The 63,292-nt window shown below is 31.2% G+C and overlaps 6 protein-coding genes across 9 annotated transcripts in view; 2 read left to right on the forward strand and 4 right to left on the reverse strand.

The window, feature by feature from the left end:
* The window catches only part of LOC114410400 (F-box protein 7-like), a 7,668-nt gene extending 5,727 nt beyond the window's left edge, over positions 1-1,941 (reverse strand). Inside the window, exons 1-5 of one of the 3 annotated variants that reach the window (XM_028374336.1) lie at positions 1,803-1,941; positions 1,414-1,500; positions 1,171-1,283; positions 489-605; positions 309-405 (exon numbers count right to left, since the gene is read on the reverse strand). In XM_028374336.1, the coding sequence (XP_028230137.1) occupies positions 309-405; positions 489-605; positions 1,171-1,283; positions 1,414-1,500; positions 1,803-1,818 (430 nt within the window). In that variant the 5' untranslated portion in view covers positions 1,819-1,941. The remainder of the gene's footprint in view (positions 1-308; positions 406-488; positions 606-1,170; positions 1,284-1,413; positions 1,501-1,802) is intronic. The other 2 variants (XM_028374337.1, XM_028374338.1) reach the window with 2 other exon arrangements.
* A 12,504-nt stretch (positions 1,942-14,445) lies between these two features.
* LOC114410401 (IAA-amino acid hydrolase ILR1-like 6) lies at positions 14,446-22,401 on the forward strand. Its single transcript, XM_028374339.1, has 5 exons — positions 14,446-15,100; positions 16,043-16,168; positions 20,839-21,153; positions 21,264-21,392; positions 21,840-22,401. Exons 1-5 carry the CDS (start codon positions 14,636-14,638, stop codon positions 22,203-22,205), a joined length of 1,401 nt encoding a protein of 466 aa, XP_028230140.1. The 5' UTR covers positions 14,446-14,635; the 3' UTR covers positions 22,206-22,401.
* An 828-nt stretch (positions 22,402-23,229) lies between these two features.
* LOC114410402 (delta-aminolevulinic acid dehydratase, chloroplastic) lies at positions 23,230-29,300 on the reverse strand. The gene is made up of 12 exons (XM_028374340.1): positions 28,881-29,300; positions 28,669-28,780; positions 28,146-28,219; positions 27,303-27,371; positions 27,137-27,220; positions 26,971-27,040; positions 26,244-26,299; positions 25,746-25,867; positions 25,028-25,099; positions 24,846-24,927; positions 24,641-24,718; positions 23,230-23,729 (listed from the first exon to the last, which is right to left on the reverse strand). The coding sequence occupies exons 1-12, from the start codon at positions 29,136-29,138 to the stop codon at positions 23,562-23,564; spliced, it is 1,245 nt and encodes a 414-aa protein (XP_028230141.1). The 5' UTR covers positions 29,139-29,300; the 3' UTR covers positions 23,230-23,561.
* A 5,774-nt stretch (positions 29,301-35,074) lies between these two features.
* Positions 35,075-38,743, forward strand: LOC114410403 (two-component response regulator ORR9-like). The gene is made up of 5 exons (XM_028374341.1): positions 35,075-35,532; positions 35,700-35,827; positions 37,310-37,387; positions 37,803-37,870; positions 38,196-38,743. Exons 1-5 carry the CDS (start codon positions 35,385-35,387, stop codon positions 38,479-38,481), a joined length of 708 nt encoding a protein of 235 aa, XP_028230142.1. The 5' UTR covers positions 35,075-35,384; the 3' UTR covers positions 38,482-38,743.
* A 3,196-nt stretch (positions 38,744-41,939) lies between these two features.
* LOC114410404 (protein disulfide-isomerase-like) lies at positions 41,940-46,184 on the reverse strand. The gene is made up of 10 exons (XM_028374342.1): positions 45,902-46,184; positions 45,548-45,578; positions 45,166-45,453; positions 44,901-45,089; positions 44,684-44,809; positions 43,624-43,761; positions 43,408-43,527; positions 43,116-43,233; positions 42,737-42,849; positions 41,940-42,530 (listed from the first exon to the last, which is right to left on the reverse strand). Exons 1-10 carry the CDS (start codon positions 46,078-46,080, stop codon positions 42,291-42,293), a joined length of 1,542 nt encoding a protein of 513 aa, XP_028230143.1. The 5' UTR covers positions 46,081-46,184; the 3' UTR covers positions 41,940-42,290.
* A 3,763-nt stretch (positions 46,185-49,947) lies between these two features.
* Positions 49,948-60,378, reverse strand: LOC114410406 (nitrate regulatory gene2 protein-like). Of its 2 annotated transcripts, XM_028374343.1 has the most exons (8): positions 58,919-60,378; positions 57,188-57,393; positions 56,544-56,767; positions 54,933-55,711; positions 52,093-52,230; positions 51,828-51,947; positions 50,894-51,001; positions 49,948-50,690 (listed from the first exon to the last, which is right to left on the reverse strand). In XM_028374343.1, the coding sequence occupies exons 1-5, from the start codon at positions 60,204-60,206 to the stop codon at positions 52,202-52,204; spliced, it is 2,526 nt and encodes an 841-aa protein (XP_028230144.1). In that variant the 5' UTR covers positions 60,207-60,378; the 3' UTR covers positions 49,948-50,690; positions 50,894-51,001; positions 51,828-51,947; positions 52,093-52,201. The 2 variants fall into 2 exon arrangements, with proteins under 2 accessions (XP_028230144.1, XP_028230145.1); XM_028374344.1 differs by lacking the exons at positions 49,948-50,690; positions 50,894-51,001; positions 51,828-51,947; positions 52,093-52,230 and having other exon boundaries at positions 54,461-55,711.
* Between the last annotated feature and the right edge of the window lie 2,914 nt (positions 60,379-63,292).

Here is a 63,292-nt window from a genome sequence, read left to right on the forward strand (position 1 = left end):
CAACTGTCTTAGGCATGGAGGGAGCGTGTTAAGATGTCTCACATTGATTAGGAAAAAGAAATATGGCCAAAATATTCCTTGTAAGGCTAGAGCAATCCTTCCCTTTAAGATAGCTTTTAGGGTTGAGTTAGACTTAATCCATTTCTAATAAAGAGAAAGAGAATCCAACATCTAAATATGATACATTTCGATGCAGCATTTGTTCAAATCAGAATAAAAAAATTCAACCATCGTGCAGCAACCCAGCATAGCCAATCAATATCAGGAGCAAGAAATAAAGTTATGCAATAAGATATGGTTGCTCTTACCATCAGTCCGTAGCCTTGGTCGTGACAGCCACATTTTCCGCCAAGACCCATCATATTTTGATTGAAGTATCTTATAGTTTTCAACAATTCCAGATAGCTTCATAGAAGAGACTCCATAATCAGAAATGTAATTTTATATGCAGTAGAAATTCTATATTCAAAACCTTTTATTGAGTTTACCTGCCAAGCCTTCAAGCATGCATTGCGCCAAAATACAGGGTTACGAATTGTGTACTTCCATTTTCGACATACACAAGATGCCCTCCCCAAGTCATATGGAGTCATTCGAGCAAAAACCTATAAAATATATTCAGTAAATCTCTCAGAGTTTGTTCTTGTATACAATAATAAACCTTTTAGCACATGAGTTTTCATGCATCTAATTTGTTCAAAAATCAGGAAAAGGACTTAAAGAGAGGTTCATAGAGGTTTCAAACAAGTCAAAGATTTAGGTCATTGGTACTCTGGTTCTTATTTTAAGAAAAGGTCCCGAGCTCAAAACTGTAGGACCAATGACAAGGCAAAATCAATTATCATGTTATTTCACAAAAGTGCTACTTGTGTGTGTGTGAGAGAGAGAGAGACAGAGAGAGAGAGATGATTTCAATAATGTAAAAAAATCCTGATAAGTTTCAGCATAGCAAGAAAACATTTGTTGACATGTTCTAAACTAACTTCATAAACATGAACAAACTGTCCCACATCAAATACTTAGACCACACATGACTGATCTGAAGTAATACCATACAGCACAGAGTAACTAGTCCCATTGTCACTCCCACACAAGACACAATATACTTCCACCATAAAAAATAGCCATTAAGTCAATGAAAATTTTTTATAACTTGATGAAATGAAACACCTCAAAAAGCAGCTCATCAGGTAAGGAACGATGTATAAGTGCAGGATCCACATAAGGCCTCCTACTAGCACTCCCAACTGGCGCAACAGGTCTCACGTTAACTCCATAAAGATCTGAAGCAAAAAGCAAAGCAGCAATGACAAGTGAATTTGACCACCCAGCCATACAGAACAAATGATTCAACATTACAATACAAAAATTGGAATAAGGCCAAAGTAACCATTGTAGCAGCATGACACATACCAAGCCATGGCCTCCTCGTAACAAAGTAGTTAACAGTCTCCAGCCTCAAAACTGACTCGAGTTCAGAAGAAACCGCTAACGCAAAATCTGTGAAAGGACAAACACACGCATAAATACTCGTCCATAGAAAACCAATTTCCAAAACACGAAATGAACTCAATTGCATGTTTAGCTGAATCGCCCATCTTTAATTTCTTTTTCATTTTGTCAAAACTTATAAAACCCAAAACAAAATCAAGAAAGTTCATGCAATTAGTGGATACTCAAAACCAAAAATGATAAATTAGAATAATTAATCTCGTGTGGGAAGAGTAATTCAAATTCAAAATCTATATAAAAAGTCGAAGAAGAAGAAGAAAGCGAAAGTGCGGAGTGAAATTGACGTGTACCTGAACCAGAAGCCATGGGGGAATGCAGCAACAGAGTGAGGTTCCTTCACGAATTTCTCAGACAAATGGAGAAGAACGACGAAAAAAGGAAATGAGCTCGGTAACAATTTAAGAACAGAACGCCTCAAAACGCTGCCGTATCGACGTAGGCCAGGTTCGTACAGTACGCGCCACAATACTTTGGCGGGTCCTTTTATTGAGATCCCACTCCATTGTTATCCAAAGAAATTGTTACCATTTATGACCAAATAAAAATAGTTCACTAAATTGCGTCTAGATAAATCCAAGAGTGTTTTTCAATAATATAATTCTTTTTTTTATAAATTATCATTTAAATATTTCTAAAAATGTAGAATTTTAAAAAACTTACTTGTATCAAAATTTAAATTATCTTTTTATTTAAAATAGTTCACTAATGCCAGAATTTTAATCTTTTTAGTCAAAAATACCAACTGCATGAATTTTTGCCAATGTTAATTAATCTGCATTTTTAGTGCAAAATTTTTATGCCACCAACTAATAAAAATTATGCTAAATTTAAGTTTTAAAATAATTACTATAAAAATTAATAAATTATAATATATGATTAGATGATATCTTATTTGTATATGGATGCAAAAATTAAATTCCTGTTAAAACATACAAACTTTGGCTGTCTTTTTTTTTTATCGGTCAAAAAACAAATTAGGCTCTGTTTGTGCTTTACTTCTCTTTTTTTGGAGTTTATATTATGATATGTGTGTAACAAATTGCTTCATGTACCCAGCAATTAATGTGAAGGGGTAAAAATATTATTCACTTAAAATTTTAAAAAGTCATCCTCCCTCTTTCTCATTTTGTATGTACGCATTTGCCCATTGTATATTTGTATTGCATTTGTGTGTTTGTTGCAAGGATTCGGAGAGATTGGAGCAATCCGTATGAGTTATACATCTCTCCAAAGTTATACACACTACACCTTTTGTGTTTCACCTTTTCTGGAGGAGCACAGATAAAATTTAGATTAAGGCAGGAAATTTTTCGAAGTTCACTCTTTAGAATAACTTTGCCACAAACATCAAGTTTTTCAAACTGTTTGGATATGGTTTTCATCTCTTTAGTTATGTTGACTTCAGGCTTAGATAACCCTCGATCTGAAAAATTTAGGCTCCACCAAAACATATGAATTGTGTCAAGTGGTATGATACCAACAACATATCTAGTCAGCTAAGATACACATGAAAGACCATGAGTAGTTCTCATGATACATCCACAATGAGAAGGGCTTTTGTCAGCATAATATGCACGCTCAAACTCAGCAGCAATCTGGTTTACATACCTTGATATCATGCCAAGTAGTTTATTGTATAAGGTAACTTTAAAAACGTGTGCAATCACATGTGTACTTGTCTCAAAAGATACATTAATTTCAGTGTGTTGCAGCTTGATTATGTTGTTCATGGCTTCTCAAACACTATATAGGTCTCCAAGAGTATTCTGCAATAGTCTCTTTAAGGCTTAATGAGGAGACTCAATCCTGCATATGAAATACACAACCAAGTAAATAAAATCGATTATTTTTATCCATTCAATTGTAAACCCTAACAACAACAATAATTTACAATTTTTCATACTTGTTAGTTGTTGTGTTCCCTAAGTGCATCATCTTATTCATCCATGTTTTAACAATTTTTTCTTTGTGGGGAATCAACCATATTTGATTGACAAAGTCAACAAATATTGACCATGGTAAGCAAACAATTTCAAACTTCTTATGGTACTTATCAAACTCTTACTTAGAAGGACAATCCACCAAAATCTCTAAAGCTTTCATGACATAATCTCATACATTTTTTTTTACCAACTGGGGTTTTACACTTTGCTTTCACATTCTCATCAATGTGAAATCGACACAACAAATTGATAACCTCAGGGAATACAGTTTTCACTGCATTCATCTATGCTAGATCTTTGTTGGTAATAATAACTTTAGGGAGTGCATCACATATGAGGAAAAGATCTCGAAACCATTGTAGAGCCCAAACAATATTATTTAAACATTCTCCCTCCAGATAGACAAAAGCAGCAGAGAATGTCATCCATGTTGGTGTCATGTTAACAGATTGGCAAGTGTACCAATTTTATCACAAGTAGTAAAGATTAAAATTGAAGTCCAAGTGTCAAATTCACAGGGGCTTTGATTGTACTTAAGTGATGCAAACTCAATTATTAAGTAATAAGAAGACAGAGACAAAGAATTGTAAGTGTGAAATTTGAGAATAAAAAGGGTAAAAGAAAAAGACAATAAGAAAATTAAACAATAGCTTAAATGCAAAAGAAGAGTTCATAATGTGATAATGTTAGGGCCTAGCATGCTTAACTACCATTGATGCAATATTAATATTTTTCTTTATTAGCTGCTTTCCCAATTTTCACCCACATATACTAATATGCTCAACCCGGATCCCTCACGATGAAGAGCCTAATTTATGTATTCTCTCTCCCAAATCCCTTTGTAAAGATGAAATCATAAACAACATTAAGTATTAAGATGTATGCATATTCACAAGCTAGGCTCCAATTAAGGGGGTTTTAGTCTCTCATTGTCATGAGAGACTTTTACACTTTAAGGGATTGATGTGGATGGAAGAAGGTGATAGATGACTAATAACAAGAAAATGACGAATCCCTAAAGAGAAAGGGTTTCCCCTAAGGGATAGACCCAATGTGTGAGTTGTGTTTTTCTTTTGTTCCTCCTCCTTATATAGGCACCAGATAGCTTACTTTTAACGCTAACTTCACGCTTAGCACGGGCTTTTGCACTAAGCGTCTTTGGGCTTTTTCGCGCTAAGCGTGTGTTGCGCGTTGGGCCTGTCTTGCACGCTAAGCGAGCTTTCTAATTCTTTCAATTTTTCTTCAAGGTTTTTTGTTTCAGTTTTTGCATCAATTTTTCCTCTAAAACACTTAAAATTTTTTTTTTTTTTGCATTTTGCTAATCAAAAATAGCAAAAATGTTAATTTCTTCATTATTTCATTAAAAACATTAATAAAGTAAAGAAATTACACCCACTTATTAATCCAAATTGACTATCAAATTAGCTTATATTTCGTAGTTATCATGTCACACCAACAATATCAAGTAACGACAACATGTAACTGTTTGTTTTGTAAGTATTATCTATCAAAAAATACCAAATCACAAGCATTTGTTAATTTCACTACATTAGGATGACTCCAAAACATGTCACGTACAACATCTTCATCCTTCAATCTATGCTAATGAGTATACTGATCACATTCAAGAAACTTCATTAGTTGTTGCATTTCAGTATTATTGCCTCTTATGGAGGAACGGTAAACATTTCTTGCGTTGTATATTTGCTTGGTTGTTGTATAACTATTGACATTGTGCTCATTCAACATTAGAAGAATATTTCTTGGTTTCACCATTGATTGATTTTGTCATATCAACATCAATGATCTTTTCATCCTTAGTCATTCGACCAGCATATGGATATTCAACTAATGACTTGAAGACACACAAATCAAAATGTCGCGTGAAGAAGGAAAGCGTAGAAGAAGTTATAAGAGAGGTTAGAATAAATATTTTTTACTTTAAAAAATATATACGGATTAAATAATTCGAATAATTTATATCAAAATTAATTGTCACAAAATTTATTATTTAAATTTACATGCGCATTAAATATACATTAGAAATTTTAATGTTATATATAGCAACATTATTTATTTTATAACGTAATTGACTCATTAACTGAGTTGGTTAGAGCATTATACTAATACAAGTTCAAGTTTTACTTGGGATATTAATTTTAAATTAATTCGTCACAAATATTTTTCAAAAAAATTATAAAAAAAAAACTCGATAAGATCTTATGGAAGTGAAGGACAAAATTGAAAAAGATGGGAAAATGCTTGCTGGTGCACCTAGCAACACCCAACATCTACCAAAGAATGGAGCCCAAAAATAAGCATAGACAAAAGCAAAGCTAAACCCAGATGTGTTAAAACGCTATAAATGCCAATGCGAGGTTGACGATACAATCTTAAAAAATGGCAAAACATAACTTTATGGGAAGTACTATTAATTATTTATAAATAATTACACAATCAAGACATTTTATCTTATATCTCAGAATAAAAATAGTTATGGCTGTCAAATTGAAGCTTTTTTCTTTCAAATTTGGATATATAACTAGGGTTTATATACCTGTTTTCTTTCTAGTGTTGTTATATAACTATATTATTCTATTGATTTATTTGAAATTTTAAGGTTTTTTTTATAGAAAAGTTTAGGTTAATTGGCTTATCTATATACTTCTCCCTTGAATCACACTTTTCCTTGTTATAGTGGTTCATTTTCTTTTAGTATCAATGATAGAAGAAGTTGAATGGTAGATGTATAAATGGCCTCCCTTCCCCATAGAAGGAAATGATATGTCATATATAATAATAAAAAATTAACTAAATCAATCTAATTTTCTCATAATAGAGACGATTAAGAAGACTGTATAAGTAAATATATAACCTAAAAAAAAGTAGACAAGTCCAACCAATCTTGCTTGCACAATGGAAAGAACCATGATTTATCTCTCCAACAAATCAAATTAGCCAAAAGGTGTAGGTTCATGAACCTATTCTAAAGTTTCAATCAATTCACGTCAATGTCCACACCAAAAAAATAACAACATAATGTAGAGTAGTTTTCTTAAAATAAAAAGGTCACACTAAAATTTTAAATGAGATTACTATTTAAAAAGTTAAGAATTTAATTTATATGCATTATCAATAAGTCAATATAAAAAAATTACATTATCAATCAATCAAAATCAATAAAAAAGTTGTCGTTGATATAACTACTAAAATAATTATTATAAGAGATTAAAATTTAATAAATTTATTGTGCATAGTAATTAAATAACAATAAAAAAATCTTTTGCGGGACTGTTGTGGATGGTTAGCAAACACTAGACAATATATGAAATATTATGACATGCAAAAAAAGTAAAATACTATAATGTTTTATCATGCGAACCTCCTCTCTCAATCCAAAACAGTGATTCTACAATCTTTCTTTTTATGTTAATACATGTTTGGCTTCGCCTTAAATTCTCTACAATTGCGTTGAAATACAATTTAGCGTGATTTTAAATAGATTTTTGCATATTTTACATATTAAAAAGTAGATTTTTTTCGTATTTGATTTTATGTTGGAGAAATAATTCTGTATTTAAAATTAAGTTTAAGTTGAAACATCTTCTAAATAACTTTTTTAATTTCCAGCTTGTTTTATAATAAAAACATTAAAATAAAAGTCATATCACTTCAAAATAGGTGTTTTCCTTATAATGTTGGTGTACTTTCCTTTTGAAGCCACTAAGACAAAGTAATCAATGATTAAAGATTGGGATTTCCCAATGGTAATGGGATAAGCTATTATATTCTTGGTGGAAGGTTTCATTATGTAGAAGTTTGAGAGAAGCAATATTAATGGGTACTTAGATGATGTCACAGTGTGAGGCTTCTATTTGTGAAAGTTTGGACAAAAATCATTTAATTCATATCGTCACCCATTTGTGTTTATGAGACACGCATGAATGAGAATATGGTTGGAACCTAGGGCAGTGGTGGCCCTCAGGGCAATCTAGGTGTGCCACCGCCTAGGGTTCCCTATTTTAGGGGTACTAATTTTTTTATATAATTTATATAAATATTAAAATAAATTTTCTATATGATTTTAAAATTATATAAGAAATTAATATAAAAATAATATTCAATGTTGCGAGTCCCACATATCATGATTAACTATTATAATAAATATTTATATAGTTGGGTAGACCATCCCTTGTAAACCTCTTTTTAAGAAAATCTTTTGAATGCCTACACTTTAATAAATAAATTTCTTTTAAGAAAATAATAACATTAATTAGTCAAGTGATGTTTTCACTTATTAACAAAATTTATTCACAATTCTAAGAAAAGGAATAAAAAATTTAGGTACAATGTTGAGCTTAAAAGAGAAGAGTATAACATATTATTTCCTTCCATTGCTATTATTAGCGTTAACATAATTACATAAACAAAGTTGTTGAACCAAAAATTACAACCGTTATGGTTAAAACTTCAACAATAAATCAAAACCAAACTTTATGATATTAAGTTATTTGAAAATATTTAATTGTTTTCTTCATGCATGTATAACTTGTAAAATAATATTAACTACTGTGTTTATTATTGCATATACCAAAAGAAGCTAATTTATCAATTTTAAAATTGTTAAAATCTTATTTGAAATATTGACACAAGGTAGATTAAATAAACTTGTTTTGATTTCTATTGAATATGATTATTTAAATCTTTTTTTATTATGAACAAACTAAGAAGGATTTTTGCCCAAAAAATGCAGAAGAATAAAATTCAAATGACTATGAGAATATAATTTTTTAGGGTATCAAAAATCTCAGAGTCAACCCTAAATTATAGAGAAGCCAAAATGGATGACAAGTTTATAACACAAAACATTTTATCCTAGCTAACCCTTTTAGATAAGAAGGACTAAGAAGATAACCCTTTTTATTGCATATATCCTTTATTTCATCTAATGCTTTCTTTCTTATTTTCTTATCTTTCTCTTAAATTACAAAGTTTGTTCTATAAAATTTACAAGTGTGAAGCATTGTCCTTAAAAATTTAATCCAATAAATCATTTTTGTTCTGTAAATGATACACAAAATTTAGCTTGTAGATGCATGTTTATGAAAATGCACTACAATAGAAAAGTGATAACGTATTGGTACGTACCCAATTTTTTTATATATAAAAAAATGCCTTAGCTTCTAGCTAGCATTTCCTATATAGCTGTATCATAGCTCACTAAAGTTTGATATTTTCCATCTTAATATAACTTTTCATGCTTTCACTTTGTCTTGCTTTGGGGTCTTGTTAGTAAAACTTCTTTGCATGGAAAGATGTTAAGTGAAAAGGGCCAGGGGAGGAGGGGTCATCTTTTTCAGGGAAAGTTGAGAAAGAAATCCAAGAAAGTTGAAAATTTTCCAGACGTAAATGCATGAAACTAGTTATATATAGTGAGAATCAGAAAATAAAAGTTTTCGCTAATTACATGAGTGATACGAGAAAGACAAAAAAAATGGTATGAAAGGAACATATAATGAACGCTTAGGTTACATGTCATTCATCCAAAACTAGCCAATAACATCCAATCACTCACTAGTCCTCTAATAAACTGGTCGGTGACTTAACCTTTTGCTAAAAAACATGACATGAAAGCAACGTATCGAAGAGTTGAAGACTCGATGGCCATGCGCGACACATCATTTACACTAAAAATTATAATTAAGCAAAGCATCTACATTCCTAATTAGATTATGCTTTGAGTAATGTTATAACATTACTCGCAACATGATCGAATTTAAATTTTGAACATTAGTGATTATTAATTTATTATAATTAAAATAAAATATGATTTAAATTAACTTTTTTGTAGATAATAACAATAATTTAAATTTGAAAAATTATAAAATCTTTTAAAAATAACTACTTCGACTCTGGCATGTTGTATATAAAGATCAAACATTGAAGGTGATATCTCAGATGGCGCCTCCCAACCCGTGCAGATTGATTAATAGTTTTTTTTTTCTACACTTATCTGATTTTTTGTAATACCCGTTTCGAAAAAAAATCGCAGACTTTGGTTAAGCAACCATTTTAAAAAAAGAAAGGTCACGTCCACATTCTATACAAATAACTTCAGAGTCAGAAGAGATACATGCACTATTAAATCTTTGTTCAATATCTCAAACTATTTTGGATAATAAGACACTGAATATCCATGTTAATCAGAAAATGAAAAGAAGAAACAACTCATGTCTATGCGAAAAATATACATGACTTTGGATTTGAAGAATTGTTAGGATAGTCTTGTACAAAAATCAACACTAGTGAACAGTAAAATAATATCCAACTCATGATGATGGTCACATTCAGTAGTTAGTAGTCATTTTCCTGCATGTCGTGTTCTTATCTTAGATGCCGTCGCAAGTGGATCATCATCATCATTAATAGCTTTGTGGCATCACGTGCGGTATTTCATCTTTACAATTTGATTTTCAAAATATTTTATCATGTAAAAGTATTCTAATTTTAGTTAAATTTAAAGCGATTGTTTCTTAAATTTTCTATTTTAAAAAAACATGGTTAATTTCATCGTAAAGTTCTTAATTCAAAACAAAAGTTATAGTTTATTTAATTTTTTTTATCAAATGTACGTATAAAGATACATTTATTTCTAATTAATCAAATTTACCCTTATAATAAACTAACAATTTAAAAAACATAAGTTGTTTAACTAGAGACACAAATAATAATAATAACTAATTATCAACAAATAACTAGTCTAAATGATATTAGACTCTCCATTTTATTAAGTAAGTTAATGAATACTCCACATTATGGTGACCTAATAAAAGAGACAAATAATTTTATGAAAAGTGTTATAAACACTCTATTTTGCACATTCTTTTAAACATACTGGTTGGTTAAAATTTATTAAAAATTACAACATGAGTATTAAATATGATGTGAGGTCCACCAAATTTTTTTATTTTTAAATTTTGTAATTTTCAATAATTTTTAATCAATAAAAGAAAATGTATTTGACAAATATGATTAGGAATAGTTTAAGAAATATAAATCTTTTGTTATACGAATAACATTTTACTAATAATAAAAAAAGAGTTGCTCCTTCATTTTATGTCATACGAATAACTTATGTAATAATTTATAAATTATTGAAAAGATAATGAGTTATTTAATGGAGTATATCTTGCTTTCTATTATTTTGGATTTCACTTATATTTTTTAGAAATAAGAATCTTTTAAGAATTATTCGATTGGAAAAAGCATACTAAATACATATATCACGTAAAATAATAATGACATGATATTATAAACAAATAAAACAAATTCCAAAATATTATATGTAGTGTATTTGTTTTTTTAGAAGAATACGTAGTATATTGTTAAAGTATCAAATATGCTCTTAAAAATGTCATGTATGACAAAAAGTTAATGGTAGTATTAAATTATGATTTTTCAGTCAAAAAAACTAAATTATGATTTTAAACGTGCACCAATAAAAGAAAAAAAAAACTGTAGACGATGTCTTCCTTAGCAATTAGCATCAGCCAACTTCAACTGACGTGAACGATGGCGTCGGCAATTATCTCGTGAACTCTTCTAGTAGTGTTGGGTGTGGACTTTTTTTTTATAGGTAAATTAAATTTTATTAAAATTAAGCTAATTGTTACACAGTAAGTGTACAAATAATAGAACAGGAACTACATTTCCATTCATATGCATTTTTTTCGAATGTTTATTCTGTTTCTGAAACTATAGGTTACGAATCACTTCATATGCACGCAGAATAATTCCCATCTACAGTACGAACTATCGTAACTACTCCAAAACTGCTACAACCGACTATGTAAATTAACAACCATAACTCACTCGATATATAACAGCAACTACAACAGATTTGCTAACTAACGCATTCACAATGCATAGTTATTTATAAGGTTGCTTAAATGTATTTTTTTATTAAAAGTTACAAGTTAATATGATGAATGAAATGAGAATGGGAGAAAGAAAGAGATAATGCATTTAAGAATCTCTCGCATTAATAAAAATTAACAACTAATATCTTATTTTATTCATTACACGGATGATATTTATAAATTTTATTGAAGATTAATTTTTGTCAAAAATTTTATTCAGCTACTTCCAGTGGATCCTTTCCTAGTAATGTTTTTCCTTTCATCTATAAAACTTAAATTCAATATATTATTTAAGAAGAGTTCAGTCAAATTATCAACTCCATCATATCATATACTTAAGTTCATATCATAGTTTTTATTATGTTTATTAGTATAATAATTTTGAAATATAATGTTAACAATAATAAAATAAATAATATAAATAGTGTAACAGCTAAAATAGCAACCTAATGTAACAAATATTCAAAACATAATATAAATAGATAAATTTAGCATTTATCAATATGAATATCTTGAAATATAAATTTAATTATTTTTAAAAATATTTTTTTATCAATTTAAATTAGTTATTAAAAATTATATATTAAAACATATTGTGAATTTTAATTATAATATAATTTATACAAAAAATACTACACGAACTAAAATGGTGATAGTGTAATTCTCCCTTGCAGTTTCCACTGAGTCTTTTCCTGCAAGGCTCTCGTTAAAGTTTTAAAAACATGCGCTATTAACTATAGGCCTAGCCTGCCGGTACATGCGCTGCCATGTCTGCAATTTGCAATCAGCCAAAATCTTCTCATATCCTTAGTCGGTTATTAGATATAATTAGATTGGAGTGTTTCTAACGAGAGAATAAATTATGATTTATTTTACATTTAAAATATATTATAGTAATAAATAGAGAAAAATAAATTTATGTATTTGAATATATGTTTTTGAAATAATAATTTTTTTCAATAGTATGAAAACCTTACCTAATTGTAATATTTATTTGATTAAATTGAATTCTTTAATTTAATTGTCAAATAAATTTTTTTCTCTTGCAAAGATTTAAACATTTATTTGTATAATCCCATAGTTTTAATGTTAAATTGATAGTAATTAATTTACCAATCAAGATAGTTGTCTAATACTTTTTAACATTCCGATAATCTAAATATTATTGTTAAACTTTAATAAATTAACACATTTAATCAATGAATGAGTTAAAGAAAACATTTTTTTTAGTTCAATTGTTCTGTCCAAAATCTTAATTTTATCATATAACTCAAATTCATTGGTTAGAGTTGATGAATTTTGTTTGATTAATCATTAGTTCTACAAATATTTAATCATATCTAATATTCATTCAACTAGTTTCATAAGAAATTAGATATCTGAAATTAAAATATAATAAATAATTTGTTAATTAATATGACAATCTCATGTTAAAGGAAATTATTATATTTATTATTAAGAAATTTCTATCGACATACAAAGATAATATTAACTATTAGAAATTATCAATTAAGTAAGTTCAATGATGATATCTACATATACCTCATTCATATATGTAATTTAATAAATAAGATATATTAATTTTTATTCAATAAAGACCTTTACATATATATTAATATATTTGAATTGTTGATGTTTTATTTATAATAATTTTACGATCAAGAATAATTTAAATTAAAACTATAAAAGAGTCAAATAAGTGATTTTTTTTAATTATTCTATCGAACTCAACTCCACCCAACTAAGGGTTGGTTATGTTGTTAAAAAAAAGATGAATCTTACCCAATTAAATTTAGTTGAATTGGATTAAAATGTTGACTAAATTAAACCTAATCTAACTCACTTACATTTACATTCCCAGCGTGTATATAAAATTTACTACAAATTTAAAATGAGTAGTTTAATGTATATTTACATATTAATGGGGCAATGGCATATAATAAGGTATCCATACTCGTGTTACTCATAATTAAAAATAAATTAAATATTATTATCATATATAAAGTATGTTACTCTGATTTTTTATTTTTATTTTTATAGGAGAATATTAGTTTGTTAATTTTATTAGAAATATGGATTTGAGATTTGAACTTGGGATTTTTTCCTCCTCCCCTCAGTTTTAAGCCCCCATTTCTAACTCCTATGTGAACCTTATATTTCATTAATTCATTTTTAGTATAAATATATGTTTATTTTTTTTTTAATTTCATTTATTGTTCACTTCTTTAAATTTTTAATATATTAACAAATATGTAATGATACATCAATGACTAGTCCAAATAGTATTCAACTTAATTTTTTTAAGTAAGATTTTAAATTTAAGGATGGAAAAAAAATCAAATAATACCTAATGATACTTATACAATTCATAAATACTTCTTTAATAAATATTTCTAACACCATGTGAATACAAATTAGCGAAAAATAATTAATACTCATACTTTTCGATAACCCCGTAAGTAAAACTACAAGACTAACCCTTAAAACGTAAATATTATTGAAGTAGGTTTTACCTCAGCTAGTAAAATGGTACATACAACAAGAAAATCAAATTTGCCAACATATTTAAGAATGTTTTACCTTATATTTGATACGCTTTTATTTTACCAGATTTGCTTGTAATGTGTTTATAATTGTAAGTTTAATTACTAATTTGTTTCATTTACGTGCATATTTTTTACATTTTAGTTTATACATCTTCAAATTACTTGTTTTAATCTTTACACATTTTTTAATAAATTTTAATCCTAATGCTTACGGACACTAAAATGAATTAAACAGTATATATGTAAGAACTTTAACAAGTTAAAATTTTTAAGATATATGTATAAGAACTAAAACTAATAGTAGTAACTTTTAGGTATAAAAGCTAAAATAAATGGTTTATGTAAGTATAAGAAATAAATAAGTAATTAAACTTATTGGAAAAAAAGTAATTAAAATTAATTTTGTAAACAGAAATATTTAACAGGTTGCTTCGTGCGGCAAATATATTCAATTAGAGTTTTATTGCAATAGGAATAAGTACATCAATGTCTACCCACGTGCTCCAATTCTCCAACTGCTATCATCGAGGAAAACCAGAAAAGATGAAAGAAAATTCTGTCACCTCCATCCTTTTAAAGTATTTTTATTACCACGTGTTGAAATTCACGTCTTTCTTCTCTCTCATCCCTTTCTCTTCTCCCCTTCTATTTTACGCCCCTCCTCTGTGCTTAGCTCTCTTCACTCTGTTTCCATTGAGAGGAAAAAAAAAACAGCATGAAGAAAATCCGCAACTCCATCCTACTCTTATCAATCTTTCTGGCAGCCTCGTCGGCGGTTTCATCCGCGGAGCCGATTCCTTCCGCCGCCTACGACCGCGTGCTTTTCCCGGACCGCCGATGCCAGAAGACGGTGTCGGAGAACAAGACGCGACGAGGATCCTCTGCGGCAGCGGCGGCGGGGTGTGAGGTGTGGAGCGAGTCGTGTTCGGAGGCGGTGCTGAGCGTGGCCCGGCGCGCGGAGACGGCGGAGTGGTTGAAGAATATTCGGCGGAAGATCCACGCGAATCCGGAGCTGGCGTTTGAGGAAATCGAGACGAGTCGTTTGATAAGGGAGGAGTTGGATCTTATGGAAGTTAGTTATCGGTACCCTCTCGCCAAGACCGGTATTCGAGCCTGGATCGGCACGGGGGGTCCGCCTTTTGTTGCGATCAGAGCTGACATGGACGCACTTCCCATCCAAGTACTACTAGCTTCTTCCCCTCTCTAGTCCTTATTAGACTAGTACTACTACTATTTATTTATTTATTCCTCCAATTTTTCTCTGTTTTTCATCATGCCTTCTTGAAAACCTAAAATCAAATAATAATAAAATAATATCGGAATAAGAAAAGGCTCAATTATTGGACTTGTTACTTCTTTGATGTTACATAATTACTTTGTTGCCTAAGAATGTTTATCCCTAATGCTATTTTTCTTAATTTTTAATTTAAAATAAAAAAAACTTATTTGCTAAAGAATTATGGGAATTTGATAGTGATGGAAAGATTTATGTTTAAATGTTTTTATTTGATTGCGAATAAATTATAATTGTATTTTTTTAGTTGACAGAGTATACATCACAAGATCTTTGATTTGTCTTTATCTGTTTCACATTAATGATAAAACTTTAGATATATCTTATTTATCTTATTTATTTGAATGTGTCAATGTGGTATAAGTAATAAAAAATGTTACTTTTTAAGTTTTACAGTAACTTTTGTATCTTACACAAATACAAACAAAAATAAACTGAATTACTTATATATTTTTGTAAGGGAAGGGGGAAACTTTTTTTTCTTTTGTTGGAGAGAAGGTATTTCTATTCTTGATGTTTTTTTTAGAGAGTATTAATCCGTGTTTTATGTAATTTTTTGTAGTATTTTGCTTTTTATTAAGTTTGTTCATAGCTTTTTTAAACCAAAAATAGAAAGCTTCATAGGTTTTTCCCATCTACTTTTGCCCTACTTTATTACTGCTAAATATTGATTCACTTTCTATGCATTCAGAAGTGGGAAAAAAAAGCGCTTAACTTTGCACTACAATAAAGCTCTTAGCTATAATAAATACTCTTTGATAGTAAATTGCAATTTATTTTTCATATAAAACAAAATTCCATCTCATCACTAGTTGGGATTCGTTGTAGGAAGCTGTGGAATGGGAGTACAAATCTAAAGTTGCCGGCAAAATGCATGCTTGTGGGCACGACGCACATGTGGCTATGCTTATCGGCGCTGCCAAGATTTTGAAAACTCGAGAGCATTTATTAAAGGTTTGTTCTTCTTCCCTTATCTTATTCAACAAAGTATTCCACTATTTCGTAGAATTAATTTGGGACAGTTCCTCTATCATACTTTACATTTTAATTTCTTAATCAGCCACAATTAACACTTAAGAATTTTTATTTATAATTACATAAATTTAATTATTTGTTCAATTTTCTGAGTAAGAAAACTTATATACTTTAGCTTAATTACAAGGCCATGAAATCTATGAAATTTGACTGTAATCTCTTCAATTATTGAATTACGGGAAGGAATAGAAGCTACTTCACACATTATGTTTACCGTTTTTTTACATTGATAAATAGGAACAGAGAGAGACAGAGGATTCACTTCCTTTTCCAAGCACGGCGCCTCTTTATAGTGGCATAACTTTTATTTTTATGAATATGGCATAACTTATTTGAGACGACACTTTGGCCAAAAAGTCAAGTCCGTTACACTTCCTTTGCCTCTTTAGTAGTAAATCTCAACAATTCTATTGCCCTTTTCTGCGGAACACACAAAATCTATTACTTTCCGCGGCTTAAGATATATTGCCGCTATCAGTTAATGTCTCCCCCAAGGACAGACAATTGAAAGGTTTAATCTTATGAACTCAATTGGTGGACCATTTAAACTTGAATCTGAAAAAAATGGCCTTCTTTTTGTTTTTAATTTGGTTCCTTTTAAAAAAAACCCTCAATGTTTTACAAATTTTCTTTCATTTTGTTTTCCTTTCTCCCCTCTCTCAATTTATGAAATGTCAAGATTTTTAAGGTGTGTTCACGTGTTTTTATCAACTTGGCGTACCTGTGTGTTTGTAATATGTGTTCAAACACACACTAACGTGGTGTTTTTTATTTATTTATTAATTAGTTATTTTAAGAATTTACTTTTTTTGAACTGTTACAACAAAAAATTTACATTATCAAGCCATCATAAGTCATTTTAAATATGGCTTTGAGTTTAAGTGAGGTATAACGTTACCCGATCTACCCAATTACACACACACAGTTGCATGTTTAATTATTTTAAAAATATATATGTATTGAAGAAATAATGCAGGATGTATTTTTTTAATATTTTGTTGATAAATCTGATTACCAAACTTAATTTAATTCATTTTTTTCATTAAATTTAATTCATTCTTGATTAAGTTGCTTTTATTCAACTTATGCATTCAAAATTATCTTAACCTAATTCAATCTATTTTGATTGGTTGCGATATTTCTTTGAAAACTTGACCCGACTTGTGATTCAGCCAAAGTTATGAGTACTCCTCATTCAAAAAATAAAGTTTTAACTTTTATGCACTAATAGTATAATTATTTTTTACATGATCAAATAATTAAAAATGATTTTCGTAATCCTATATGGGCCAGTTTTCCGCCAATGCCAAACACAACCGAGATTAGATATTATATTTTCATTTCTGATGAAAATGGGTACGGATTTGATGGTGGTTTTAAGGAAGGAGTGTGAATCTTAACTTTTGGTCGGGTAAGAAATTAAAGAGAAAGGTAGATAAAAATAATTAGCCGTGTTTAAAAGAAAAGTTAAGATGAAAATAATTAGATCTGCCATATTATTTTTGACTTATTTTCACCCTTTTTTTACACCTCTCTTCATTTTTTCTTCTAATTCTCTTCAATTAAATATATTTAACTTTTACTTATTTTCACTCATTATTTTTATTTTCATCTATTCTATATCTTTTTTCTCTATCAAACCCAACCTCATTGAAATGCTTTATATGACTATTTTTATTTAAAAATTCTCAAATCTTCTGAAGCAATGTTCGATAGTTATTGTGTGGGATGTTTTTGGTTTAGAAGATAAAAATTAAGGAAATTTCTTTAAATTAAAGTACACTCTAAAAGATGTAAGTCGGAAAAAAAATACAAAATACCAATTCAAAAATATTATTTTCATCTCAAAAAACACAGTGTCTCATTAATATATCTGGTACTCTTTATGAGCAAAGTTTGCTTTGCCGTGAATTGGGCCGAGCACGTTCTTTTAATAGCGCTAGCCTAGGGCATTTATCAGTTCAGACCTAGCCTAGGGCCTAGGGGTATTAATTCATATGCCTTTTCTACGGTTTTAGTATTTGAAGAGAAGAGAAGTCTTAGTTATGCATTAAAATTAATCGCATGCCATTGCCACTTGCCACTTGTCACAAGTATAAAGAGGAAGGGAACAAGTTATTTGATTAGAATCTTCCTTTTGGTTTATTATATTTTACTATTATTTTATTTTAATATTTTATATTTTTAAAAGTTTTATTTTAATCTTTCATATTTTTGAAATTTTTATTTTAATACATTAAAGTTTTAAAAATTTTATTTTGATTTTTTATGTTTTTCAAAATTTTATTTTGATCTTTTATGTTTTCAAAAATTTTATTTGGTCATTTCTTCTAATTTTTGTTAGTAAACACATGTTAGTGTGTTGTTAACTTTAAATTTTGAAATTTGAATTAATTAATATAAAATAGTGACCATTAAAAATTATCATTATCTTTTTAAAATGTATTTAACTACTTATTTTCTTAATCTTACGTCATCTTTTATTACAAATTTCATAATCACCACAACATAAACAATGTAATAACCGTGTACTCAAATGTACAACATCTCGAGCACCATAGTCATTATCAATAAGTGTTATGTCGTAAATACGTCATGATTCAACACCAATATAGATTAAAAACATTAGATCTCGATGATCATGAAAAGCTTTAGATTTGATGTCGCGATGACAATTTTAGATCTTTCTTCAATTTTGTCGTATTATTTTAAATTAATTAATTAAAATTAATAGAATAATAACGTTTTATTGAAGAAAATGAGAAGAAAAGATTAAAATGAATCTTTGAAAACATAAAAGTTAAAAATAAAATTTTTAAAATTAAATATACTAAAATAAAACTTTTAAAATATAAATAATCAAAATAAAACTTTTAAAATTGAATATAACAAAATAAAAAAATACTAAAATTTAATAAATCAAAAGTAACATTTATTAACATTTTTATTACTATGGTAGGGGCCACTGGTACGGGGTAAGCCAACGAACGGGTGGGGAATCTTGTCTACGGTCGGGTCTACCATATCCACATGCACATGCACTATCTTTAGAACTTACACAAAACACACAAAAAGGCTAAAGTTTAAGTTGACTGTCAGATGAGAGGAATCTTGCTACTACTGGCGAGCGTAGATTGTCATTTAAGTAAAAGTTAATCTTTATTTTTCGTGTAACCTAAAATCAATAATACCGTACTCAAATACACTAGTAGTACATTTTCTTAGGTGTGTGGATCATTTCATTCACAAATGATAAGCACTATTATTAATATATTTCTATTTGTAAATATTGCTTCAAATTTATTGAGTTTATTTCTTGATTTTATGCATTTTCTAGTGTGTTAGAAGAGTGTGATAATAAGTTTATTACAAGTACTTCTCTCAACAAAATGTCAAAATCTAAGAAAAGCAACAATTATGTATTTTTATATATTTGTATAATATTTTTTTCTTTTTTAAGTTTTCTCTTTCTTTTTTTCTTTTTATGATATTATATTACATCACTTACCATTTCTTTTATTTTTAATTATCTTTTTCTTCTTCTACTTCTACACTGCAAAAATGACCAGTACAAAAATTTTTCATAGTGAGAAAATGGAACTTCCTTTCATTTAGACGCGGGAAGAAAACAGTAAAAAAAAGAAGAGTATGTGCCGAAGTCATGTAAAAGTTTTTTTTTCGACGAAAATAAAATAGAGAAGAGCAAAAAAATAAATAATTGAAAAGAAAAATTCACTTCCCCATTGTTATACTAAAAGTAAAATGATACATATTCATTTATTATATAATTTCAATTTTTTTTCTTTTCACTTTTCTTATTAATTAAAGAAGGAAGATTTTTTTTTCTTTTTATCTAAATAAAAAATAAAAAATAAAAAATTTGACCTTTTTTTTTTCTTTTCATTTTTATGTATCCAAAACAAGCAGAAGAGTTCTCTACACTTCTGTTAACTACAGAGTTCATTCTTAATAGAGCTGTGGATTAACGGGCAGTGACTCAAACTTACCATAACCATCTGGTGAAGAGAAAAAACACTGGCAGGGAACTCCACATTCTTGTTCTTGTACAATATTCTAAATGCAATCTTAAGTGTCTATCTCATTGAGATGCGGAGACTAATATATACGTAGATAATGAGTTTTTATATAGAGTTGTTCAATTATAAATACTGTTTGAATTGTTTTAAAATAATTATTTGTCAATAAATTTATCATTCATGATGAATTATAATTCATGATGAATTATAATTAATGAGGATAAAACTTTTTTACACTAAGGTGGATAACCCTTTTTCTCTTTTAGATAAAACACAAAATTTAACGTACTAAGTAAAAATTTTGAAAAGTTATAGGGTCTAGGAAGATTTGTCGTTTAATACTAAATAAAATAACAAATTTATGAAGACTATTGTGATTTCAATTTCAATGCAAATAAACCTGTTGACCTTGATAAGTTTCATTATTGGGAATAATGGGTTTACACTTGTCATAAATTGAACTCTACTTATGTCCAACCAGGCTTAGTAGTAATCTTAACAAGAACAATGTCTTATGTCTAATAAGTGATAACCTTGTTTTGTCCATAACAGGGAACTGTAATTCTGTTATTCCAGCCAGCAGAGGAAGCTGGTAATGGAGCAAAACGAATGATGCAAGACGGTGCTTTGGAGGACGTTGAGGCTATATTTGCAGCTCATGTATCCCATGAGCATCCAACTGGTATAATTGGATCCAGGCGTGGACCCCTCCTTGCAGGTTGTGGATTTTTCAGAGCTGTCATTAGTGGCAAAAAGGGCCTTGCTGCCGATCCTCATCGTTCTGTTGATCCAGTTTTGGCTGCTTCAGCTGCAGTTATTAGCTTACAGGGTATTGTCTCCCGCGAAGCAAATCCATTGGATTCTCAGGTTTTGCTTCATATCAATATACCTTCTTTTCAAAATTTCAATCCCTGTTTGTGTGTCTTTTTGTTGCATACCTTCTCTGACTAAGTACATGGCTCCCTTTACAACTTTAGGTTGTCTCTGTGACTTCGTTTAATGGAGGCAACAAGCTTGACATGATACCCGACACAGTGGTCCTATTGGGGACTTTCAGAGCGTTCTCTAACACCAGCTTTTACCAGCTACTTGAAAGAATAGAGCAGGTTCCCAACTACCTCATTTTTATCATGCTTAATTGAACTTTTGGTCCTTTAATTATCATTGTTTCTCGAATTTGGTTTCTCATTTTTTCTTTCGAATTTAATCCTTGTAATGTTTTATTTATACAATTTTGGGCCATCTATTAATTTGACATCTAATATTTAACAAAAATACTAACATTGGCAGTAGAATGCTGATACGGATGCGCTGACATGAATGTGGAGTGTCAAGTTAGCATTTCTGTTAAATACTAAATGTCAAGTTATCAAATGCATCAAAATTGCATAATTGAAACAGTGAGGATCAAATTTTCAAAAAACAGAAATCTGGAGACACCAAATTTGATAAATGAGAGGCTCAAAGTGAAATTAAGTCTTACTATTATTAAAGTGAACTGAACGTAAATGACTGAATGAGTTTAACTTGAATCCTGTCGTTTCCCCAAATAGGTGATTGTGGAACAGGCTAGTGTCTACAGATGCTTGGCAGAAGTTGACTTCTTTGAAAAGGAGTACACTATTTACCCTCCCACAGTTAATGATGACCGAATGTATGAGCATGTGAAGAAGGTGTCCATTGATTTGCTGGGTCACAAGAATTTCAGGGTAGTTCCACCTATGATGGGTGCTGAAGATTTCTCTTTCTACTCCGAGATGGTTCCCTCAGCTTTCTTCTACATAGGAGTAAGGAATGAAACATTGGGGTCTACTCATACGGGACATTCTCCATATTTCATGATTGATGAAGACGTTCTACCAATAGGTGCTGCTGCTCATGCTAGTATTGCAGAGAGGTACCTCATTGAGCATGGTTGATGTTGGAAGATAGTTAAAAGAGCTCTGCTCTTGTTGTCACGTCTTCTCAACTTCGTACAAAATTGGTACACGAGTTCACCCGTCCTCCCCATGTTTCTCACATGAGTAAATTCTCACTTTAGTTCGTGATATATTGTAAGTGTTTGTCACTTTAGTTATGAAGTTAATAAAATCTTTACTTTAGTCTCTACCTTTATTAAATGCCATTAACTGTAGCTCTTTTTTACATTTAAGCTACATTTACTTTAGTCTTTAATAATAACGTGAATACAGTATATTAAACAAACTATAGTAAATAACATTTTACAAAAGATAAAAGACTAAATTAAAGATTTTGATAGTAAAGGATTAAAATACCAAACACTTAAAATTTAAGAGACTAAAATAGAAATTTACTCTCCCTATATTCATTTGTTGCTTGATGTTAAGGAACAGTAGAGACCAGGTTATCTTTTTATCCTGTTGAGAGTAGGCTCAGAATAAAAAGGGAAGCGCCAAAATTTGTTCTAAGGTGGTTTGAAACCTGTTTATTTTTCTGGATGCAAGGCAAATGTCCAAGTGTATAAAGTATAAACATGCCAATACCATAAGTATTAAATAATAACTTAATTTGAGTAAATCCTCGTATAGTTAACTTATTCTTAACGAAACCAATCGTATAAGCACGTCTTATTAATAAGAGAAGGCTTTTACCAGCTAATATAAACTGCAATGCCCACGCCCTAAATATATAAAAGGGTAAACGAAGGAACGGAGGCTATGAAATTTGGATATAATTTTGAAATTTGACCGGCTAGTTTTATACAAACATGCAATAACGATGGCTTCTAGATTATATAATCAAATTCGATCTTAATAATCCACCGTGAGATCCATTGTTACAAAATTAAGTCACTGTCCTAAAGTATCAAAAACGCCGTTATGTGTCAAACTCATGGAAACCATGCACCGATCATATCCTCCACTGCATGTTTTACGCCCATTTACTTTATCATAAACAGTAAAGGCAAAAGGAGTATAAACATTTACTTCCCAGAATGCACCTTGATTTCAGCACCAACAGAGTTACAGTACGAAATATTCTGCAGGTGAGTGCACACTTTCATTCATACAATGGGTTGACAATCCACACGTAAAGTTACAATTAACACCAAAAACAACGGCCAAGTCTTTTTCTATTATGTCCTTAAATATATTAAATCAAACGAGGCCATAATATTTTATTATGAATGTCTCTCTATACACAAACCTCCATGTCCCTCTTAAACAATTTACAATAACCAAAATCCAGCAGATACTGGTATTATAAACTCTTCAACCTTCTACATGAACAACGCCCTACATAATCAGAGAACTTCACCTCTTCTCTCCACACAAACATTTGGCAGCTTGCAGAGCAGAATATGTGAGGATGATATCAGCACCGGCCCTTCGGAGGCACATCAGTGACTCCATCATAACCTTTTCTTCGTCTATCATTTTGAGAGCACCGGCAGCCTTTATCATTGCATATTCACCAGAAACCTGTTCCACCAATTAAGAATTATTATGAAAAGGACGGGGAAAATGATAAAGCAAAACAAACTTGTTTTTAAACTATTCACATAAAAGTATGCTGAAGTTTCCTTTTATTTCCAGCTTTAAAAGCATAATAACTTAGGATATCACTATCAAGCATCACCGCATTCATGAAATCTTTGATGAATATTCATATGTTGAAATTGGCTTCCATTCTACACCAACTGTTTTTGTATTTTCTGTTTTCATACATCTTCCACTGTCTAGACAAAGCTCCAGACCCCAGAGAGAGTCAGGCGAAGAGGTAGTAAAAGTTGGACAATCTTTTCAGAACACGTAGAATAAAGTAATTTATAATTAATAAACTACTAAACTAGCAAATCAAATAAATTTCTTCTTCAACTTCATATCAATATAGCCTCTGTGCATTTCATTAGTGGACAGTTAAAAATTTAATTAACAGCGCAGGGAGTTCATATTCCCAAATTGCAAGACTTAAGGGCCACATATATAATGACTGTTACAGAAACATATTTCCATTCAATCCTTTTTTAAAAGAATTGGGTTAGAATTTGATGCCATGTAATAGCATATCGACCTAAGAGCAATAACTGTTAAAGCAACCATATATATATATATTTTTTTAACTATGAACCCAAATATATACCATGTTATCTGTTAAAGAGTTATTATACAGGAATCCCTTCTAAAATGGACATCGCACTACCTCTTATGAAAAAAGAGTAACCTAAGTGCAAGCACCCCAACAATAAAGGTGTGATTTTGTCTACTATATAGACTTCGGTCACTTGCAGCAAGCTTAAAGCAGAATTCACTGGTTAAAATGTATTGAATATTTGATCAACTTTTTTATCAGAAACATTTTTCCTAGTGCTAGAATGGGCAAAGAAAAGAACCTGGTATGCTGCAATTGGCAAAGGAGAATTATCCCTGAGCAGCCTTATGATATCCAAGTAAGGAAGACCAGGCTTCACCTGCAAATCCATTTTTTTACAAGTTTGTAAAAGAAAACAGTATAGATAAAGAGAAAAAAAAAAGCACAAGATTATAATCAAAGATCATGCACGTGCACACACACACACACATAAAAAGGGAACCAACCAAGAGAATGTCAGCTCCTTCAGATTCATCCTCCCGCATCTCAGTCAGAGCCTCTCTGTAATTAGCTGGGTTCATCTGATAACTTTTGTTCAGCCAGGCCAGATTAATGAGCAAACCAACAATCAATAATGTAAAACTGATTACATATATAATAGTAAGTTCAATTTCAAGATGACACATACGTTTTCTTGTCTCCAAACCGGGGGTTTGAGTCTAGTGCCTCTCTAAATGGACCATAAAAAGAACTTGCATACCTGTTGGCAATAGATAAATGGCATTGTTTAGGACCATATTATATACAAGACTCAAAAAGGAGGTGTATGAAGCTTAATAACAACATCCACCAATCCATCTTTTTTAAGTATAATTTATATTCTTATAGTATTGTTCATCAAGGAATAAATTCGGTAACAAGTAACAGTTGGCAAAAAAAATAAAATAGTGAGATAGTTCATGGCAGCAAGAAGATGCATGTCTAAAGGAATTTGAATGCTCATAACTATGATAGTAAGGAAGATAAAATTGCTTATAAGTTGGATGAGAAAGAAACCAACTTGTTCACAATGGAACTGTTCCACATAAAAAATGAATCAATATGCCACACATTTTGGATCTCCTTAATATGCCGTGATAGAACATAGATATCCATTGATACTAACTCTAGATCCCACATAAACACATTCTTGTAAGTTATAACAGATCAACGAAAAATAATGCTACATCCTTAGTTATTTTGAGTTCCAATTTTCAAATGATCTTTTTCTTTTCATTGGAGATATTTCTAAATTTTGGATGCATCTACATATCTCCATCACTGACTAAATCTTCAGTAATTTCCAATGCAAGCTGGCATAAACAGAAAAAGAGATAAGAAAAAGAAATGGCAAGTAAAAAACTTACTTTGCTGTATAGGACATTATAGAAACATGCTGAAAGCCTTCAGCATCCAGAGCTGCACGCAGTGCTCCTACCCGACCATCCATCATATCACTAGGACTGACAACATCTGCTCCAGCTTGGGCCTTTTTGTAAATTAAAGAGACAAAAAAAATGTTAGTGGTGTTATAGAGAAGTGTAGCAAGGAAACCTTAGAGATCGGGAACATAAAAGCATATTTCCTCAGTATACTCAACCATTAATTTCCCTAAAACTCATGGCAAAAAATTTACTTGCTGATAACTACAATAAAGCATCAGTTTTTTCATCTGGGAGTTGAGACACCATGTTGAACCCATTATTACATGAAACAAAATACATCCACAAACAAAGGAAACTTATTTGAAAGTAAATGAACATTTCAAGGCCATACTGAAGGTGATCAATATGTTCAGTAAATCTTAAAAAAATAATTGGTAACTGCCTACAGTTGAAAATGTTTATAGAAGACAGTCATATGACCTGGGCTACAGCTTGTTTACATAGCTGATGAACTGTCTCATCATTCATAATAACTCCTGCAGAATATGAAGGATATATAATGTAATTAGTACTCAATTGACATTAATCAAGAAGGACCACTTCTTTCAAAGTTTTGCAGAATAGCTCCTACTCTTTTCCCAACCAAAGGTGTTTCAGGAAGCAAATAGAGCCACAGACTACATAGTGAATTGATGGCAATTTTTTTTAGGAAAAAATATTTTTGTTCTTGAATAGTACAATTACAAATTTAGAATAAAGAACAAACTGAACATATTCAACAAGTACTAAACTAAACCTAGAAGTTAAAAACATGGCAAAGGTGAGAATGCTGATTCCATTCCAGCCTCTTTCATGGTACTTAGGCTTTTTGAGCCATCCATAATCCAATATCCTTAAAAAATCTTGCTAGGTCTGAAGCAAGAGGAATTGGTGCAAGAATAGCAATTTGAGACTTTTGCAGGACCACTTCTCTTTATAAAGCAAGATCTCCTTTATCCATGCTTCAAATTCACGAAGCATTTCTTATGAATTAAGTCAATGAATCATGTTCAGTAAGACATATGTGCCTCCATGTTTGGAGGTCAGGATGTGAGAAATAACAACATAGATTCAAATATAAAGAGAATCAACTATAAAAACCTATACTTCTGCATTTTTCTCAAGAGATTTCCAACTTTGAGTATAAAAGACAAATTTGATAGCATACCATCTTCTCTAACTATGCCATCATGCCCATCTGATGAATAAGGATCTAATGCAACATCTGTATAGATAACCTGAAGAAAGATTGAATGAGAAAGGTTATTGGCTTAACTTTCTTTATGCACCAGAAAATATAATATCCACAAACTATGGAAATTATGTTCACTTACAAGGTCTGGGTACTTATCCTTGAGCAAACGTATTGTTCGAGGCACTAAACCATTTTCATTGTATGCTTCATCTCCTGTGGGAGACTAAAGGGGGAAATCTGTTATACTAGATTGCACTGCAGTTATCTTACTGAAAGCCTATAGTATGCAGGAGAGAGAATAGAACCTTCAAAGCATCTGGAATTTTGGGGAAGAGCACAACACTATTAACACCAACATCCCGTGCTTTTGCAACCTGAAGCACAAAATGCCCCTTGAAAATTACTAAACTTTAATGAGTTATACAAGATATAGTCAGAATAACATCACCATCACCATCACCCACACAGTTTAGGAATATAAAAAAGAAAAAACCTGCCAGCTTCCCCCAGCATAGCATGATTCAAACAGGTCAGATACTAAAGGAACAATAAAATCTGGCAAAACTCCTTGATCAAATTGAAAGAACATCAAACTTCTAATGAGTAGCTAAAATAATACTCAAAACAATGAAGCTGATCCATAAACATATACACAACAACAACAGAGTCTTTTCCCACGAGATGGGTCAGCTACATGGAATCATGGAGGATAGCTACATAGATCATACGGTGCCGTAAATTTGTCTTGTATCAAGTACAAAGATAAACAATTTACCTCTAGATCACTCTTAATAGGTTGACCTATAGTTCTAAATCATAAAAGTAGTAAAGTACATAAAAATATTTTTATATTGATTATCATAGAAGTGACATGAAAGCAAAAGGAAATAGTTGAGACATATTGGAACAAAATTATGCAAAAGAAAGTCTAAAAAATCCCCAATTAAACATACCCATCTTATAGCAGTAGACAGACATCACTAACCCCAGATTCACTATTACTTTTGAACGTTTTGATTTTGTTAACTTGTGATTCACTCTACTACACATTTCTAAAATTTCACTCACTTTATAACTTGATGCAAACAAGGAACTCATTTAAGCCATGCATGAGAGTATGAGACACATAAACAGTAGCAGATAATAACCTCTTCTACAAGTCCATGCCTCCACCCAAGCCTGTAGCATCCAGGCATAGCCCCAATTGGAGTATCCTCTTCACCTGCAAGTTCAAACTCAAATGTTCTCATGATCCAAAATCAAATAATCAAGAGCATATTATACAACCTAGTAGTGCCAACAAATGAAAATTAGTATACCCCAATTCTAATATCTAATATTGTACTAGTCATCGCCTCAGTCCAAGACTTCTTTAAATTCTCACTTTAGTATTTGATCACTAAAACTCAGCTCTTCTTAGTATTTATAATTAAAAATGACAGTGAAAATGAAATTAAAAAAAAAAAAAACTTTTTGTAAAATAAATAATTAAAATTCTCAGTCCTTGACCTTTAAAAGTTCTCACTTTCTCTGATATTGTAAAGCTTGGTTACTTCTGTTTAGCAATTTTAGTGCAAAAAGACAGTGAGAAAAGAAACAGTGTTTAACTCAAAATGCACATAAGTAATAAGCGCTAAGTTCTAAGAAAGCAACACGTGCAAAGAGACCAACCTTCGTGAATGAAAAGCGGATACACGAAATTCGCCGGCGAAATGCTCGTTTCCTGAAAAGCCGACCGAAGCGCCGGCGACTTCCGGTTCCGACGAGGACGCCGGTGAAGTGGCTGACACAAAATCAAACAAACGAAACCAAACCAATCAAACCATTGCTAAGCCAAGCGTAGTTAGTTAGCAGCAATGCAAATCAAGCCACGAGAAACTCACAAGTGAAGGAACCACCGGTGTTCCAACCGGAGCCGCCGGTCTGGGCGGCACGGGAGGCGCCGGCGGAACCTTACCGGCGACAACGGCGGCTTCGAACTCCGAATCGGAGGCTCTGACGACGAAAAGGCGTTGGGAGCGAGGAATTTTGGCAGCTTGAGGAGAAGAAAAGTTGAAGGTCCTCAGTGGCGCTCTGAGACCAACGTAGCTCTGAGAATTGAACGCAGAAGGCGCATTAGGGATTGAAGAAGCCATTGCCATTGATTGATTATAGAATGGGGTGGGAAATGAAAGAAGAAAAGGTTAATAGGATTGAGGGAGAATACGGAGAACCAATGAGAAGAGAGTCGCAGGAAGAGGATAAGTGAGGATGTATGCACAGGATTCAATACTTTACCAATCAGCTTCAGCTACGTCACAGTCAATTTTCTATATGTGGTTTTCTTTGCATATTTTTATTTATGAACTGCACCGCTTGCTTATTTCTAACTTTCTTCTTAACCTAATTCCGTGTTCGACAAGCGATATACGTATCTGTCGTTATTACAACTTACAAGTCTCAATGTTTTGGGCTTCTAAATGGGCTCATAACAAGTGAAGAGGCCCATTTGAACAAAGTTCTCTTCCTGCTCCACAGAACCGAGGCAAATCGTAGAGCAGGGATATGATAGAAACAACAAATAGATCATTTCTGCGATTAACACAGTAAAACTAGTGAAATATATAACAATTAAATGATAGAAACCGCTACATACGATTATAGGGCGCCACCACTCTGTTCATTATTTATTTGTAAATTAACATTAATTAAATATATAACTGAAGGATATAAGAAGCGTGATAATATTAATCTATAACTATTATTATAAGGGGAATAACTCCACTTAGTGTCCACTTATTTTTCAACATTTTTATCCCGACTATTAAAAATTAATAATCATCACATTATTTTATTTTAACTTTCAAGTCCAATCTAGGCATAAAGTATTTTATTTTATCCATGAGAATCAAAGACCAATATATCAGAAGTTCATAACAATTCATTACTTTACTCAATCAACTTAAGTGTATATTTTACATAGTATATTATAATGTTTATGTAAGTGGTTAGGGGTGCATGTGGGAGGTATAGTTTGATTTCAGTTTGTTGGATTTAATTATTCTTTTAACACTTCTGTATGATTTTGACTATTTAAAAAAATGAACTAAACCAAACCAATCAAACCACTTTAAAGAAACAGATGGGTTTGGATTGATTTATTTTCATAAAGAAGTTTGGTTTAACTTTTTTCTCCAATATTTAGTTTTTAAATGATTTGGTCCGATTAGATTTTCTTATACAAACCTAAAATCTTTATTTTAAAATTTTGAATTTGATTTCACTCAAATCAATAACATTTTATATGATTTAAAAAGTGGATTAAGTAAAGATTTGAGTTTGAAGAGTGTCAAACAAAAAATTGTGATTTAGAAAAAATATTCCATTTGGATTGTTTTAGTTTGAAAGACGAAAATGAAATATATAAGATGATAATAATCCTGTCATTTTGATACAACTAATTCACAAGAGAATTAATCTTAAATTAAGTAGATCCATCAAACTATTTTTTATATATTTTTACGCATCTCACTGTCTCTCTACTCTTCCATTCTTTATTTTTCTTCAACCAAACACCTATAATCTTTAATTTATTTTTCATCTATTTTTACTATTTCTATCTATCTTATTTCTCTCTTCTCTGGAGCCTTAAAGATTGCGAGTTAGATTCTTTTGTGAAAATTAACCACTAAAAGAGGAAGGCAATTAAAGAAATGTTGAATGGAGACACATCCATGAGTGATTCATATTTGACGATAAATTTTGGAGAAATGGACAAGTTCTCTTCTCAAGTTTTCAAATCAAATGGATTTCAATTTAACTATTCAACGCCAACCCAACAAATAGCAAGGGCTGCTAGGCTCAAGTCCATTTGATAAGGCCGAAGAGGAGATCATATATTTTGGCTGGATGCCAACACTTTAATATTTAATTTAAAGAAGCTAGATGGAATGCATTTGACAAATTGGTGGTACAGACTCATTCTGATTCAAGGACCCAGATTATAATTACAATAATTAATAAAAATATTCAAATTCGCAAAAGGGGTTTAGTTATTTTGGTTTAGCAAATTATTGGATAATTTTGTTTAAACTTAAAATAAATAATTTTAAAAAGTAACTTTTTTTTAGAAATAGTTAGGATTTGTTTCTTAAAAAAATAAGCAGAGAAAAAAAAAATAGATAAACATATTAAATAAGGAAAAACTGCTTATTTTATAAAAAAAATATGTTTTTAAAAAAATAATCTTAAACAAACAGACCATTGTAAACTTTCTGTAGTGAAATTTAACTGACAATTGTTAAACATACCTTCTTAATTTGTTAAATATACCCATTCTTTATTTATAATTTTTTTCCTTCTAAACTACCCCTTTCCGGAATCTAGTTTCTAGAAGTCTATCAATTCCGTAAATTAAATTCCAAAGGCATAATTGGAAAACACTATCTTGTTCTTCCTACAGAATCTAATCCTTATAAACTCATGCACAGAGAAGACTCTTAAGAAAGCTGTCCTCGCACCCTTAAGAGAAGCCCCTGTTACATGGAAGTACCTCGCAATTCGTTGATTAGTTACATCAATGGATATCTAACTTGTTTATCTAAAATTAATTATATACTTGGAAGTTTTTTATTTTTTATCTATAAAAATACTTTTCTAAATATTTCCTCTCTGAATTTCCCCTCTAGCTCTCTCTATTTTTTTTTTCTCTATCTCTGTTATCTAAATTTGTTTGTCTCTAGACTTAATTTTCTTTCACTTTAACTCTATAAATTATAGGCTTAATTTGTATTTTTTTACTCCAAACTTTTTTTTTTTAATTTTACACCAACAAATTAATTTGACGTATGTTACCTCTAAATTTTTAAAAAACTTATGAATTTTACCTTGTTTTGCGACACGAGATGTTAAAATATTTATATTTTTATCCCCAATTTTTTCCTTTTTCACAATTTTTATTCCTAATTTTTCTTTTTTGACAAATTTTACATCCAAATTTTATGCTGCCATGTTAGCTCAACAAATGAAAGTAAATTTTGCAATTTTTTAAGAGTTAGAAGTAAAATACCTCAACTTAATTTATTGAGACTAAAATTCATAATAATAATAATAATAATAAATACAATTAGTCCTTCCTACTATATCCACGATATTTTTACATTCGGAGCCGCAATGACCATTAGACATATCACCAGGAAAAGAAGGATTGAAGGAACATATATGTGAAACATTTGAAAAGAATTGGGCAGTACAACTTTCGACACATCTAAAGTGGAATGATCAATGTGATAGAGAAGAAAAAAAGAACAAACTCTCAAATGTACAAACGACATCTGAAGAAGGGACTCAAATACTTTTTTAATCATTTATAATCCAATTGAGTTAGGAGAAATCGGTGCATGATTGACCATTCGTCAATTAAAACAATTCGTCTAATTCATTTAATTTTGTCTTCATAAAAAATTGAATAAATTTGAAGTATGGATATGGATTGATTAAGTCATGGATACATAAATCATTTTGTCACCTTTATTGAGTGATGAAAATATTATTAGCATGCGACTCGTTTTTATTTTTATAAGCAAAAGGGTTACTATTTTTTTAATATAGCAAGTGTTGAAAGTCAATTCCAAGAATATTTTTCTATATCACCCAAATTCAAACCAATTGCTCATCTTCCTTACAAAAGATTCCGGACCTATGATTAACCATCATCCCGTTGTATATCCCACGAAATCAGACCTAAGCTTCTCTCCACTGGAAAAGACTTTAAAAGACCATTACATAAACTTAGATTTGCCATTCTGACGTTAGAGAAAGTTTAAGCTAGCTGCAGGGTCATAAAACAGCTACAAACACTCATTTAAATAATCGTCATAAATTGCGTCTAGATGTTTCTTTGTTTTTGGGTTGATGCTTCTAGATGAGTTTTTATGCTTCATTCAAAAAAAAAAAAAATTGGCCTTTTCTTTAGGCATTTAATTTATTATTCTGTGTGGCGTGTGTTGCCAAAACATAGAGTCCTTTAGAAACACGCTAATGGGACTGTCTAAAATACATGAGCAATAAAATTCAAAAGGAAAAAGGAAAAAGGAAACATAAACAAAAAATTTACCACAAGAAGAGTTGGGGGAGGTAAAATCAGGAAACGAAGTAAAATGATTGTGGATGATAGTGATGTGATCTGACGGTTCATGTGCTACCACGTTAGAATTCTGTCCCCAGTGTCAGACGATAATTAGGTCTACCCATGAAAGGAACGAACACGTGGCAGACAGCAATTGGGTCCGACACTCAAGTGGTGAAAAAAGGATTTTGAACAAACTGACTGAGCCCTAAAGGAAAAACTTTCTGCTTTGGACACCCTCGATGGGAACAGATTCCAAATATTGGGAAATCTATATCACAAGAGAGGAATGGGTTTTTGGGATCCCACAAAAGATTATATTTGCTTGGACCCACTCAAGATTTCAAATTTTTCTCCGTGGGACCCTGTTTTGGTCCCAACTCCCAGCCTTTTATTTATCTCTTTGTCCCCTTTACCCTTTACTATACAAACATTAATGGGTAATCTTTGTATTAATGTAATATGCATTCCCATGACATTCTTGTATGTATAGTGGTCCCCTCTATTATTTTGATTTCAGTTTTCTTGGTTAGACCTTCAATTCTGGAATTTCTAATAATAATCTTGGTGGATTGTGTGATGTGACTTGTTGTTTACCCAAAGTTAATAATTAAAGCAGATGAAAGGTTTATTTCCATGTTTTTACTCTTCCCAATTCGAATTGGAGATTGACTACAAACAAATGTTTGAATTCAGGTCTCTTGGGCGATGTCGACATTGCGTCCAATTTCAGGTAAGCTCACATCTATTTTGTGATATTCGGTGGGATTTCATGAAGATCTTGTTATTGTTGTTTGTGTAAATTTGGGTGCAAAGTAGCTAACAACATTAATTAGATTAGGCTATCATACTAGTAAGCAAAAAATCACACATAAAAAAGATGAAATATCGTAATAATCACCTAGATTTGAAGCAATGAAGCTATTAAGAATAGGATTACATAGAATCTTAATTGACCTGAAAATTGCTTGTTTATTCAAGTTGATTTCAAACATATCTTATTTCTTATAGTTTATTCGATATTTTCGTGCCCGACAGAATGAGTTTGTCATGTATAACGAGTTGATGGGCTTGAGCATGTGAATATATTTAACACCAAAAATGCAATTTCGTCACTTTTTTTTTTATATAAGAAACAGATATAGAGACACAAAAATTATCAGTGCCAAACGTCACAATATAAAAAGAGATCAGTGGCCCAAAATCATTTAGGTTACATGAAATGATAGTGGAATATTTTCATTAATTAACTGAATTTCCACAAACTTTTTGAAAAAAAAAAACTGCAACAAATGGTCTTTTTTCTTTTTGTAACAAAATGATGATAATAAAATGGTTCTATTAAATTAGGGGTCACATCCTACATTCCCCAGCGAAATGTTAGGCTAAAGTAAAGTAGGCTGAGGTAAGATTATCCGTTAGTTGGAGGAAAGTCTCCAAAATGATCTTACCCAATGCATGCACTTTAGATTTTACACACAGCACTGTGTATTTTACAATGGCAAGAATATTAAAATAAGGCAAAAGCGAACAAAAATAAAACCCCACTCATTGCCCCAGGAAAATTAATATATGTAGTTGAGAAAATTAAGAGGAAAGTAATGGCGGTTTAATTAGTTAGGAAAGAAGGGTTGTTGCTTTAATTTTCAAAGTGATGCTCATATAATTAGAATAGGGTCCTGCTAACCATTAATTAAGAAAAAAAATATTTATTATAAAAATTAGAGAAAAAAAAATAAAAAAATTGTATTATAATTTTATGTATTTCAATAAAAATATTTTTTCAATTCCTTAATCAATATTTTCATAACACTAATTATTGAAATAAAGGCAATACTATCCGCACCCCAAATTCAACCTTCTTTCCATCATCATGATGACCGAATGGAACAAAGATCTCGTGGTTTTTCCTTAGCAATCAAATAAAATCCAATTGAAAGGGGAAAGAGAGAGAAAGTTTATGTGTGTGGTGGTTGTACCAACGCGGTAGAGAGAATCTAGGGAGAAGATCTCAGCATGAAGGCACACACATAAATAACACTACATCCATGCCACTGTGCCACCACAGTTTTTTCTCTCATGCACCTACTAATAGCAAAAAAAAAAGCTAAGAGGGATAATTACATTCCACCTCTCCTTCCCATTCTCACTCTCTCTCTCTCTTTCTATTTCTCTCTCCGTGCGTGACCTTGAATTACTGATATTTTATATTTTAACCAGCTATATATATTACAAGAAAACATAGATAGTGTGTGTTCATCAGCTTATTCTCAAACCTGATATGGAGTTTGTGGATACCAGAAAACTACAATTACAACATCAACAACAACTGCAACAACAGCCGCAACATTTTCATGTGTTGGCAGTGGACGACAGTGTCATAGATAGGAAGCTATTGGAGAGGCTCCTTAGAGGTTCTTCATGCAAAGGTAGTTACAATATACCCCTCGTGTTTTGTTCTTCTAATTCTTCCATAGCCTCCGAATGTTGGTAGTACCGTACTCCGTACCATCTTAATTCTTAGGTTTTGTGTTGCTAATCTGGTTAATGGTTTTGTGGCTAGTTAATTACATGTGGTTGATTATTTGTTAAGCAGTTACCTGTGTGGACTCTGGAGACAAGGCTTTGAAATATCTTGGGCTAATAGATGAGCTTGATGATACTTCTTCAACCTCTTTAGAATCAGAATCTTCTCATCCTCCACCTCAACCATTACAACGAGAGGTACTGATCTTATTATTTTGCTTCAATTCTTCAATGGTTTTAAGATAAGTTTGCTTTTTGTGTACTACATTTGAGCCAGGCTATTTTATCGCATATATATCAAAGTATTTAGGAAGTTTCATTCTATGGATTTTTTGTTTGTTTCCGTACCGATAAATTATTATCATAAAGTAAGTTCTATGCTTAATTGGCTTACAACATTTCTCGTTTTCAAAACAAGCTAGGCTAGACCGTTACTTCTAATTAAATGGCTTCCATTTAGTTGTAATGCAGCATTAATTATTCCTTTCATCATGTAATTAAACTCTTTCCCCCCCTTAAATAACAGAATTCAATTGCCAAAATGCCGTCTACGTTTCTTCTTTTTCTATTATTACTAATAGGGGAGAGAGTCACTTCTCTACATTTTTTAAAAATAGTAAAAATAAAACGAAGAGAGAAGATGAAAATTGAATAAGAAATATGAGAGCGAATGGTTAATTATATAGGGAGAGAAGAAATTAAATTAAAAATAAAATACAGAGAAGTATGATAGTTACTTAATGAAAAATAGGGATTTAACAAAAAAAAAAACTAAAATGGAATACCTTCATTACTTATAGTTGTTAGTATAAATTATTGTTGTTGTTGATAAATAATTGGTATAAGTCATGTATAAACACGTAGTGTGGGTAAAAGGATGATATTTGGAATATCTTTTGTCCTAAAATTACCTTCAACAAGATTATATATATATAGCAATCGCGAGGAGGTTTCTGAAATTGTTGGTTAATGTAAACATATAACTTGGAATTCTTGTGGAATCATGCAAATTTAAAGTATTAATTAGGATGGATAATCTCACCAGAGTCATAAGAAAGTGGCTTTCCATTAAGTTGCCCATTTCTATTTCATCACCACTTCCATTCACTGAAATCGCGCACGCATATTATAAATTTTTAATGCGTAATATTATCAAAATGTACTATGATATATGGATATCTCAACATAAGATAGCATAATAGTATCTTTTTAATGCGTACCTGTTCCTACTAGTTCTCTTGAAGATCCGATAGCAATATTGTATCCCGCAAGTATTAATTTGATCATGTCATAAAAAAAGAAAGAAAAGTTATACTACAATTTAATGAATTAAACTTTGGTAGAAAAAGTGGAAAAAATTTCAATGCGCTGTACGTACTCTTAATTGTTGTTTTGATTCACGATTGCCACGCTCCTAGAATCGTATCTACTCTTGTCTACATCAGTGTTCTTTAAGGCCCTCTCTTTTGGAAAAGAAAAAGGGGTACAAAAAGGTTTTGGTATTTACCATCCAATGTGGTTTTTGCTACCTCATCGTGGTCATTTCATTTCCCTCCTTTAATTTTTTATTTTTTATCTCCGTAGTAATATCTATGTATCTAGTTATAGTGGGGTGAGATATTCCAAATTGATAGCAAACAGTAACATGTACTTTTTGTTGCATCTTTTGAATTGCTGCAGGGAATCAAAGTGAATTTGATCATGACAGACTATTGCATGCCTGGGATGAGTGGCTATGATTTACTCAAACGAGTCAAGGTCAAACACACAACACTCTTATTCCCCGACATATTCCCGAAATTCCCTCTGTCTTTTTTTAGCTTGAATAGCATGTTCTCACAGACTGAAAAAGAGGCCAAACATTCCCTTCTCCTTCAATCAAGAGTTGAAATAATTTTTAATCTGATCATTCATTTATTTGCAGACTGCAAAGTACCAGTTAATTAATTCTTTTAACTTGCAACATGGTTTTGTTTTTAGTCGGCATTATATATAACTTTAAACGAGTGAGTGATACTTCAAGTTTTCAGTAAAAAGAAAGATAAAAGAAAAAGGAAAAAGTTTCAGATTTCAGGATCTAAGCTTGCTTTTACCTTTTTTTTTTCTTTTCTTTTATTTGGTTATTCTTTTTGTTCTCCTTTCATTCTTATTTTGACATTGCTTACCGCTGCAGGGATCTTCTTGGAAAGATGTTCCAGTCGTGATTATGTCATCAGAAAATGTACCTTCCAGAATCAGCATGTAAGTTTTCCTAGCTTCATTGTGGAATTGAATTCTCTTTTCTTTTTAATTTTGTTGCTGGGGATTTTTTTTCTTTCCTTTTAGTACAATTTCGAAAATTGGTCTTTAAGATTTATCATAATCAGTTGTGGCTTCCTTATATAATCATCACTTTGTTACATTAAATAAGAAAGAAAAAATGCATCATGTATAAGTTTCTGCAGTACATGCAAGAAATAAATGCATTAGCGACAAAATTTAGTGACGAAAATTGCTTAATGTATTACATGTAAATTATTTTGTCACTGTCATGTACTAATTGACAAGTTGATTAATTTGTTGATAGGTGCTTAGAAGAAGGGGCAGAAGAGTTTCTATTGAAGCCTCTTCAGTTATCGGATTTGGATAAGCTTCAGCCGTACTTTCTGAAATCCGTTGATAATTCCTGTGAAAAAGAATCTGCTAACAGTTCCATAGATTCAGACAATGACAATGTCATCAACAACAACAGCAATAACAGTAACAGTAACAATAACAACAATAATAGCATCAGCAAAAGGAAGGCCATGTCTCCTGAGCCTCATCGGGAGGAGAGATCAAGACCCAAAATGAAAGAGTTAGCGGTGGTGTAAAAAAAAACAACACTATAGAGAGAGGTTGATGGATGCATGCATAGGTATTATATATTATAGTTTATGACTATGATCCTAATTATGGATATCTCCTCTACTCTAAGAGCTTAATTAATGAATTCCCAGTGCGTACTAATGTTGTTCACAGTTACCATTTACCTTCTTCCTTTCCACATGTTGCATGCCACTTGCCAACTTAAATCACAGATTCACAGTAGTGTGAGACGATTTTGACAAATCAGAAGGAACATTTTTTTTTTTTGAAGCATGAAATTTGTAAGTCTCTGAAACTATCTTCAAATTTGAGTTTAAATCTATCTTAAACCCAAAAGTTAATTTGTTTAAGAAGTGAGAAATAAATATTATGTTGATCATCATATATACCACTAATTAACGTGGATCTCTCCAGCACCCATATATAAGAGATAGCTAGTAAACATAATTAAGTCAGTGGCTGAGTGGGGTCTTCCAAAATCCTTGTGTCTGTCTACTCACTGCATATATATATGGCTCTTGCTTTCAACACACGCAATAGACCGTAACTGAACTAATTTGCTGTCAAGAAGTAATATCAGCGTTTTCGCTGACAAATGGTGTGTCTGGGGTATTGAATTACAGTGATCGGCCAGCACGTGCTTTCCACTGTTTTTCTTTTGTGACTTTGCATGTATCATGAACTTTTTCTTAAATGCTGTTGTCCAAAAAAAAAAAATCAAGCTTTTACAATAACTGATTGAAATATGAGACTTTATTCAAGAAAATCAAATCAAAATCACTCAAGTCAACAACTTGTTGATATAAGTGACTTTTAAATACATTTATTTTTCTTGGTTTATATATATATATATATAAATTTTTTTTGTTAAACACATTTATTTATTGTATAACGAGGTAATGAGGTCTCAATATATGAACTTTTCCAAATCATCCTTGTAAAGCCAAGTTATAAGATGAATTGACACGTAAATTTTGATTTAATAATTTTCTGATAAATAATATATTTTATATCAATCTAATACTTTCTATCACCCTAAAATAAGTTTCGTTCCAAACTATTTTACATAAATTAAGAAAAATTAATAAATAAATGAGAAAATAATTAATGGTTTTAGAAAACTAATCATAGTATTAATATTACATTAAAAAATTAAAATGACAAATATTAGATGTATTAATGTCTTAGTGGAAAAAATAATTAATATTATATTAAAAAATTTAAGTATAACACTTATTTTGAGATTTTTTTTTTCAAATTCAACACTTATTAGGTGTAATAGTATTTTTTTCTGTCATTCAGCAAAAAAAAGTATTTTTTTGTCTTCATGATACAAAGAGAAAAAACAAAATAATCTGATAAATCATTTTCAACATGTCGAATTAAATAAAAAAATTGTCACATAAACTTATTCTGTCGAGCCTATTGAATCAATAGAGAGATAAATCATTTTTTTATTAACCCTTATAAAATAGAACTCATTAATGCTTAAGAATAATAAAATTTTATTATGTTATTTTCTTTGCACATTATTCTATCATACTTCTTAATAATTTTGTATTTTTTTCTTTGTTATCTAAACTAAGGATATTCTTTATGGTAGACAATATTGTTTGAGTTAGATAAAGCTAAATAAGACTACTATGAACACTAAAGTTTACCCTCATAATATTCAATGCAGTTGCATATTTAAGACTAAAACTCGAAACATTTAATTAAGTTAGAATAACCTTACAAAAGTTGATCCACACATTTGGTGACTATTTTTTTATATTTTAACAGGATACAATAACCTTTTTTAATAGTAATGAAATTAATTTTGATAAAAAAAATAACCTTGTAATCGAAATTGAATTATTGATGAAACAAGTTACTTTTTTAGTAGTTATGATACAAATTATTATTTTTAATACCAATTGAACAAATTATGGTACATATTACCTTTTCCAAGATTGTATCATAATTAACTCTTTTACTACTAAAAATGACAACTTGCATCTAATTAAATTAATTTTTGTTAGAAAATATATCATAATTAGTTTTATTATTATTAAAAGATATACCATTAAAAAAGATTAATTGTATCGTAATGAATTTAATTTCAATTAGAAAATACTTTATATCATAATTAATTTGACATTAAAAGGTAATATTTAAAAAAAGATAAATTGTGTTTTGAATCAATTACACAAGAAAACTTATTATCGTTGTGTATTTCATTAACACTAGGGTGTGTAGTTTATTTATGAAAAAAAATTAACATCACGGAAAAATATTTCTTTTATATTTTTGTTTCAGATATATAATGAAAATAAGTGTTCATTGAATATAGGACATAACGTAAACTTATTCATTCTGTGAAAAACAAAAGAGGAAACTTATTTTTGTAAACAATAAGTTGTTAATTTTTTTTTAAAAAAAGACAAATTATTCTTTTACACTCAAAAGAGAGGTCAGAATAATATGGGCCCAATCCAAATAACTTATTGGACTCCGTCTCAAAACATCACATTTCTGAATGCAATGCTATGTACAATCTAAGATCATTAGTTTTAAGAATTAATGAAAGAGTTTGTTAGAAATCTATTTTGGTGTTAAAAAATTACATTACTAAAAGATCAAATATTTTTTTTTATACATTTTAAAAAATATTTATTATAAAACTCAATCATCTTCTTATACATATTAAATTGTAATTAAATAACAATATCAAAATATTAATATTATAATTAAATAAGTATTTAAATTATTTGTAAGTATATTATTTATTCTTAATGAAATCAATTAAAGAGAATACCATAATACAAACAATGCGCAAACATTTTGGTATATAATGCCGACAATGAAGATACAACCTTCTGCCATATAATACTTAAACCCAAGTCCACACTAATGGCCAAGTGGGTTAGAGGTATAAAATATGTAAATTATATTATATTAAATCAAAATTGTAATTTTTTAAAGATGTGGAGACTAAAATTATGGAAAAAAAGAGAATCAAAATTGCGGAAAAAGAATTAAACGAGAACTAAAAGTGAAATTTTTGCTTAAAAATAAAATTAAATACTATTTAGTACTAGAATAAAACATGTAGCTCAATGGGAATAATAATAATAATTAAAATCTCTTATTATTAATAATAAAAGCGTTCTTAATGATAGAAGAATGACTCATATAAATGCAATTGTTCAAGATAAAATTTCAGGTCTGTAGCATAAAAATAGATAATTAGAGTTAATTTCGATAAAAATCAGTTTTGAACTGTTGAACAAATCTGTTCAAAAATAAAATAAATTTGTATAAGCAAATTAAGTCAGCCACTTTTGTACTAGAAAATATACTATAGTAACAAATACGAAAATCAGATTTTAGGTAAAAGAAAAAAAAAAAAAACTTTAGGTAGAGCATGTGTATAACTGTATAAGGCCAAACACGGAGAAATACAGAGCAACTACTAACAGGGTTTGCAAAACACGCTTAACTGAAAATTTTATATCATAACATACGTCACGATATGAAACTTAAAATTACTATTAAGATATCTAGAGACTAGAGATACTGGGTGATCTAAAAACATCCATTAATTTAACTCGGATCCCAGCTACACCTTTCCCTGCACTAAACTCTACTACACCAAGCAAAAGCTCCCGTTTTTATTAAGTAAACCATACATAAAAGAAAACCGAAAAGAAAAGAAGATCAAAGGAAGATAGGTAGCACCTAAGGTTCACTAAATTCTGATAACGAGATACAAAAGGGTGTGCAGCCCACATGTAACTTTGTGTCTATATCCCATGTGAGGAACAGCTCCCTTTCAAAGCTCATCTTTTCCTTTTTCTTGCTCATCTTGTCCTTGTTCTTGCTGAGCAGGTTTATCTTGTCCTTGTTCTTGCTGAGCAGGTTTGTCCCGGTTCTTTTCGATGAATTCTATGATGTCTTCCTTGGTCCTACCCCCTTCGTATTGTGATAACTTTCCACTTGCTGACCTGAAGTACACGGTTGGATAACCTTGGACATCAAAGGTTTCACTTGGGATATCGTTGGCAGTTGCATCCTGGAGAGTGACATAAGACATGCAGAATATAATTAGCAAACAAAAAAACCTAGGACTATAATTTCATTAAAACGCATTTCCTAACTGCACAGATACACTCCCAGCTTTTTTACCACAGCTTTCAGTTTCAGCTGTCAAGGCTATACTTCTTGAAGCATCGATTGAAACAAATATAATCGAAGCTGAATACTAGATGCATTTCCTACCAGTTTTGCAATAACAACATCAGCATCACTTTGATATGAGATAGCAACTTCGTCCAATATTGGAGCCAACTGTTTGCAATGACCACACCAGGGAGCATAAAACTCCAGCAGAACTGTAAGGTGTTTGGGTTAGCAGTTATAATAGTGGAATGATAAAGGCAAATCACTAATTAACACAAATGATGTCTGAAGGATATAATCACAGATACATAACAGAGTATCAGAAGGATATCACATAACTTTTCATTAAAAACACGTTTGTTCCTTCATATAGTTTGCAACCAATAATGTGATATTTTTTGTTAGAGCACAGTGAATGCCAAAATCTATCTGATATCCATGGAATAAAACCAAATAAAAAAAGAAGTAAAGTACATACCATTCTTCCCAGATTTGAAAACAATGTCCTCAAGACTGTTCCCAACTACCACTTTAACAGGTTCATCGTTAGCTTCAGGAATGGGTTCAGACTTCACAAATGGTGCAACATTACCATCCTGAAATATTCAGAAAGAAAATGTTAAAATTTATAATTTTCAAGACAAATAATAGTCACAATTAGACAACACAAAATTAAAGAGTTCACTAAACTGATATATCCCAATCACTAAAATAAGATGCCAGATTAAATTAGGCGAAAGCAATATGCTACTAAGAGAAATAAGAATAACCTTGTACGCCTTCAACCAAGTTGGAATGTGATCAGCTTCCAAATTGGGTTTAAAAAACTTTTTCCCGTCATTGTGTTGAATGATAATTAGAGGTACTTGTTCTTCTTTCAGTCCAAAATACTACAAAGAGAAGCCATACTCAATGTCAAAAAAAATAAAATTCATATTGATATTAAGCAGAGAATAGCTACAGAATTTACATATTTTGATACAAACCTGGAAAGCACCTTGACTAGACTCAACATCTCCCACCAAAAAGCTTACACCCTGTTGTTTATGTTGCTCAGCAGCTTCACGGTATTTTGATTTGAAAGATTCAGCACCTTCGGCAGTGAAGTTGATGAACAACATTGCCTAACAATATCAAAACTTTAGTTTAGGTTTCTTGAACACAGTATAAAATGGGGAGAAAATCAAAACAAAGGAAATAATAAATATTTTGGAATAGAAAATGAGGTGAAAGGAAACAAATTCAGGAAAATGCTATGAAGTTCAGAATGGTAGGCTGATGGGGAGAACACTAAACAGAAAGTGAGGTTTATAGTTATCAATCTCGGATAGATGCCAGCTCCGAAAATGATATAACAGGACGCGGGAATGCCACAATTTTAAATATTATAATACAAAATAAAAAATTTATAATTTATATTGTACATATAAAAACTAGAAAAAAAATCATTGAAATTCCTGATACATAATAAGTCACTTTCACCATCAATCTAGGATCAATAAGAACATAATAATGGGAAAAAAGATTATAGAAGATAATGAAATTAATTGAAAAAGAACAAAACAGATCGGACGAAAATTAGTCAAATGTGAACTGGGAAGTCTAAAGGAAAGGAAGAAGAAACATAGGAACATTAGTAACAAAAAAAAAAGTACTGTAAAGCATGAAGGAATAAAGGTCAAAACAGAAGAAAAACTTTGTGCAACGGTCAAGGAAGAAGGCTTTGAAACCCTATGTTTTTTATGCAAAAAAAATGGCATTAGAAAATGTGGTAGAAATCACAATTGAATCCAAAAAACCCAGACATCGTTTCAGGGGTAAAAACGAGGTTTTGAAGTCTATGTCATGGTAGTGCGACTATAGCAGGCAAAGCCCCCAGTACCCCAATGGCAGCTATTTAAATCCACTCTGTGATCCTTTGCTATAGTGTTTATTGACAACATGGTGGGGTTGAATAAATATAAAATGCAATTGCAATAGTGTAATTAATAATAAATACTCCGCTTCAATATTGAAAGAATAAAATAGACTTAGATAGCTTCTTACCTTTGCATTGGGACTGTTGAAGAATTTGGCAACGAAAGGGTGATTGCTCGGATCATTGTTAAAGACAGTAACAACAGGGGTACTAGATTCCTCAACAAATTTCTCTAGAGCTTCCACATTGAAATCCTTCAAGCGCGAGACAATTTTGTACACAACCGAAATGAGATAAACACATAAAGATAAGATTGCAAATTCAATCCGCAGAAATCAACACTACCTGGAAGTCAACAAAAAGTTCATCGAATGGCTTGAACAACCTAACTACGGGACCAGAAACTGATGACTCTCCTCTTGGAAGGTGTTTGGCATTCAGAGTGTGACCGAAGTCATAGTCAGAACGCAACTTCTCTGCTAAGGCAGAAAAGTTGTCAAACTCCTCTCCAGAAAATTTCGGGAAAACTCCAACCTGAAAACATAGGAAGACATTATTACAGACCAATATGATTTGAAATAAAGCAAAAACGAAACAATCGGTCACTTACAATAGCAACTTTATTTTCACCAATGAAAGCAGTAGCTTCATCAGCAGATTTAATTTCAGTTGAAGCAGGACCACTTTGTTTCTTCAAATAGTCAACGATGCCATCTGCTTCACGGGGACCTTTGTATTCCTGAACATTCTTTCCCCCATTTCTCAGAATCTTAATTGTTGGGTATCCCCTAACATCATATTGAGATGCAAGGTCTTTGTTCTTCTCCTCATTGGCATCAATTTTAGCCAAAACAACCGGAGGATCATGACTACTCAAGATAGAAGCAGCTTTCTCATACTGCAGAAAAAGATATTCCAGAAATTCATCGTTTGCATAATCTTACCATATAAATTCAAAGGAAACCCCAAAATTAAAGGAGAAACACAATTACCTCGGGAGCAAGCTTCTTACAGTGGCCACACCTAGAAAGAAAGAAAAAACAAAAATCATACGAAAATCAGAAAATCGAAATGCACTAATATTGATAACAATCGATCTCCATGAAATCGATTTTGACCAATTGATTTAAAATGAAAAATCGAGCACTAACACAAAACGAATAAACTGTAAAAATTAAACGAGAGTAAAATGCAGACATCAGTATAGACACAAATTTATGACAGGAAATCAACAAAAGGTAAGATCTAAAACAAAGTGGAAGCAAATGTAACAGATCATGACAAGTAAAGTAAGCATCAACCAGGGACAAAAAAGAGCAGAAACAAATGACAGAATCGAAACATACCATGGAGCGTAGAACTCGACGACGATGAAATCGTGCTTGCTGACAGTGTCATGAAAGTTAGAGTGATCCAATGTGAGTACGAACTCTTTCTCCGATGATTCCTCAGCGGAGATCTGAAAAGGAAGAAGGAGAGAAAGAGCAAACACGAAGAAGAAGCACGTCGAAACCCTACCCGCCATTGTTCCTCTGAAAATGCTATGAAAAAATTTGGGCTTCGTAGACAGTCACGAGAAGGGGGTTTTGAAGGAGTAGAAACAGAACCGGAAATGCATAACGTATGACACGTGCGACATTTTCTCAGATATTTTGGACTTTTGATACAGTGTGACGAATCTCATGTCCCCACGTTGGCACTCTCTCTTACGTGGCGAAATATCATTCGACAATTCTTGTCACACCAATGTTTTCTCTTTTTTTCATATTTTTAGGTTAATTTTTTTTTCTTTTCAGTCAATAAATAAATAAAAGTTTCCAATGCTTTTCTTCAGTGCATAATGAAGAGGAATTTTTAAAATAGGGGCTATAATTAAGTGATAAACTGATTATGCTTTTCAGGGTGCTGATCCTGTGTAGGTGAGGTGTATGTTAAGATGAGATGGATTTGAATTTGAATGCTTGCGTGGTCAATTTGTTGTCTTGTTGATTAAGGGAAAGAGTTTACTGTTGATAATATCATTTGGCTTTTTTTTGTTAAGTTTCTTAACAGCAGTTAATACATCATTAAATGGTTGACTACTAACTTGGCAAAACAAAGAAGCAAATCGTTGAATATCGAAATGGATGTGTATTCTATATACTGTAGTACTAGTATTCTTCAATAAATTCAAAATTTTGTCAATTATGTTTAATATCTTCATTTGAATATTTAATTTTCTTATATATTTATCCTTTTCAATTTTTTTTTTTTATTTATATTTATAAATTAAATTTTAATAGTTTTTAAATAAATTATTATTGATAAAGCATCATCTTATGTCGTAATTTTAATTATTTATTATAAATTTCAAATGTAATTTTTACATTTAAAAATATTCATTCATTATGAATCTAACTGTAATATAATTTAAATATTAAAAATATTTTTTTATGATCTTTAATTATATAAAAAAATAATATTTATAATGCACAACTTTATTTTAAATTATAATTATAATAAACAAACAACTGATAATTGAATTCTCCTTATCTTTTGGATTCTTTTCTCTAAACTTTAAAATATATCATCTTTTATACTTTATCTTTTTAAATTTCAATAAAAGTATTAATAAGATATATTTTTATATCCACTAGTTGTTTAAAAAAATAGTCTCTAAAGATTAAAAAATTATTTTCTAAAATTAAGGATTAAAATGATTTTTTTTATTTTAGGACGTCAAAACAAATTTTACTCCAAATTTCATAAATAAAAATATAATTAAAAATGAGAGAAATGTCAACTTTCCTTTTTGGTTTTTAGGAGTAGGCAATATGTGTTATAGTAAATGCATGTTGGGTTTTAAAAAAATCAATTCAATTTTAAATATAAATTATATTAAATGCTAAATAAAATAATTCAGACCTACATCAATAAAGATTAAAATTAAAAAAAAAATGAATGAACATGTACTTGGTCCCAGTAATAATGAGTTCAATATGCTTAAATTAAAGGTTACACGTTCAAATTTTGATTATTACATGTATTAAAAAACTGATTGAAAGGGATAATATACTTTTGATTTTAATGTATATGTATGGAGAATATAACATAATTTTATATTGATAATAAGTTATGACGGTTTAAATTAATTTAATATAATTATATTTTAAAAGTCAACAAATTTTTCATAAAATAAATTATAATTAAACAAATGTATAAAATTTTTTATATTATTAATATATAAACTTTTTTCTCGTATGTACTATTAAGTGTCATCAAATTCTCTAAAATAAATTAGTTTGGATAAATCATCGAAATCTCCTCACAATTGCATGTATGTATTAAAAAAATAGAAGAAAAGTTTATGGTAACAGAGAAGAGTTTTTTAGCAAGTTCAAGCAATAAATTGCATTTTTACTGTGAGAAATGTTAGTTAATAATTAGTTATTTACTGCAATCATTTGATCTCAACAAAATAAATAATAATAAGAAGTAATTCTAAGAGAGTTATTCTTGAAGTAAGAAAATATATTTTCATTAATTTTTTTAAATATATAATTTATCTAATAATTAAATTTATAACAAATAATTATATTTAAACGTATAAATAATTTTTCATATCTGTGATCAATAATTTATATTGAAATACAATGTTATTTTAAATTATTGATAATTTATTTTAAAAAATATATTCAAATTAAAATTACAACTAAATATATTGAAAATGATAAATTAAAAGAAATATGAGAATAAGAAAAATCCTCAAAGACACTAATGTTAAAGAAAAATTTCTCACAAGAAGAATCCTTAAAGACACTCATGTTAAAGAAAAATCCTTAATGACAGCTAAAGAGTAACTATTTATCAGTTAATTTTTAAACATGTAAACGTACTCTGTTTAGGTAACAAGCAAGTATGGCCAAGTAGGGAGAAATATTCTTCAACTATTACTAAAAACGGGTTTGTGAACTACGCATCTTTAGTGTGTGTTTCATTTATATTTTGATTAAAAATAATTTAAACCATTAACATAATTAAAATATCAAATATTCCTATTAATATCAATTGCAAATTTTATATTAAAACACATAAATTAATTTTAATCATAGACCAACAACAACAATTAATTAAAGTAATAATGATTTGTATTTCTTAATTAAATAGTTTAGAATTCAAATTTTTGTTCTCGATATGAAATAGATCACATTAGGGGGGAAATAATACTCATGATTCTTGAGAAACATTAATTAATAATTGTATATTTTGAAATGTTTATATTATTTTAAGAAAATATTATCCAATTGAAAGTTATAAAATAATGTAATAATTGTTAAAATTACAACGATATAATTTGATCATTCTTCTTCCTTAAATAACTTTATATATATATATATATATATATATATATAAATTATACATTGAAAATGTAAAATTATTTTATATTGTCGTCCAATTATAATTATTGATTAATATGACTTTTAAAATAATTATTATAAAACTTATCATATTGTGATTATACATTTATTTTCCACTATGCATAATCTATTTTCTCTATCATTAATCTACTTCATAATTAGTTATATTTTCCATTGCTGAAACGACCAGTGGGCATTCCAAAATCAATTTCATAGAGATCATGGTGAAATACCCATCAGAAAGGATATTACACAAAATGAATTAGATCAAGTGTTCAAGCAGGGGCCTCTATTTTGTTCTGGTTCTTTTACTCAGATGGAGATACAGTGAGTTTTATAATGTGCAAGGGGGTTAAGGTGAAATATCCAAATAGGTTCCACCAACTGTTACTCTTGTTGAAGCGCATATAATGGGCCCACCAAGAATTTTCATAATATTGTGTGATAAAACATAGCTTAATTGTTTAGTAGGCTAGAAAACTATGTTTGCCCTCTGCTAAAATATAGCTCCATTTTTTTATTATATAGCATAAAAAAAAATCTTAGTACATGTCACAAATCGTAAGCATAAAGGCATCACCCGTGAGTGAAAATGATTTAGTCAATAAATTGATAAGGGGGGTAGCCGTGCAATTATGAAATGATCCCAGTCTTCCCAATTGATTCTAAAAAGCGAAAGGAGGAGCATTGGACTAAATTCATGGTGGAACTGGAAAGTGCTCATTGTTGCATTAACATTGACAGAATTGGTAGCCATTGGTAATTAGTGGTAATGTTAATGTGCGTCAGATTGTGAATTTATTGACGAATTTAAACAAGCCTTGTAGTGGAGCCATCTACACGCATTCACTCTTGTGATATAGAGTAAATGAGTTCCAAATGAGAATTTGTTGAATCTAAAAAATCTTAACACTAGCATTAGCATTTTCATGAGTTTTAGCTTTCATTGCATTAATGAATGGATGAGGATAACGATAATTAGACAAGTTTTGAAATTTAAAAAATTAATAATTTATTTGTTGAATCATTACATGTTTTCTGAATTTACACTATAAAAAACTTGATATGACCCTTAATAAAATCATCAAAAATAAACTTATTGACGTGAAATGCCTTGTGATGTTAATGAATAGTAATCAAACTACCCTTACTATCAATAGTAATACATCTTTGATGTACTCATCAGTTCTCCTAAAATTAGAGTAAGATTGAGTACAGTGTGTTGTAAGCTGTTACGCTATTCTATCCGAATAACAGGGTTAAAAAAAGAAAACTATATATTTGTTTAAAGGACAAAATTGGTTATTAATTAAAGTATAAAGTTAGAATGTTATTTTTAAAATAAATTTTATAACCGGTTTTGGCTATAACCAATTATATTAACTGGGGCTTTGGTTATAACCGGTTATATAACCAGATTTTAAAAAATCAAAACCAGTTTTGTTTTTACCAAACCAAAACCCAAACGGTATAGAATCCAATTGTCATGAGCTCCCCTAATTCCAATGAAAATGGGCAACAAATGATCTACAGACAGTTAGCTACCTTTTCAAAGCTCATTTTTTCCTTGTTCTTGTTGAGCAGGTTTGTCGCGGTTCTTTTCAATGAATTCTATGATGTCTTCCTTAGTCCTATTGCCATCGTATTGTGATATCTTTCCACTTGCTGACGTGAAGTACACAGTTGGATAACTTATGAATTCAAAGGTTTCTCTTGGGATATAGTTTGCAATTCCATCCTGGAAAGTGACAAACAACATGCAGAATAAAACTTAGCATAGAAAACATAAGACCATAATTTCATACATTTTATTTCTTATTACACTCTGAGCTATTGTACCACAGCTTTCAGTCAGCTGTTATGGCTACTTCTTCAAGCATTGATTGAAACAAATATACTATATCATAATAATCAAAGATGAAAACTAGATACATTTCTTACCAGTTTTGCAATAATAACATCAGCATCACTTTGATATGACAACTTCCGCCAATATTGGAGCCAACTCTATGCAAGAACCACACCAGGGAGAATAAAACTCCAGCAGAACTGCAAGGTGTTTGTGTTAGTAGAATGGGACATGTTGAAGTCTCACATCAAATAAAGATAGTGTCGAGATAAACTACATAAGTGGGAAACAATCCTCACTTTACAAGTTGATTTTGTAGAGTTGAGTTAAGCTTATGAAAACTAATTACAAACTAATTTAGTATAGGCTATAATCAAATCAACCAGCATTGGCTACTTTGATGGCACATTCTATTTTGCTAACATCTTTATATTTTAAGAAAATAATTCAATCGATTTTTGTTAAACTTTCTTTTAATTACATAAAAGAATAGACCTTTCTTTAATGTTTAACATAACTTTTGACTAAAAAAATTAAGTCTGTTCCTTTGTAATTTGCAACCAATGATAATAGCAATAGATTCATTGCATTATCATATCTATCAGCTTCATGTAAAGGTTGAGATTACAAAAACTCGAGACATATTCATTATTTATTCATCTAAATTGAACTATAATGTAAAGCTCTTTCACATGCAAAGAACATTAGAACAATGAATGCCAAAATCTATCTTATAATTCGTGGAATAAAACCAAATAGAAAAAGTAATACTATAACATTCTTCCCAGAATTGAAAACTATGTCCTGGATACTGTCCCCAACTACAACTTTAACAGGTTCATTGTTATCTTCAGAAATAGGTTCAGACTTAAAATATGGGGCAATATTTTCTTCCTGAAATATTCAGAAAGAAAATGATAAACTTTATAGTTTTCAAGACAAGTAACTGCCACAATAGTTTAAAATTAGTTCACTACAAGATAAAATCAGGCAAAAACAAAAACTACTAAGACAAATAAGAATAACCTTGCATGCCTTCAACCAAGTTGAAATGTGATCAGGTTCCAAATTGGGTTTAAGAAATTTCTTCCCATCATTACGTTGTACGATAATTAGAGGTACTTGGCCTTCCTTCACTCCAAAATACTGTCAAGACAAGCCATACACTTGTCATATATTGATATTAAGCAGAGAATAACTACAGAATGTTACAACTTGAGCTTTTTTATTTAACGTACCTTGATTTAACACACACTAAATTACAGAATGTTTAACATATTTTGATACGAACCTGGAAAGAACCTTTAGTAGACTTAGCATCTCCAACCAGAAAGCGTAAACCCTGTTGTCTATATTGCTCAGCAGCTTCTCTGTATCTTGATTTGAAAAATCCAGCACCTTCAGCAGTGAAGTTGATAAACAACATTACCTATCAAAATTATGACTTTAATTTAGGTTTCCTTAACACGGGATATGATGGGGAGAAAACCAGATGAATTTTTTTGTGGAATGGTCAAGGAAGAAAGCCTTCAAAGCCTATTATGTTATTGAAGCAAACAATGCATTAGAAAATGGGAAAGAAACCACAATTTTACCCAAAAAAAAAAACATTAGACAATCTTTTTGGGGGTAAAAATGAATTTTTGAAGTCTGTCATAGTAGCACCACTGTATCACGCAAAAAGCCGCTACAGGGACCACAGTAGTTCAATATTGAAAGAACAAAATTGACTTAGAATAGCTTATTACCTTTGTATTGGGACTGCTGAAGAATTTGGCAATAAAATAATACTATTGTTTGTCATGTGTGATAATCATATAAATACGCCTATGTTTTATTGATACCACTATTGGGCGAAAAGCTTATAATTTAAGGGAACGTAATTAGTGCATAGATATAATCATAAAGGAAAAAAGATTTGAGATTGAGACATCCAATATAGAAAAGGATGGGAATGATCTGCAATTTTCGTTTGGCATGCAGCATATCCAAATATCAAAATCTTGTTTTAAAATGAAGATATAACACTATTTTAGTTTTAATAGATATCGTAACAAAGAAATTTAATAGATTTGGCAACATTGTTGAGATATACTTGACTTGGCTTCTTCATTTACTTTTTCTCAGTATAAGACTATGTTCATGTGGCCTTCATTAATGTTTCCCTAAATTTTTGGTACTGTGTGGTGTGTCTATGTGGGGGACGTAATTATTACGTAGAAAAAGAGTAGAAAAAAAAATGAAAAGTAATTCTCAAGGCTCAAACACTCAAATATATAATGGAAAACAAATTACTTGAACTAAAGTAGTGTGATAGAAATGTAAGACCCACTTAAATTTTTGAAAATTTTCTTTTCTATTCCTTGGTTTCTCCTTTACCAAAATGACCATTAAGGTCACTTGACACTAATTTGAAATGAGAGAGGCATGATAAGTTAATAACACTTATGCACAAACTTGGAAGAGTTTTTTTTTTTTTTTTTTCAATGCCTATCAAAATCTCAAAACTGATTCAAAACACACAGTGCATGTAGTCATGACTCATGTACAACCTTTTTAAGTAAACATTCAAATGCATGTCAACGTTCAAACTTGTCAACACTCTAAATATACTATTATGTTTGCTTAAACATTGACAAAGTAAACATTAATCGGGAAATAAATAAAAAAAAAGAAGAAGAGTAGAAACAAACGAGAACGGAAACATACCATGGTGCGTAGAACTCAACGACGATGAGATGCTTATAGTGTCTGAGAAGTTTGAGTGATCTAACGTGAGAACATACGACTCGTTAGCCGAAATCTGAGAAGGAACTGATGCGAAAAGAAAGAGAGTGAATCCTAAGGGGAGGTAAATCGTAATTCTACCCACCACCATCGTTGCTCTGTCTGAAGAAACTTTTGGACTTCTTAGACTGACATTGACAAGGGTCAAATTGGAGCAGCAACAGAATGCTGAAGTACGAAATTATTTCTAAATAATTTGAAATTTTGGTATTGGCTCCATCAGGTACAGCGAATCCACTCTTCCCACGTTAGCACTCTTCCTTACGTGGCTGAATCTAATTCGATAATTCTTGTCACATCCACGTTTTTTTTTTCTTTCTCTACATTTTTTATTTTTGTGTTTAATATTCCTTTTCATTTCTATATGAAATATATATGGTTTTTTTTTTATAATATGAGATATACATGTAGGAGTTTAAAATAGGACGATAATCATCAATAGTCAGATGAAGACAGATGTCATAACGCATATCATCAACAGATATATGAAAGCTCTTCGCATGTGAATTTTGTGAACTCTACTCATGTATTTGGTAAGAGGAAAAGAACAGGGTAAATGAAAATAATGAACAAATTAGAATGTATGGAATTACGTGAGAAGCGTAGTATTTGATATGAAAAAAAAATAGAAAAAAGAGAACGATTACAATATGTAAAAATCCATTACGATATTTTTTTTACTGTAATTAATATATGTAAAAAGTGATTGTGATGTGTGAAAAAGGGATGAAATCAATTGTTTTTACGTTTTTTAGCAAAATTTGAAATCAACAGTAACAACTAAAATCACAAGATAAAAACTGTCAAAAAGTGCCAAAAATACATTATCATGAGATGATGACTTGAAGCTTTCAATAGAGTCGAACAGAATCGAAACTGCAAGAAATAAATGCATATTTTAATTCACCAGCTCATCTTGAAACTTCTACAAAATTGATTTGTTTCCTCTCGATAAGATCCTACTCCTTCCTAGGCATATGCAACATATACAGTCCACCTACAAGTTACAACCAATCAATCAATAAATGAATTTTTGTTTTTGTCTGTACAATTTTCCCCTAACTGTAGATTGGGTGTTACCGGAGCTGAATTCAAGATGACCACTCCTGACATTTAGGCACCCAAACCCTTCATCGCTGAAACATGTTCCAAGAAAACCTCTTTAGGGTAATTCAAGAGGTCCTTTCCTACATAATAAGACTAACTCTAGCTGCAAAACTGGTGGGTTAGTTCTAAATCTTCCATGTACTCTCTAAACTCCCCCAATCAATCCACACTAGTAAATGCAATCACTATGACCTCAAAAGAAACCAAATAGCTGGAATCTCTACGAGTCCCCAGCACTTTGAAGCCTGACTTGTTCATGAGCTTTCACCACCTCTGAAGTGAAACTCTCCAATGTCTTAAAAATAGGAATTAAACCAGCTTGTAAACTATTATTAGCTGCATCACGAACAAGTTTAATGGCTTCTTTATGCCTGACCCTCTCTTCCTGCAATTTCTTCTTCATAGAATCTAAATCCACTTTTAGATCATCTAGTGGTGAAACACCACTATCAGAAGCAAGCTTTGACAATGCAATCTTTCCCGAAACTTTATCATGCTCATGTTCTGAGCCTCCCATTTCTGTGCGCAAAGTTCTAAGCTGTTTCTCAAAGTCCTTTCTAAGATACTCTGCTTTGATTCTCTGCCGTTGCACTTCATCTTGCCTTTCCCATAACTCATGTAGTTTTAGAGCAAATTCATGCATGGCCTCTGCCACTCCAGTTTCTGAAATTCTATTCATTGCATGATTCCAATCATTGCAAATTATAAAAACTGGCGGAGCATCAAACCGACTTGGAGAGAATGGAGCAATACCATCAGCTGTTTCTTCAGGTTCATTAGGAAGGCACCTTATGAGCCACTCGTTCAAATTCTTGACATAAGATTTTTGAGTCTTAACCCAATTGTTGAACTGACTGCACCAATTCAAAAGCTCCTTTTCAAGTTCTACAATGGCCTTCAAACCTTCATCTCCTTGCAGACCTATGTTAATCTTGAGAGACTGACTTTTACTCTCCATGATAGCTTGGAACTGTTTCTGGTGACATTTGAGCATGAACTTCCACATTCTTATGAATCTGCTGACAAATAGGTATTCATCAAATCAATAGCTCCATAACTTGTAAGCGAAAATATAGATTTAGCCATTTCAAAACCAAATAGGATAATACAGATGATGATGATGTAAATTGAAGCAAAAAAATAATGATGATCTAAACACATCTTCAACCACTAACCACTGATGAGAGATAATCACTGAAGCCTATTTCTCATCAATCACTCAAAGATATACTTTGACTCTGTCATCCCTCTATACATCTTAATAAGACAAAATCCTCAATAGAATGTCTGATTTGGCACATAAAGTACCTTGCCACCATCAATTCTTGGCCTCTTGGATCCCGGGGCTCTGATATCAGCATTAATAATGACAGTAAGGTTTTTAAATTGCAAACTCAAACATTCCACAAGGGATTTCTCATTCTTAGATAAACAGAGTTGCATTGAGCCAATTGAATTGTGGGGAACAAAACTGTTAATTGAAGTATCTAAGGAGGAGAACAACAGGGTTTTACTCAATTAATTTGTACAAAAAAAGAAAACAATTATAACAGTTGGATCATTAACTATCGTCAAGATTCACAAAGAGACATTAAATCATGGCCAACAATGATATGAAACTTCAAAATGCGGCTCTTGTGTGTTCACAAGCATTAATACTTCATTACCTATTTTAGTCTAATCTTTATAAGGTAAGAAGAGAGGCCAAACAGATTTCCCCTTTGAAATAATAACAAAAAAGCTTTTTGGCAGTATTTTCTTATAAAAGTTTTAAACTTTTGTGACCAGAAATTAATAAGCAATGACAGATAAATATTAGCATAGTGAATAAGAGAAGCAATTTGATACCCATTAATCAATGCTGCAAGTTGAGGCTGCAACTCATTATCCCTCAATTTATGTATTCTTCCCATTATAGTTTCAGCAGTTCTGATGCAAATATTGATTTTTGTTTGCAACTTCCTTATTGATGCCCTAGTAGCATCAATTTTACTAGATTCAGCTCCTAGATTATCCAATGTTTTCAGTCTCTTGAACTTTTTCTCATAAATAGCTCGTAACCTCTCTTCATCCTGAGAACAGGACAAAAATATGAACATATGAGCACAATTTGAAATTAACACAAAGTATGATATTATCTAAAGTCACTTATCAATACAAGTGTGTGATATAATCTACAATTTATTGATTATACAAGTAATGTATCATAGAAAATGATGTTGAATATACAGGACATATTTGACATAAAAAATACATGTTATTAAGTAATGAAGTTTCAAATTATATCCTCTCCTCTCCAACAACATGAAGGTACGAAAGGGAAACTATATCGTAAAGAAATTTAGAAAACTTTGTCCTCAACAAGTAGGCCAGACAGCAAATCAGTAAGATGGATACCAAACTATGAATAGCTCCAACCATTTCTAATTTTATGATTCATTTCAGTTTAAAGAATCTAAAATCAAATAATTTAAAACCAATCATACTAATACCTTGACTTCCTTATACAATTTCTTCTCCCATGCATAAAGTTTCTCCAATGTGGATGAAAGATTTTCTGGATTTGTCTTGAACTCTTTCCCAGGTTCCCCACAGTATGCTTGTGCCAATTTTATTTCCCTAGAAGAAAATTGTATAGATAGAGGATCTGAAGGTAGCCTGGAAGGTGCTACCATCTGCAAGATTCTGGAAAAGATAACTGCATAAAAACACATAACAAGACATTTAGTTGATCAATGTTTCAAACTCATCGTAAATGATGGTATGGATAATAAAATATACAAAAAAATTTAACAATAAAGCCCCACAAATGCACACATGTATGTGTGTGTGTATGCATGCATGCAGTAGAAAATTCATCTGAAGGACTCAGTTTACTTTGATCTTTAAATCAAACTGCACCTTCATTTTCTTGAGGCACAAGCATGGGAGGCCGGAGTAAGGAAATATAAAACTAATGGTTGCAAAATGAAATATATATTCCCATTATAAATATTCAACTTGGTTGACAATTGATCACACAATCTAGTACCGACTGCAGTCTGTCTACACTATACTGACTAACTTATTTGTTTTAGCCTTTTAGGGGAGGAGACAAAAAGGTGAATAGTACAGAAGAAAATCAGTGATTCTCTACGAAGGGAGTAAAACCACAAAACACATTTTATTAATAATTTAATATAATCAATAACACTCAGCATAGGAATCATTTTGCCTGTGGAACTCATGCTTGCCAAACCAACACGAGCCTATTGCAGAAAGTTGTAAAGAAAACTGTTTTACAATAAATCATGCTCCATTTAATGAAGTAATTAACTTCTTCCCTTTTTCTCAATGCTATCTAGTTTTGTTGAGATAATGTTTGTTTACATACATACAGACAGATCATCACAATGAAAACAGTGTGCATAGAATGATCATCAAATTGCATAACTCATGTTTATTCTAGCAAGTTAAAAGCATGCTACCAAAGCCAAAAGAACAAATAATTTTTTTAAAAAAAAATCAGAAGACAACTCAAGCTATGTTTGGATTAAAGCTGGAAGCAAATTTCAATGCACAAAATGAAGAAAGAAATTGTTATTTTGAGAATAAAAATACTCTTGAGCTCTCTCAACTAAAATCCAAACATGCACTCAGCTGGTAAACAGGCTGGGGTGTTTCAGACACTTGGTCCCTACTTCCTAGTATCCGTAAACAATGCACCTAATAATTTGCAAAGATTCCACAGTTTTTGTTACTTCCTTAACAAAATAAGACCCCCTTCCCTTCCCCTGCTGAGGGAGAACAAGGATGAAAAAGAAAACATACAGACTACAGTGTTCCTCTAGAGTGTGGTGTACTCCTTGGAGCTGAACTCATCTCAGCTTATTTTCTGAATAGAAGAAATTACTATTACGCAAAAGCCAAAACATGGAGAGACTAAATCTAATCAAATCTAAAATAAAGCAAGCAAAACTAGCTTATTATAATTCTAACTTAATTACAAGATAACCCTAAATCAAAAACCCTAATTATATATCCAAAGTCCCAAAAGGAGCAAATTAGCCAATCTATGTCACGTTCCCTTCTTCAACAGGTTTAGCAAAAGAAGCAAATAAGCCAAATACCAACACGCACACATCACCATCCACAAACTCAAGTTCCCCACACACAAACCAAAACCCCATCCATAACTTATAATAAGTCATAACATTTCACTGAAAAAGACAGAACATTGATACCTCTAAGGGCAGCAACCCTAGATCGATAAGGTGGTTTGCAAACCTCAAGCAACAGCGCAACCTCTTTTCCAAAATTCGACGCCGTCACAAACTCACCCTGAATCTCCTCAACAACCTCGAGGAGATCCCTGGTGCCATGTGCGGACAAAGTGGTGACGCTGCTCAAAACGGAGGAGTCACCGTCCACCGTCGTAACGGTCGCTTCGTCAATCTCAAAACTCACTCCTTTCTTCGCACCGCGCTCTTCGGAAGCAACAGTGTCGGGACTGCTCTTAATCTCTTTCTCGACGGAGCCATTATCGCTGCCGTCATGGAACCTCACCGTCTTGGAACTCCCCTCGCTGCTACTCACCTGCTGCAACGGCACCGTTTTGGTATTCGAAGGCCCCTCCCCGAAATCCCTAACTCCAACAACACCAAAACCCTTCTGCTCTCCCACCTTCTTCTTCTCCTTCTTCAACGGAACCTCTTTCTCTTTCTCTTTCATTATTTCGTGTTCCGTTTCTTCTTCTAACTCCGGAATCCCCTCTCTCTCCCTCACTTCCTTCGAATCGGGGCTGCTCGCACTCGACCCGAACCGAGGCGGGTAACTCGGGTAACCATTGTCGAAATTATCGAAGAAGTTGAGGAAGTCCCAGGTGGAGACGCGAGGAGGAGACGGCGGCGCCGGAGGAGGACGCGGCGGAGAATACGACGGTCCAGGAGGAGGGTAATAAGGGTAATCCCCACCTGGAAACCCGTAGAAACCGGTGTTGGCGTGGCCGTAAGAAGGATCAGGCCATTGTCCATTGGTTGCCACGTGTCTCTCGGGCTCTTCGTAGACCATGGGTTTTCCACGAGGGACAGACCTCTTCATGTAGTGGGCGTAATGGTAATTTTGATAGTATCCATAAGGAGGCGGGTCGGATTCTGGGGAATCGTGAATATGAGGCGAAGAAGAATGAGAAGGAGAACTTAATTCGGATCCAGAGGAGAGGGGTAAGTGAGAACCGTTGGGGGAATCGGCGTGAGAAATGGAAGGGGAAGAGGATGAGAGTTTGTTGTTGATGCTTTTGGTTTCGGAAGGTAATGTGAGAACCGGAGAGGAGGAACCGGTGGTGGTGGTGGTGAGGTCTTGTTCGGCGAACTTGTGAAGCGCGTCGCCGATTTCTCTCAGCGAACGGAAATACGCCACGTGTGCAGCGGCGAGAGCGTAGCGTTGCTCCGATGCGGCTTTGAGGAACGCCTTTCGCTCCCGGCAAAGAACCACCGCGGGGAAGTCCTCGACCTTGGACCCGCCGCAGCCCATGTGAGTGAGCCGAGATGGGAGAAGAGCATGCTTCAGCGTGGCATAATGAAGAAGAAGGTATGTAAAATCATCTGACTGGTCTTCTGGTCTGCATGCAATTTTTAATTAAGGGATAGTGCAGAAGAAGAAGAAGAAGAAGAAGAAGAAGAAGTCCTTTCATCATTATACCATCTCATGCTCTTTCTTTTTATTTATTTGGATGCTTTCACGCTCGCAGTAACTTTCACGAGCCTGCTTGCAAATTCATTCCACGTGTTTATTACCCATGCACCTTTGACGTCAATATTCTGCCATGAGGTGGCCTCCCATTAATATTTTTCAATGCTTCCATGGGGTTAATGGGATTTGTGTAATTTTATTGATAAATTTAAATCCAACAAACTTAATTATAAACAAATTCAGTCAATTGGCTCTAAATTTTTTTAAATGAATAAATGGTTTCAATGTTATTATAATATTTTTAATTTAGATAAAAATATTAACATCAGAAAATATAAATAAAATAATGAAAAAAAATAAAACCAATAGCTAAAAAACATTATTTAATTTAATAATTTATATTAAAAAACTAAGTGTTTTATTTAATAATTTATTTTTTATATAATAAATTTAATTTGATTTCATAATTAGGTCACAAGTTCAAAAATAGAATTGTTACTCGACTTGTTGCAATTAATTAGTCTAAATGAGTTGTATTGAGTTTGATCTGAATCCTAAAAAAAATCATACTAAACTGATTAGGTGGATTTGAGATAAGTCAAATTTGCATATTATTTGTACCCACAAACACCCGATCTTCCATGGTATTCATTCAATTTATTTTAATTTTCAATACATGTTATACATTGTGTTTATTCTCTCTTTAAGTGTCTGTTTAGATGGACGTTGACAAAATTAATTTTATAAAATTAATTTTAAAGGAATATAAATTATTATAAAATCAAATTAAAAGTAAAAATTACAACAAAATTTTGAATTTAACATAAAAGTTAATTGAAGTTAATTCAACTCATAATTAATATCGGTATAAAGATGTTATTTTTTTACATATTCTTGAAATAACTTTCAAAAAAAAATATTTTTTCCCAATTAAATTAACTTATACCTACATTACATACATGAGTTAATATAGTAAGATTTACTTTTTCTATATTAAGAAAGCAAATTCTACGTGTTCAATTAAAATTTTGCGTGACAACTGTAAGCCAATTTACGCAGTTGCCTTAGGTCCCAAATCATTTAAGCACTCCTTTTTTCATATTTTTCAAAAATATATTTATTATTAATTTTAAGGTTAAATATATTTTTTATCCTTAGTATATATTTAAATTTTATGTTTGGTCCATAATAATTTTTTTTTTGTGGTAGGTATCTAACGTTTGAAAACTTTTGTAATAGATCATTATCATGAGAATGACTCCTTAGATATCAACATGATCGTTAACTTAACACGTCAACCAATCACTTGTAGTATTAGGTGTTCTCCAAGATTAACTTGAGGTTCTATATAAGAAATTATTTCTTTTATATAAAAAAATTAGTAAATACAATGAGTTAAAGGTTGATCTTCTCCTCGGTAACCACTAGGGCCACCAACAACAACACAAACCACAATATTATCACCGATTCATCCCTGCTTTGTTCCCACTCCCTTCTTCCATTCATTTCATCCAAAAACTTAATCTTCAAATTTGTTTTTACTTGAGTGAACAAGGTAAGAGTCATGAGATTGTTTCGTCGGACAGCGGCACAAGCCATGCCATCAAGTTCGAGTTGGGGTTTTTGATGGTTGGTTGGTAAAATTGTTGTTGATCAATTTGTGATATTAGAGTCTTTGGTGTTCAATACCAACGACACCAAAGAAGAAAAGAATAATTTTGCATCCGATAGAGTTGAGCTTTTAATTTACTCCCAGAGAATCCTTAATTTTCTAATGACTAACCTTCCCTCTTCACGAGTGACCACCTCATGACTTTGGTGGGTGGAAGAAAATGCTGTTACAATGATTGCTGTCACAGACATCAACTTCAGGACTATCCCAAATTCCCAATAGCTAGGCTTTGCATTTACCCTTTGAGTGAGACACACGCCATTCAAACAAACCCTAAAAAACAAGCCTTTTATTTGATGTAATTAAACAAAGTTTTAGTAGCACTCGTCATGCTACATAAATTTGATTTTTATTTTAATATATTGTTTATATAAAAAAAAAGATACATACATCCTATTATTGTTGTAGTTAAAATAATTAATATATAATAAAATATCAATGAATTAACTATTAACATTACTTATATAATTTTTTTTACAACAAAGTCTACTGCAATCCGTTCATATTAAAAAATGCATCAAGACTTACTATAATAGCAAAAATTATTGTAATTAACTATTAAGATGACTTATTATTTATATATATATATATATATATTTATTTTAGAGAAACCAAATTCTTCAAATCGTATTGTTATAAAAAAGAAAACGTGTTAGCTTTTTTTTTAACTTGGCATTTATATTTAGTATTTAAAGTTTTTACAAGTATGTGTGAATGGTAATTTTGTCCCTTAATTTGATAATTATAAGGTTAAAAATTAGATGCGAAGTCGTTGTTATGCAGAACTAGAAGGAAAATAAAATAGCCTCCTCAAATAACTAACACAACAAATAAAGTTTTTTTTTTTGTTTTAATAAAAGAAAACCTTTATTGCATACAACGTAGTCACATCAGAACAAATGACCTCTACTAATCTTTTCTGCTAAAATTGAATAGTTATTTAGGGTTGATATAGAAAGTTTATTTGACATACTAATCTCCAACAAATAGATGATTGGTTGGTTTAGCTAGGGTCCCAAGGGAGATGGCACATCCTATATATACCCCACCAGCACGTCACTGTTGATGAAGATGGAAGATGAGGACCCATCCATGCTTGTTGAAGGCTATACATATTGTATGTATATTTCTGCAGTAATGATTTAATTAGTTGCTAACTTGCTATATATAATATATTGTTTTTTATGTCCTCAGCATATATAGCTTTGTCCCTTTTAGTTCCCAAGTCGATCTGAGCCGCATTACACAACCAGAC

Source organism: Glycine soja, chromosome 4 (genome assembly GCF_004193775.1).
Source record: "Glycine soja cultivar W05 chromosome 4, ASM419377v2, whole genome shotgun sequence".
In the NCBI taxonomy this organism is placed as follows: Eukaryota; Viridiplantae; Streptophyta; class Magnoliopsida; order Fabales; family Fabaceae; genus Glycine; species Glycine soja.

Coding starts and splice junctions, on each gene's coding strand:
- LOC114410401 (XM_028374339.1), top strand. CDS start 14,636: ATGAAGAAAATCCGCAACTCCATCCTACTCTTATCAATCTTTCTGGCA. Junction 16,169..20,838: donor CTCGAGAGCATTTATTAAAG/GTTTGTTCTTCT, acceptor TGTCCATAACAG/GGAACTGTAATTCTGTTATT. Junction 21,154..21,263: donor CAAATCCATTGGATTCTCAG/GTTTTGCTTCAT, acceptor TTACAACTTTAG/GTTGTCTCTGTGACTTCGTT.
- LOC114410402 (XM_028374340.1), bottom strand. CDS start 29,138: ATGGCAATGGCTTCTTCAATCCCTAATGCGCCTTCTGCGTTCAATTCT. Junction 27,372..28,145: donor GGCATGGACTTGTAGAAGAG/GTTATTATCTGC, acceptor TTTGTGCTTCAG/GTTGCAAAAGCACGGGATGT. Junction 25,868..26,243: donor GTAAACAAGCTGTAGCCCAG/GTCATATGACTG, acceptor ATTTACAAAAAG/GCCCAAGCTGGAGCAGATGT.
- LOC114410403 (XM_028374341.1), top strand. CDS start 35,385: ATGGAGTTTGTGGATACCAGAAAACTACAATTACAACATCAACAACAA. Junction 35,533..35,699: donor TAGAGGTTCTTCATGCAAAG/GTAGTTACAATA, acceptor TTTGTTAAGCAG/TTACCTGTGTGGACTCTGGA. Junction 35,828..37,309: donor CTCAACCATTACAACGAGAG/GTACTGATCTTA, acceptor GAATTGCTGCAG/GGAATCAAAGTGAATTTGAT.
- LOC114410404 (XM_028374342.1), bottom strand. CDS start 46,080: ATGGCGGGTAGGGTTTCGACGTGCTTCTTCTTCGTGTTTGCTCTTTCT. Junction 45,454..45,547: donor GTAAGAAGCTTGCTCCCGAG/GTAATTGTGTTT, acceptor CTTTTTCTGCAG/TATGAGAAAGCTGCTTCTAT. Junction 45,090..45,165: donor GTGAAAATAAAGTTGCTATT/GTAAGTGACCGA, acceptor CTATGTTTTCAG/GTTGGAGTTTTCCCGAAATT.
- LOC114410406 (XM_028374343.1), bottom strand. CDS start 60,206: ATGGGCTGCGGCGGGTCCAAGGTCGAGGACTTCCCCGCGGTGGTTCTT. Junction 57,394..58,918: donor TAGGGTTGCTGCCCTTAGAG/GTATCAATGTTC, acceptor GTTTTTATGCAG/TTATCTTTTCCAGAATCTTG. Junction 55,712..56,543: donor CTTGCAGCATTGATTAATGG/GTATCAAATTGC, acceptor ATTTGTCAGCAG/ATTCATAAGAATGTGGAAGT.